Source organism: Pinus tabuliformis, chromosome X (genome assembly GCF_031772625.1).
Source record: "Pinus tabuliformis cultivar Carrire ecotype Pingquan chromosome X, CPIR1, whole genome shotgun sequence".
In the NCBI taxonomy this organism is placed as follows: domain Eukaryota; kingdom Viridiplantae; phylum Streptophyta; class Pinopsida; order Pinales; family Pinaceae; genus Pinus; species Pinus tabuliformis.
Genome location: NC_142308.1, coordinates 1,128,576,904 through 1,128,648,992, shown reverse-complemented (window position 1 = coordinate 1,128,648,992; position 72,089 = coordinate 1,128,576,904). Strand labels below are relative to the sequence as shown.

The 72,089-nt window shown below is 36.6% G+C and overlaps 2 protein-coding genes across 2 annotated transcripts; both read left to right on the top strand.

The window, feature by feature from the left end:
- Positions 1 to 8,997: 8,997 nt before the first annotated feature.
- Positions 8,998 to 9,453, top strand: LOC149143809 (uncharacterized). The gene has a single exon (XM_089451945.1). It carries the CDS (start codon positions 8,998 to 9,000, stop codon positions 9,451 to 9,453), a length of 456 nt encoding a protein of 151 aa, XP_089308071.1.
- Positions 9,454 to 32,381: 22,928 nt separating this feature from the next.
- LOC149143808 (pleiotropic drug resistance protein 2-like) lies at positions 32,382 to 40,177 on the top strand. The gene is made up of 23 exons (XM_089447395.1): positions 32,382 to 32,820; positions 33,509 to 33,629; positions 33,733 to 33,821; positions 33,958 to 34,042; positions 34,136 to 34,295; positions 34,616 to 34,692; positions 34,782 to 34,835; positions 34,980 to 35,070; positions 35,161 to 35,462; positions 35,558 to 36,156; positions 36,255 to 36,415; positions 36,504 to 36,607; positions 36,715 to 36,880; positions 37,007 to 37,156; positions 37,234 to 37,403; positions 37,498 to 37,843; positions 37,944 to 38,221; positions 38,316 to 38,399; positions 38,492 to 38,625; positions 38,727 to 38,954; positions 39,068 to 39,239; positions 39,327 to 39,581; positions 39,694 to 40,177. Exons 1-23 carry the CDS (start codon positions 32,447 to 32,449, stop codon positions 39,964 to 39,966), a joined length of 4,473 nt encoding a protein of 1,490 aa, XP_089303521.1. The 5' UTR covers positions 32,382 to 32,446; the 3' UTR covers positions 39,967 to 40,177.
- Positions 40,178 to 72,089: the final 31,912 nt, after the last annotated feature.

The window sequence follows — 72,089 nt, the reverse complement described above, 5'->3', positions numbered from 1 at the left end:
ACTACCAAAGACATGATCACTCAAGATGATGTGTAGGAAACAAGTAGTAACTAGTAGACTGTGTGATACAAACATATGGCAAGGAGCACTATTGACACAAGTGCCCATAAAATATAGATCTGTTTTCTAAAATGTCCCACAAGTAGCTAAAAACCTCAAATAAACCTAACATGTCCAAATTCAACAAAGAGAAAAAACATTTTTTTTTTAAACACTAGAATAGTTAATACTTCATTAACTTTGGAAAAGGAAGTTCCCCATAATGGATTCCTATAAGTACATTCCAACATACTCTTCAATACTATGTGAAAGTATTTGGGCACTCTTTTGAATACACACTAACATGTTTTTAAATAGTTAATGTGTGTGATGTTAATTTTTAATACTGAGTTGAATTTGATATTTTTCATGACTCTTACATGTGGTGTAATTAATTATAAAATGAAAAGGAGATTCGGTTTTCCATTTATTTACATTTTTCAAATAGCAAACTTGGACAAAATACTAGAAATAACAATAAAAAGCTTACATTTCTTAAGTCTTACAATAGAAAGAAGGGCTACATAGTAGCTAGTACAATTTATTTACATCTTTCAAATAACAAACTTGGAAAACATACTAGAAATAACAATAAGAAGCTTACATCTCTTAAGTCTCACAATAGAAACACGGGCATCATAGTAGCTAGTACCTGCTGCTTAGCTTAAATAAAGCTTAATTAAATTAAAAAAACAATAAAGACATAAAATTTTATCACAAAAATAAAACAACTAATATAATATTGTATTGTTGAAAGCCATCACCAAAAATTAAGAAATATGATTAACTAATATTATTTATATTAACATATATGCACTTTAATATATGTGTGTTTTTTATATTTTTTATTAATATATATATTTTTTATAATTAAAATTATTAAAATATGTTTTTAATATAATAATAAGTCATCTTAAATTAAATTGAAAACATAGATAAAAATTAAAAGTCATGAAAATGGAAATAATAGAAAAAGGAAGTAAAAATAAAAATCAGAAAGTAAAATAAAAAAAAATAAAACAAAAAACAAAAAATCAGTAACTAATATAAATGGAAGTTACTAAAAAGCTTATAATAAGACCTCAACCAATCACCTTACAAATAAATAATTTTAAATGATAAAAATTGAATTCCCAAGAAATGAACCACTATCAACTGAGGGATCCCCCATATGAGATCTGATGGAGCTCCAGCGCCAGTTTGAAAAGGGTTAGGGTTCTGTAGTAACCTGTACCTCACCTGCACCTTACCTGCATTCGTTATCACTCGGCTATCGACACCATGGTGGTCACCGTAACATGATTCAGCTCTACATAATGGCCATGTAAAACCCCTGCCCCGTGATTTATTCACTATTTTACAGCTTACCTGCCATCTACCTGACCTAGCATCGCTGCGACGATTGCGATTGTTTCGGAGGTAGCTGGGAGAGGTTTCCTCAGAACAACCATGGAGTTGGATATTGTAGATTATTCAGAGGATCCGTTGGAAGGTGTCAACATATGGTAAACCTCGCACTCCGCCTCGAAAGATATGCTCCCCTTCTGTTGTGATCTAACGGCCACCATCGCAGGCCTGCCCTCGATCTCGGGACCCTCCAGTTCTACGGTGACCTTCTTCGAGCCCCCTCCAGTCTGGCTGGTACCCTCCTCCCCTCCCTAGTCTCCGTCAGCATTTAAATTCACCACCGATTGTATTAGCCCTAACCCTACGACTGATACCTTGCATTACCCTCCTCCCCCTCCGTTAGTTGGCTCCCTTAACCTCCCTCCAGGAATCCCCTCGAACCCAGCTCAAGGGCCTCCTCAGGCATTTACATCAGCGGATCCTCCATCAGGCAGCTACGCTATGGTTCCCCCACTCTCAGGCGTTATTCTTGCAGGTGCATATCTAAGCCCTAAAAACCCTCTTGCAAACCCTACTCCGCACGAGGATCGGCCTGACTCCTCTGAAGCTGCTGCAAGGCCAAGCAAAAAGTGCAAGTGCTTCAAATCCAAAGTTGAAGACGTCATAATCAGGCTTGGGGAAGATATCTAGTGGGGCGACTCCATGGACACGACGGACTGCATTTTGGTTGGAAGGATCAGAGGCAGAAGCTACACACTAGCTCATTTGAAGCTTTGGACCTCAGAGGTATGGGGGCAACACTTGGCCGATTTACCTTTTGTACAAACTTTTGTTAGAGGTTGGTTCGCTCTGCAGTTTTCCAGAGTCGAGCACACAAATTGGGTCCTGTCCTCCTTCTAGCATTTCTAACAAGCCCCTGTCCTTCTGCATTGCTGGAACCCACTATTCCACCCAGAAAAAGAACAAATAGGAGTCGGACCAATATGGGTTCAGATTTTGGGATTGCCCCTCCAACTTTGGTCAGAGGACATATTTCGACGCATTGGTAATACCCTGGGCACTTACCTTGAGCACGATAGATCTTACTTATCTACTGGAATGATGGCATATGCCAAGGTATTGGTACATTTGGATACGAGTGGGGGTCTTCAGGAACACATTACATTACAGTGGAGAACATTCTCTCGGCATCAAATTCTGGATTATGAAGGGGTCTTGTTCCGTTGCAGATGATGCCATAAGGTGGGACATCTATTCAAGGATTTCCCTTTGAATAGTAAGGTGCGAGATGAAGAAAAGGATAATGTCAATCTGCAAAAGAGCTCTCATACATAGGGAAGCCCCCCCCAGATGAAGAGCCAGTGAATCACTTGGCACAAGCTGTTGCAGAGAAAGCACCCTCAAAGGAGGCCAGGAAGAAGCGTGGGAAAGAACCATACAGGCCACCCTCTCCTCCTCTGACCAGAGCAAGGGTGCTTGTCGAGGCTGCATTCTCCATGGGTATGTCAGAATCATCTTCCTCCTCCACTTTTACTACTGCTTCATCTTATTGCATTGCATCGAATATTGTTCAGACCACTGTCCCCTGCACTATACCTCCCATTACCCTGGCATGCCCCCTTAAGCCTCCTCCTCCCTCCTTATCATGCACTCCACCTTCTTTTCCTGAGAATCCCCCAACCATCCCTTCCATCCCTGTACCTGACCCTCCATATTCTAGATACCCTCTTTGATCCCGAACCCGATCTCAAGCACCTGATTCCTTGGGCATCAGTCTAATTTCCTCCCCCCCACAAGAAACAACTTCGAGGCCGACCTTCCTCCTTATCGAAAGCCATTCTACAAGTTGGGGAAGAGATTGCATCTGGCAGACAACATTCTATTGATTGGGTTCTTAAAGCAGTGAATACCCTTGTGCACCCCCCTCCATGAAGATGTTATCCTTCGACTATCGAGGGTTGGCCAGCCCTGGGAAAAAACTAGCCATGCGAAGATTGCTTAAATCTGAGATGATCAATGTCCTCTTTCTACAAGAAACCCTGGGTTAGGCTAGCATTATCACACATCTGCTCGAATCCTAGCTTCTTGGGTGGAATTTTCACTCTCTAGATGCAACTGGTTGCTCAGGGGGTTTGGCCCTGGGGATAAACTCCCGCTCCATCAGAATATGTAACATATGGGGAAGTGCTGGGCACATCAGGGCGAACATCCACTCTTCTGAAATTGAATCAGAGCTCAGGATCATTAATATTGATGGTCCCTGTCATAATAGGGAAGAATATTGGAACATGTTGCTAAACTCTCACATACCTCAATAGGATAAGGTCATTCTGGGGGGGGCCTAAATTTTTCCATTGGATTTGTGAAATCTTGGGGGCATAATGCACAAAGGGATACTCTCTCGGATTTCTTTGAGAACATTCTGGAGGAACATAACCTTATTGATATCCCTTCATCCAAAATTCAACCTACTTGGAGGAACAACAGAACAGGAGAGGACAGCCTATCCAAGAGACTCGATCGGTTCCTCATTAAGGAGCGCCTACTGAACATGGGACATAGAATTAGATAGTGGGTTGGTTCAGGGGGCATATCGGATCATAGGCCGATATACCTGGAAATTAGGGGAGGAATGAACAAACCTAGAGCCCCCTTCAAATTCAACTCTGCCTGGCTAAGAGATGCAGACTACACCAGGCTAGTCACTGAATTTTGGAAGACTCACCCCCCAGTGGCCAGAGGGAACATCACAGAAGGTTTTGCTCACAACCTGAGAGAACTGAAGAATATTTCCAAAATATGGGCACACAAGAAGCGAACCCTAGAGGACCTTATCCTCAAGGCTACTGAAGAAGAAATAGAGGTCTTTGAGAATGAACATGGAGGGATCTACTCCTCCCCAGAACACAAGGACAAAATTACATCCCTACTGGCCAAAAGGAGTCAGATACTTAAGGACTGAGAGGAAAGTTGATGACTAAGAAGCAGAGCCATATTGCTTATGGAGGGAGATGATAATACTAAATTCTACCACAAATTTGCGAACGGGCGCAAGGCTATCAATACAATTTGGTAACTAACAGATGAGCAGGGAGAAATAGTGAACACCTTCCCAAGATTATATGCCATGGCTACATCTCACTTTAGGCATATATACAATGCCCCTCAAACTGCTACCCTAGCAGAAGTTATGCGAACAACTTAGCTGTTTCCCAAGTTCATCGACCAGGATGATGCATTGGAACTAACAAAGGAAGTCACTTTGGGAGAGCTTGGAGCCACCTTAAAATGGTTCAAATAGGACAAAAGCACAGGCCCAGATGGATGGAATGTGGAATTCTACCTGGCTCTTTTTGATATTCTCGGAGGAGACCTCTTAAAAGTTATAGAGGACTGTAAATCTAGTGGAAAGATGTACGAAGCCTACAACTCAACCTTCATCGCACTCATCCCCAAAATTGACAATCCCACCTCCTTCAATGACTTTCGTCCCATCTCCTTGTGAAATTTCATTTATAAGATCATATCCAATATCATAGCCAATCGCCTCTGGCCGATCCTATCCAACCACATCTCAGCTGAACAATTCGCCTTCTTTCAAGACAGACAAATCCATGAGGCTGTCGGAACCGCACAAGAAATCCTGCACTCCATCCAGACAAAGAAACTAAAAGGTATGGTCTTAAAAGTAGATCTCTCGAAAGCTTTTGACAGAGTAAATTGGCTCTACATTAGAATGCTTCTAACTCATCTAGGCTTTCCATACGAGTTCATAAAATGGATAATGTGCTGCATTACTAATGTATCATTCAATGTCCTTGTAAATGGGGCGGCATCACCTTTCTTTCACTCCGAGAGAGGTCTCAGGCAGGGATGCCCACTGTCACCATTACTCTTCTTACTCATCATGGAGGGTCTCAGCAGAATCATAAAAGAGGAACATCGAAGGGGAAGGCTAAGAGGTATCAAGATCACAGATAGTTGCACATTGACGCACTTACTCTTTGTAGACAATGTTCTGCTCTTCCTAAATGGGAGTATTGGTGATTTGACCTCACTACAAAACACTTTCTCTGTTTTCCTATCGGCCACAAGCATGATGGTAAATAATGCAAAGTCCACCATAATGGCTATTGGGTGCTCCCCACACGAGATACAATATGCCTTGAACAGATTCCCTTACACCCTTTTGCAACTAGAGGAGGGACTAAAATATTTGGGCTATAGATTAAAGCCTCATGGATACAAAATCGCAGACTGGATTTGGCTTATTACCAAGATGGAAAAGCGGCTCAACATTTGGTACCACAAATACTTGTCGTGAGCAGGCAGGCTGATACTCATCAAAGCAGTTTTGGAGGCCACACCAGTGTATTGGATGTCGCTGGCCTGGATACCAAGGGGTATCTTATCTAGAATACAAAATCTTTGCTGTAGATTCTTGTGGAAAGGGAAGCAGTCGGGGAAAATATTTGCATGGGCCAAATGGGAATCCCTTGCTCTCCCAAAGAAGTTGGGGGGGGGGGGGTGGGGAATCAAAAGGCTAGAAAATTTCTCTACTGCCTTGGTGGCCAAACTAGGATGGCAGCTAATCACCTCGCACAGTTTGTGGACAAAGGTGGCCATTTCTAAATACATTGCTCCACAAAGTCTCATGGATTGGCTCCGTCAACCACAGTGGAATTATGTTGGCATATCAATCATATGGAAGGAAGTTTTGCAATCAATGTCTCTTATTCAGGACAGACTCACATGGAGAATACATTCGGGAGCATCTATTAGACTAGGGATAGACCCCTGGATCGGATGTGGAAACGCTCACATGCTATTTGAGGAGCTAAAGACCCATCTCTCTGCCAGGGGTATCACTCATATCAGTCATATAGCAGACAGATAACACTCTATTTTTGCACAACAAGCCTGGAAATCTAGGCGGGCACTACAAATCCCACAAACATGGTAGCAACAATGGAAGGAATACATAGATGCTCTTACTAAATCGCACATCAGAATTATGGAAGGAGAGGATGAGCTAATAGGGCTCCAAAAAAACACGAGAGATACTCACCAAAAGAAGGCTATATAGTATTAATGGACTCTAAAAAGCCACCATTATGTGAACCTTGGTGGAGTAGTATATGGAAGTTAAAAGCGCCACCCAGAACGAGGCTTCTCATGTGGACAATTCTGAGGAACAAGATACCCACAGGAGAAAACTTAAGTAAGAGGTCTTTCCATGGACCCTTCTGGTGCTGTCTATGCAAATCCGGTAATGAAATGGTGGATCATCTCTTCCTCATGTGCCCGCTATAAAAGATCTATGGAGCTCTATCCACTCACACCTACCCTCTCTCACCCATTGGCAGGGCTCAACAGTTTGAGAGGCCTGGGGCTCTCGGTGGTCTGCTACCTCCCTGGAAAAAGCCAGAAATATCCCTGTTCTCACATGCTGTGCTATTTGGATTGCCCGCAATCGATACATTTTTCAGAACTCACCCCCCCATTGGTCGACTATCACAACCCGCATCCTATCAGATTACCAAATCATTCCTGAGGATGAAACAAATTCCACTCTCAGGCATATTATCCCTGAAAGCATAAATCACACACATCCTTGGGCTTTACTTTGATGGCTTAGCACAAGACATTGGGTGTGGGGGGGTGCCATACTACACCTTTCGGAATCTCATTCTTTCAAAATACAAATGGGACTAGGCAGGGGTACAAACAACTTTGCCGAACTTATCATAGCCAAATATACCATATAATTTGCACTGGAAAAACATTGCAGAAACTTACAATTATATGGGGACTCAAAAACTGTGTGTAATTGGATAAACAAAACTACAAATTGTAATGCATTTTCTTTGAGTCATATTATGGATGAGATTTATAAACTCATCAATATTTTTGACACTTTTGTTTGTCATCATATATATAGGGAGCGGAACACAGCTGCCAATCTCCTATCCAAGGAAGTAGCGCATAGGCCTATAGGGACATGGATGATCCAGGAACAGAGGGATGGTACCTTCCATTAGCACTACCATAGACCTTATATAGACATTACATATTAACTAGCTCTGAAGGAGCTGATCTATACTTTTTTGTTATATAATTTTATTTATGCATAATGTAACCAGACATATATATGATAGTTTAAATACTCTTTGTGTAGAGATTTTTGAAGCTATAGTGATAGTGCAGTGTCTCCCGGCATGGAGTACACCATCTTTTGATTATACAGACATGATGGGCTGTATGCCTCACATACAGCATATGATTTTGCATCTACAAAATGTAATTTTCTTTGATTAATGAAAATTACGACTTTTCCAAAGGGAAAAAATAAATAAATTGAATTCCCAATGTTAAATTATGAATAAATGACGTTAATTTTTTGTCAAAATCAAATTAATAAGCAGTCAAAGAAAAATTGAATGCGTAATACCATACTTGCGGTAAATATAATAATAAGAGTAATTACCATTTTCCTATTAAAGTATCAAGTATACTATTAAAAATTTTAAGTAACGTTTGAACAAATATCATGAGTAATGTTGGCATTATGAACTTAGATAAAATTGGTGTTACGTTGCTTTTTTATTATAAAACTTGCAAAGTTTATATTCATTGTTATATTTATTTTATTTTTATTAAATTGTATTTTGTTTAGAAAGATTGTCAATTTAAATCTGCTTCTACCTTTTATAATTTTGTATTATTATTGTTATTGAATCATCATATATATGGGGTAAAGATATATAATTTACTGCTTCAAAAAATTGTTTATTTTATTTTATTTTTTCTTTTTTCACTTGTGGTTCACGGATACCCTTGGTCACTGGGTAGCTGCTACGTCCACATGAATAATATCTAGGGTGGACCCCACCCGAAGGGGATCAACACCCCTCGGCCATATTTACTTGACCTGACCCCAAGAGCTTTCGGGAATTGACCCTGTGACCTCCCGATTGGCGAGGCACTGATTTGACCGATTAAACTAACTCTTGGGGCTAAATTGTTTATTTTATTATTATAATATTTTTATAAAGTATTTTAATATAAATGAAAAAGAAATAAAAGAATATAGTTTTATCTATATCATTTTAAAACTAGGTAATAAAATTATAAGGGATCAATTTTATCATAGGAATTTAAGGGAAATGATCGAAATTGAGAAGTAGGCGAATAATCTAAACAGGGATGATCGTTGGAAATTAAGTAAAAGTTGAATTCTTGCTCTTTCTTCATGAATGTCTTAAATTCCCATCTTCTTCTTTCTCCTCCATTTTTTTTTGGTGTGTGTATATATATATATATATATATATATATATTTCCCCATACATAACTTTATTCATTAGCCGTAAGGGTTAGTTAAATTGGTTGAGTGTCGGTCCCTAAGTACTTTCTTGTTTAGTAGGTCACAGGTTCATTTCTCTTTTGATCAGTGAGATATGATCCCTTCGAGTTTATTTGCTAATATTTTCCCTCACAAGAAAAAAAAATACATAACTTTATTCATAATTCTTCTATAGCATTTTTGTCTTTAATAGAAATTATATAAATATAGATATATATAATAATTATAGATAATAAGGCGGAGGGAAAATGGCGAAAGGGCAATCGATGCTGCAGATTCCCTCGTCCTCAACAGGCTTGACGGCGAGGCTGCATCCCACGGCTCTCTTCAATACAGGTGATTCCTTTGTGAGGCGTATTGACCAGTCCGACCGTGTCATCGGTACCCTTCTGAGTTCTATCTCTGCGGACGGCACTGTGGACATTCGCAATTCCTTCTCTGTTCCTCACAATGAGTACGCTGATCAAGCTAGGGTTTCTACACCAGGATTTAATGACGCAGCCGCCTTGCATACCAGAGATGGGGGCCACGTAGGAAATCCCCACAGAACATCAATAGGTGGGCACCTTCTTCTCCAGCATCAGGGCAATCGATCAGATCTGCAAGTAGTAAAGGACAAAAGAGAGGTAGTGCGGCCGATCTGGACAGCGCGAGAGAGATTATGGGCCATATGGACTGCGGCGTCCCAATACTCATCTGAATAGGCGAGGGCATATGACAATGAACGGATGCCAGATGTAGTGGCCCTAACCAAAGCGGCCATGAGCTCGGAGGCCCGTTTTCTCCAACTGAATACAGATACTCTTGACAGAGCAGACGGATCTCTGAAAAATGATCCCTATAAGCCAGATCCAGAGAGACCAAGGCGTAGACAGCACACGGATCTGATCTTTAAGGCAGATCGACAGCAGAAGGGCCATATGCGCGACTCTGGGTTAGGCGGATCAGGATCACAGCCAGAACCCAGGCAACAGGTAACATCAACTTGTTTTCAGATTTTTATTAAAACCCCTGTGGGGAAAACCAGTCTAGTGTGGGTACATGCAGAAAGCACCATTATGCAGTTGAAACAACAAATATGGGCTTTGATGGGATACCCTGTTCAGATCCAACATTTGGTCAGTGGTAGGTGGTCCCTTCAGGATAGCAGAACCTTGAAAAGCTATGATATTAGCCCAGAAACAACCATTGCTTTAAACCTTAGGTTGAGAGGAGGGGCTCTGCCCCAGGGACATCCAAGCTCCTCAGGAGGAGAGAAGGGGAAAAAGACAGCATCTCAGCATCAATCCAAGGGAGGCTCCTCTTACAAAAACATTTTACAGGGTAACAAAGATCCAGGGTCCCCTCCAGATCAAGGTGGATATACACCTAGGCCATACATAGTAGATCAGCTAGGGCAAACCCCAGCCCTCAACTTTGATTCTACAGGACTTGAAGATTTTGTTAAGTCATATGAAACACAGGCCTTAATCTGCCGATTTAACAGTTTTTGGCCAAAGCCAATGGATCTATTTCACTGGATCTTCACCAATTGGACCATGGAATGTGATATACATTTATGCTCCAAGGGGTTTTTCATTGTTAGATTCGCATCCACGGAAGTCAGAGATACAATCATCAGTGCTGGGCCTTGGTTTTGGGGAACATCGGGTCTTTTTATGACCCCATGGTTTCCAGATTTTGATCCAAACAAAATGACTGTCTCCAAAATGCCGGTCTGGGTCCGCCTATATAACCTTCCCCTTCACTTTTGGAGTGAACGAGTCCTGAAAGGAATTGGGAATATCAAAACAGATCTGGAAAGGACTGATGAGAGGATCTACACCTTTGCACGCATTTGTGTGGAAGTAGATCTAAGTAAAGGACTGCCGGAAAGTATAAGGCTGGTATACAAACAACAAAACTGGCTGCAAGGACTAGACTACGAAAACACTGCTTTCAGATGCAGGAACTGTAGGCTGATAGGCCACTTGCAAAGTACATGCCAGAAGCCAAGAAAGCAAATAGCAAAAAGAAGCAGAAAGGGAAGCAGAGGAAAGGATGGAAATTTCCCCCTCCTGACTCAGAGGACGACGAATCAGAAGCAGAGGAGGAAGTTACCCCCACAGAGAATTCTGAGCCTCCCCAAGGAAAGGAGACCCAAAAGGAAAACATATCAGCCAACAAGGTTTCACAGCTCCATTCAAATCAGGCAGAGAAGACAAGCAAGGATCTGAGTATGGGAGGGATCAAACGGCATCACCCCTCAGATACCTCAGACTCAGACAAGGACACAGCTCCACAGAAAGCAGAAACACAGTTAGTCCTAGCTTCGATCGAGCCCACTCAAGGAGAGTGGCGCAAGGTCGAAAAGAAGAAGGGGAGGAAAACTTGAGGTGTGAGTCCTCATACTCACTACCGGGAACCAGTTTTTCTGTCCTTTCCTCCTTTCTTTTTTCTTTTCTTTCATTCTTTCTAAATGCACGGTAGCTTCGCTACGTTGCATTGTGTGCGAAAGCACTCGAGCCCAATGGGCATCTTATGGAAATGCTTCAATGCATATGCTTTGTGTAACTTTTCATTTTTTAAATAAAAGGTTACCGCTTTTTTCCTGTGGAATTATAGATAATAAAATTATATATAATAATTTTATTATATATATAATAATATTATATATTATTATAATAATATTATATATTATAATAGTAATATAGATATATATAACCTCACAGTAATATATTAGAAGTTATATAAATATAGATATATATATAATAATTATAGATAATAAAATTACATATAATAATTTTATTATAATAATATTTTGCATAAAGATATATATAATAATATTATATATTATTATAATAATATAGATATATATATAACTTTAGAGGGGTGGTTGTGTCCTGTGTTAGGGGAGGAGACATGCTAAAAAATCTAATTAGCTTACTGTTGTTTCCTAGTGCAATCCCCTAGTGACTTTGACGGATTAGATGTACTTGGGTCACAACTCCTTCCCGGTGCAATCCGTGAGTAACTTTGACAGATTAGATGTCCATAAATCACAACTCCTCAAGTTACAGATCAAGCCTAGAGGATCACAAACAACTTGACAAACAATAATATATATATATATGTATATATACATATGTATATATACATATGTATATATATATATATATATACAACTTGACAAATATATATATATATATATATATATATATGTATAGATATATATATGTATATATATATATAGATATGTATATATACATATATATATATATTATTTGATTACTTATTATGTAATATAATAAAAAAGATTATAATATAAATTGTTTATATATATTTGGGTTCAATTTTTTTTTAATTTTAATTTTAATTTATTATTATTTTTTTAATTTTCTGTTTTAATTTTTGAAATTATTTTTATTCCATAACTACCAATTTTTTATTTTATTTATCTCAATAAATAATCATTCATTATTAAATATTATCTTATAAAATAAAATAATTAATTTCTTAGTAAAAATGTACTAAATTCTTTACGACTTAACATTGATATATTAATTTAATATTAAATTTTATTAATTTTATTTGACTTTCTTTAACCTTTATATTTGGAACTAATGCATCTCTACTATTTAAAACATTCACCAAAACAAAGTGATTATATGATTAATCCAGAAAACAATCTAAAAAAAAAAAAAAAAAACTTAAATAAAAAAAAAAAAATAATAATAAATCTCTCAACCCACCAGATAAAATTATAAAAGATAGAAAATAACCCCTCAAGTCATGAAATAAAATCATATAAGATAAACATAGGTCTTACATCTCCTTCAATTTGCAACATTTTCATGGAATTGTAATAGTTTACTGTGGTTTCTTTTATTAAATCATTCTATGTAACATCAAATGAAATCATATAAACTTATATAGGTTTTTCATCTCCTTGAACTTCCAACCTTTCATAAATTTGTAAATTTTTAATGTGATATATATATATAATATATATATATATATATATATATATATATATATATATATATATATATATATATGGGTTTAAGTTGTATTATTTTAAAATATCCAGTAAAATATACAACCAATAAGCATAGTAATCATCAAATATGTTTTTGGGTAGGTGGTTTCAATTTGAACCAAATATTTTTGATCACGTACCTATAAAATAATTTGTCCAAAATTCAAGGGTTTCCAACATTTCTAGCATAACTAAAGAATCTATGACAATATTGTAAAAACAAAAAACTAGAAATAAGAATTCAGACTCAAGTGTTTGAGGAAGTAAGAAGAGTTAGATCTCTAGCACTTGATAATAGAGGAACATGAAAAACAGGTTCACATTGGAAAGGGAGCTCAATGTGTGCTAACTTCTCATCAATCCTCTCTAAGTAAAAACTTTGATTGTGTTGTCATGTTGGCGTCCTCCAAACTAACAAATATGTTATATCTTTTAGCATGCTTGTGCATCAAGAACTTGTTTAGCAAGGTCTTCATCTTCCAATACAAATTCAAGGCACAAAAATAATGCTTCATTCCTCCCCAAATATGGATTTCATTTTGGGTATCAGGGGGGACAGTTGCACGATAAGTATCAATGGATTCCCAGGCCTATTGTTGAGCTCTATTGTGGCCCTGGGGGCCACCACCTCCTCCCCCACTCCTGTTGCAAATATGTTGGCATTGCATCTTCAAAAAATAAAAATGGGCCCTGAGGTTTAAACCCAAGACATGTAGCACCAAGATAGAGAGAACACAATCTCCAGACCATGTATACCTCGAGCCAGGAATTAAAAACCTAATAAGGAAGAAAAACACAGGTTAAAGTATGGACAAAGCAGAACCAAAAAGAAACATTCCCCACCAACATGACACCTCCAAAAAAATTCAATTACCAGGGACATCCCATGAGGGGCATCAAAATTACATACATGCAGACACAAACCCCAAATTATCAGCAAACCGAAGACTGATGGAAAGAAGTGAAGACATAGAGGGCACTAATCCTAGATTGACTGACCACAACTAGAGGTGACCCAAGAAGAAGGACATGCTATGACAATTAATTCAGGAACGACACCAAAGTTGTACCACAGAGGGCCATTCAAACTGCCACGAGCATGAAAATGAACCCGTAGACAAATAAAAACCTTTCTAATGATATACCAGGACAAATTCAGAGAAAAACCTTGAAGATTAAGAGAGACCCAACAAAGATAAGGAGGTACCCATTCATCACATGTTGGGAGAAGTGTCACACTCATGATTGGAGGAGTTGCACCGAAGTCCACAGAGTCAGACACAAAGAAACCCAAAGATTTCCCTAGTTCGCATGCCCTCTATGTTCATCCACAACAACTTCCCTTAATCAAACCGCTATGCAATCCACATAATAGTAAGCTGAATGCACCTTGTAGAAATTACCATAAAAATTTCCTACTATGCCAAGACCAAAGAAAATTCAACCAGCTTTGCTTCAAGTTTCCTCCCTACTTTCACTCTCGAGGCAAGGGAACAAGTTGTTGCCCCTCTGTGCAAGCTTGCAAACATTTATCACCCCCTTGTCAACTTCGAACATCCATAAACCATCGTTGTGAAATGTGAAATTAAGCCACATTCATATGCATGTGAGGGGGCGCCAATGCCAACCCCAACATTAAATATTCTCTCGATTCTAGGGTGGCGGGCATGACCCCCTACCCTCCTGCTTCTCTCGAGAATCGCCCCATCGAGAGAATCTATTTTATATTTATGATTATATAATTAATTTATATAAAAATTGTTATATAAAACATTTTCTCAACTCATACGATGAAATCATAGAAAAATATATAGCTTTGCATTCGTTTTAAATTTATAACTTTTCATAGATTTACAACTTCTTAATATATTTTATTAAATCATATATTATAACATCAAAAAAATTATTTCTACATTAAATATTCGTTTTATTTATATTTATAGTTACACATTTAAATTATATACAAATTGTTTTAATTTTCTTAATAAAAATTAATTTCACATACATCATTCCTATACATACATATCATTATACATCATTCCCATACATACATATAAATGCAATACTTAATAGTTTAAAACTTTTTAAAACAATGTCATATATATTATTAAATCAAATATTTTCCACAATTACATTGTTTCAAATTCCATCTATAAATATTTAATATTAATTCACAATTACATGGTTTCAAATTCCATATATAAATATTTAATCCACAATTACATTGTTTCAATTTTTTTAATATAAAGTTATATTTGTGTTTAAAGGTAAATTTCATATATTATTAAATCAAATCTTTGAATATTTAATTCACAATTACATTTTTTTTCCCCTGGGAAAAAGTCGTAATTTCTATTAATATAAAGAAATTACATTTTGTAGATGCCAGATGCATATTCATATGGAGGCTAAGGAGCCTGGCGAGTTCACAGTTTATAGATCTAAAGGAATGTCTGGATGTCTCCACGCAGGGAGTCCACAACATCTTTACTAGTTGTAACTAAAAGATGATCAAAATTTTTAAGTCCTGCTCTAAGCAGAGAGCAACATAAAAATTGTACGTTACCAAAAAAAGGAGTTGTTACTCATGTCCAAACAGTGGATATATATACATGATAATACTCAAAACAGAGCTTGTTAATATGTGGGCCTTATAGCCCATTTTCTATAGGATCATCAAAAGGTCTATGATAATGCTGGTAGAAAGTTCTGTCTATCTCCTCCTGAATCAACCAGTTTTTTCCTTGTCTGTGCACTGCCTCTTTGGATATATGATCTGCGGCTGAGTTTTGTTCCCTGTAGATGTGACGACAGACAAATGATTCAAAAGATGTAATCAGTCTTTTAGCTTCATCTAATATATGCCTCAATGAAAATGCATAGCAATGAGATGCATCATTCAGCTAGTTGCAAACAATTTTTGAATCTCCAAATAGTTGCAGGTGTCTGCACTGTTTTTGTAATGCAAAGTGAATGATATTTTGCTATGCACAATTCTGTAAAGTTATTGGTGCCTCTTCCTAGGTTAATTTGGATCTTGTAGCAGTGCGATTCATTGAGGTAGAGGATGGCACCACCCCCACAGCCTGCATCCTGAGCAGAGCCATCAAAATATGCCCAGGGCTTGGATTTGTCTATGATTTCAGGACTGATAGTGCGTGGGGGGGCAATGGTTTCCACTTCGGGGAGCAATTCAAAATCGGTGATCGTGTGGTGTAAAATGGCAGGCCAATGGGGGACCTTTAAATTGAAGATGGCCTGGTTATGCGCAATCCATAATGCCCAGCATACAAGCAGTGGCATATTAAGGAATTTTCCTGAGTGATTCTGACACCAATTGTTCCAAGCTTCCATGAGATTGCGCCCTTGCCAGTTTTTTAAGATTGGATAGTGAGAGATGAGGGATTGCCAAAATTCCTTAGCTGTATTGCAATTTAAAAAGAGATGCTCTGTACTTTCTTCTTCCTTGCGGCATAAATGGCACCAGAAGGGACCATAAAATGATCTCTTCATTAGATTGGTCCCGGTAGGGATCTTGTCGAAGAGAATATTCCACATCAATAAGCATGTGCGTGGTGCTTCTTTGAGCTTCCAGAGCGCTTTCCAGGTTGGGAGGATGTCCTGAGGCTTGAAGGATTCCATGAGCCTTATATAACCTTGTCTCGGGGAGTATACTCCATGTTTTGCAAAGGCCCAGATTATCTCATCCGGTCCTTCTGTGAGTCTGATATGTGCTTGGGTAAGGGCATCCGTGTAATCCTACCATTCGTGATGCCACTGAACTGGTATCTCCAATGCTCGTGCTAATATCCATGCCTGCTGAAGAAAGGAAGAATTGTCGTTGTCGCCGATGTGCTTGATGTGGGTAATTCCTCTACTGTGAAGATATCTTAAAAGGTCTGCAGATAATCTATGGGCATTGCCACAGCCGACCCAAGGGTCCAATCCAATTCGTACAACATTACCTTCCTTGATGCGCCATGTAATTCCTTCACGCAGAAGTGGTAGTGAGCTGATAACCGCTTTCCAGATATTAGAGATGTTATGTCTTGTTTCATGCTGCTGACAGAACTAGTCCATTAAATGTAATGGATTGATGTATTTCACTTGAGCGACTCAGGTCCAGAGACTGTTTGTGGTGAGGAGTTGCCACCCGAGCTTGGTCGCTAATGCTCTGGAAAATAAATCAAGTCTCTTTATGCCCCAACCTCCCCAACTTTTGGGTTTTGCAATGGTGTCCCATTTAACCCAGGCAAATAGCTTCCCAGGTTGGTGTCCTTTCCAAAGAAATCTATAGCATATACATTGTAATCTACTCAAAATACCTTTAGGTATCCAGGCCAAGGTCATCCAGTAGACTGGAGTGGCTTCAATAACTGCCTTAATGAGAATCAATTTGCCTGCCCGAGAGAGATATTTGTGATACCATACCTGTAGTCTTTTTTCCACTTTTGCAATGAGCCAGGTCCAGTCAGCGATCCTGTAACCGAGTGGTTTTAGTATAAAACCCAGGTATTTTATACCTTCTGTCAAGTTCAAGGAGGTGAATGGGAAGCGCTGAGATGCAAAGGTGAACTCATGTTGCGTACATCCGACTGTAGTAATCGTGGATTTGCTGTCATTTATCATCATTCCTGTAGCTTGTTGAAAAAGAAGGATTAAGTTCTGAAGAGTAGTGGTGTCCCCAATACTGCCATTTAAGAATATCAGAATATCATCAACAAATAATAGATGAGTGAGATAAAAATTTTCAACGATTTTAATGCCAGTCAGCTGATTTCTATCCCGAGCAGATATTATAATCCTACTTAATCCTTCCATAATAAGTAAGAATAACAGGGGCGAGAGAGGGCATCCCTGTCTGAGGCCCCTCTCTGAAGTGAAAAAAGAAGTAGCTTCGCCATTGAGAAGTACACTGTAGGACACATCAGTGATACAGCTCATTATCCATTTGATATAATCATAGGGAAACCCAAGATGAGTCAACAGAAGTCTGATGTAGAGCCAGTTTGTTCTATCGAATACCTTGGATAAGTCCACCTTTAGAATCATTCCTTTCTGCTTTTTGAGCTGCATTGAATGCATGAGTTCTTGTGCTGTGGCAATTGCTTCGTGAATCTGTCTGTGACGAAGGAAGGCAAATTGTTCAGGAGATATATGACGTCAAAGAATAGGCTTTAGTCGGTTGGCTATGATCTTGGCAATGATCTTGTATAGGCAATTACAGAGGGATATGGGTCGGAAATCATTGAAAGAGGCAGGATTGTTCGATTTAGGGATAAGTGCAATGAAAGTGGATTTGATGGCAGAGGATATTCTGCCACTCCTTCTGCAGTTCTCTACAATCTTAAGAAGGTCATTCCCCAGGATTTCAAAAAAAGCAATGTAAAATTCAATGGTCCACCCATCTGGACCTGGGCTTTTATCTTTTTTAAACCATTTCATAGTTGCCTCCAATTCTTCCATAGTTACTTCCTTCAGTAGATCTTCCGAGTCTTCTTGTAGTACAAACCTGGGGAAATGTTCAGCCACCCTCATGATCTCCATGATGTTTACATCTCTAGGAGCTTTGTAAATGCCTCTGAAGTGCTCTGTTGCTAGCCTAGCCAGGTTCTTCTGAGATGAAACTGTCTGTCCCCGCTCATCCCGCAATTCCCAAATAGTATTGATAGTTTTGCACCCATTGACAAATTTATGATAAAACTTTCTGTTGTCATCTCCCTCGGTGAGCCAAATTGCCTTGCTCCTAAGTCTCCAACTTTCTTCTCTTTCCTTCAGAATATGTGAGCGCTTCGCAATGAGGGAGGAGTACTGTTCTTTGCTCTCAGGAGTGGGGAAGGTCCCATCTGATGAGTCCTCATGCAATGCAATGACCATTTCAGCCTCCCTTAGAGTATTGTCATCAGGGATACGCTTCTGATGTGCCCAATTCTTAGAGATCCTCTTAAGTTCAGATAACTTCCTAATGAAGCCTTCTGTATGACCCTCATTTTCCATAATAGGGTTGGTCTGCCAATAGTTAGTTACCAACTGTATGTATGAAGGGTCCTTTAACCAAGAGGAATTAAATTTGAAGGGGCTCTTGATCTTATGATTAATGTCGATTATTTCCAAAAAGATAGGTCGATGGTCGGATATGCCACCAGTTCCAACCCATTGACGAATGCGGGGAAGTATGTTGTGAAGTGATTCCTTGATAAGGAACCTATCGAGTCTTCTGGCCAAGCTTTGTTCTCCACTGCGGTTGTTTGTCCAGGTGTACTGTAATCTGGCAGAAGGAATGTCCACCCACTGATGATCCTCCAGTAGATTGGAAATAGTGTCTGATAAGGAGTCTACCTGCGCCAAGTGCCCCCAAGATTCACAGTAACCCAATGAAAAGTTTAAGTCGCCTCCAAGTATAATGTTATCTGCCTGTAGAAATTCAGATACCAATAAGGTTCTCCAATAATTGGCTCTGTCAGCACAAGGGCCATAGACATTGATGATGCGGATGTCCATCTCGATGGAATAAGCAAAAATGTCTAAACCAATGAATCCTCTGCCTCCCCATATATTCCTGATCTCCATAGCTTTGTTACTAATCCCAATAGCTAAACCTCCGGATCTCCCGGACGCATCCAGTGCATGAAAGGTCCAATTGGGCAGCCAAGAGTTGAGAGTAAGGATAAGAGGTTCAGCTAAATAGAGGGTTTCTTGAAGAAATATAATATCCGGCTATGACGAGATGAGCAGTCTCCTGAGTGCTAGTTTTTTGGCCAAACTAGAAAACCCCCTACAGTTATAGGAAATGATCTTCATGTAGGGTGAAAGAGGGGGCCATTCTTCGCTCTAAGGGCCCTGAAAATAGTTTGCTGTCGCCCAAGGGCGACTTCTTCGTCAGCAGTGTGTCTTGCTTTAGTGATGCGAGAGGGTCGGCCTCGAGAGTTCTTATGAGCTATAGGGGTGGCTTCTGAGTCCATACCAATGGCATCTACACCTCTATCCTTTGATCGAGATCGAAGAGAGTACCTGGGAGATGCCAGAGGGGGAGGTATGGGGAGAGGTGCGAGGGAGGATGATATCAGAGATGGCAGGCAAGGGGATGTCGCGGGAGAAGGGAGCGGGAGGGAGCAAATGAGGGAGGATGGAGGAGGTAGGCCTCGGGGTTTATTAAGAACCACAGAGGTCAAATGTGCCGATAATGGAGACGTGCAGATGATGTGATGAGATGCAATGCCAACAGATATGTAAGATTCAAGAGGCAAAGGAGAGGGGGATGAAAACAACATACCCATCGTCACGACGTCCTCCTGTGCAGTCGCTGAGTGTACTGGAGCTAGCGATGGTGGAAGAGAAGCTGAGGTTTCTTTAGCAGCTTCAGCATTATCGGGTGGACCTTGGGGATCTCCATCAACATTAGCTTGCTCCTCTTGATTCTTCTCCCAATTCTACCTGGGAGGATGGTCCAAGGGATGCTCAGACTCCCCTTCCTGAACATTTTCCCTTCTTTTCCGGAGGAGTGGACAATCCCTGTATAGATGTCCCACTTTGTGACATCTACGGCAACGATACGGGATACCTTCAAAGTCGATAATTTGTTTGCGTGCCGTGTCTCTCCATTGAATGGTGATGAACTCTTGTAGTCCTCCCCTGGTATCCAAATTGATAAGAATCCGGGCGTAAGACATCATGCCCGTGTGCTAGTAGAACTTATCATAGTCCATGTAGGAGCCAATCGCATTGCCAATCCGTCGGAAGATGTCTTCTGACTAGTATTGGAGTGGTAGGCCTCGGAGTCAAATCCAAACGGGCCCGATGCCAATCTGCTCTGTCTCTGGGTCGAATAAGGGAGTCTAACGCTTAAGGAGCACCAGAGCATGTTCAAAGTGCCAGTAAGAGGACAAGACCCAATTGGTATGATCAGCACGAGCAAACCTCAACGCGAACCATCCCCTCACGAATGTTTGCATGAAGGGGATGTCCACCAGATGTTGTCCCCAAACTTCAGTTGCCCAGGTCTTCAAACGTGCTGCCGAGTAGTTCCGACCTCTGATGCGCCCAACCAGTACCCTGTCTGCAAATTCCATAGTCTCACCCCACTGAATGTCCTCCTCTAGCCTGAGAAAGATGTCATCCGCCTTTGATTTGAAACACCTGTACTTCTTTTTAGGGCCCAGAGGGGGAGGTAGGTTATGTGGCCGGCCCAGGGGAGGGCCAGTAACAATCGGGGGGGAGGGTTTAGGTACGAGGAGGAAGGGTTTTGGATGCCGCCGGTAACAGGGGAGGGACCAGAGAGCGGGGGAACAGTGGTGAAGCTTCCCGATGGAGGACCAAGTGACCCGGTAAAACCGGCCGTGGCAATGGGCAGCGAAGGGGGTAAAAACGGCAGGGAAATGGTACCAGACGCCGAGGGATCAAGACTAGGGTTAGGGTTCAAATAGCTGGAAACGAAACCGAGGGTTGCCGGAGAGTGGGGGGGCTGAAAGCACAGGCCAGGTAGGAGGTACATTCGGGAGGACCATAGGGTATGACCTAGACTGTTCCCCAAGCGAATACGAAGAGTAGTTTTCGGTGAGGCCAGAACTGTACATACCTTATGATGTGGAGAAGGAGGAGCACCAGATGGATACCCCCTCCAGCAGGTCTTCGGAATAATCAACAGCTTCGAGGTCCTCCATTACGCCAGCTGCTTCTCGAAACGGCGGACACCTCAGATAGTAGTAAAAACCGGAGAAAATGACAATGCTCTGGATAAACAGACCGAGTTGGGCGGGTAAGTAAAAAACCGTCGCGGGTTGTAACTGGGAGGTGCGGCACAGAAACCCTTCCTTCTCCCGAAAGGTCAACCAGTTCGTAAGCGATGGTGGTGGGATAGGCGGTTGAAAGGTAAACGATAGCTGTGCTGAGTGGGTAAACAGAGTCCGGCGCGGTCTCAGAAAACTGCAGAGGGTTCTGAAACCCTAACCCAAACCCTCACGCGCCTTCTCCCATCCAGTTTCTGCCATCTCTCTCCCTCGATAGTGATGTTTTCACAATTACATTGTTTCAAATTCAGTGTATTATTAAATCAAATGTGTGAATATTTAATACATAATTACATTGTTTCAATATTTTTTTTTAAATATAAATTTATATTTGTGGAAATTTTATAGATAAAATTTTTTAAAATTATGTCATATATTATTAAATCAAAATTTTGAATATTTAATATATTATTAAATCAAATGTGTAAATATTTAATTGACAATTACATTGTTTCAATTTTTTAAATATAAATTTATATTTTTAAAAATTTTAAAGATAAAACTTTTCAAATTATGTCATATATTATTAAATCAAATCTTTGAATATTTAATATATTATTAAACCAAATCTTTGAATATTTAATCCAATCTTTGAATATTTAATATATTATTAAATCAAATCTTTAAATATTTAATATATTATTAAATCAAATCTTTAAATATTTAATTCATAATTACATTGTTTCAAATTCCATATATTATTAAATCAAATGTGTGAATATTTAATCCACAATTACATTGTGTCATTTTTTTTTAATATAAATTTATATTTGTGGAAATTTTAAAAGAAAAATTACATTGTTTCAAATTATTTTAATATAAATTTATATGTATGAAATTTTTAAAGGCAACTCATATATTCAATGCTCGAAGATTTCTTGAAATAATATATTGGAAATTTTATAAAATTGATTAATTAAATAATGGAATTTTAATATTATATAGGTTATTAATGTTATTATAGATTTAATAATTGATAATATTTATAATACGATTATGAAAAAGAAATTAATGTCAAACATTAACATAAAAAGTCATATAAATGTAATTACAAGTGTAATGTTAAAAAGTCATATAAATGTAATTACAAGTGTAATGTTAAATTTGTGTTAAATTTGTTTGAATGTAATATATATTAATAACATTAAACATAATGTCATCGTTACATAATAATACAAACACTAATAACATCAACGTTTGTTAAGTTTATCCAAAATTCATTCCTTTTATTTTCATGGAATAGAAACATTTTAGATGAGTGGAATTGAACGAATCCATAATAGATGTAAGCAATAGAGAGATGAACTATTATAGGATTCATTTTGGATCTCACTTACGAGATTCAAGTACATTAAATATATATGTGTATATAATCTATAGCGGACAATAATCTTGGCATTAGTCATTAGCAAGTTTAAGGAAGCTAATGTGGTCTCTAAGATAGCTCTTAAGTTCTATTTCTAGAAGCGATAATTGATTAGGTTGCTTACTTCATTTACCATGTCTAGATTACTTTTTAGTTTCAAAGAGTGTCAAAATCTAAGGAAATTGTAAAGGTACACATGCCCACCTTTTTCCAAATATTTGTAAACATGTTTTGATAAATATCCTTAAACCCAATGAAAATATCCAATATTATGGTTATACCTTTCCATTATCCTAAAAAGTTGCAACCATTAATTCAAATATCCACCAAACACTTCATGTTACTATAAATCTAAACATTTCCGACCTAAACATAATTTTCTTGCATTCCTAATAAATGTAAGGATTAATGGCCTTTCTAAAATTATCAATAACTCATTACTTGGTATATTCATTTATGGTATTCTAGCCTTTTTTGTACTGCCCTTTGTAAATAGGTGTAGTGCTGCACTTGTCTTGGAAAAACATAATAATGATGCACTTGTCTTGGAAAAGCATAGTAGTGGGGTAAAAATGCCATTGCTACTAAAATGTAAATTTTCACTAATAATGTTATTCTCATTATAGTACAGATAAGTGTTTAATGTATATATACAATTTAACAACATATTGGTATAGTCGTAGTCTAACCATACTGCTTTTTTGCCTTGAAAATCGTGGAAATTCCGGTAAGATTTTGATAAAATCCGGTAGAGATTTTTGTAAATCCAAGTTACAGTTGTCAAACTTCAAGGTTTTGGGTGCCCCAAAAGTTTTTGATGGTGCCGAATCCATTTCCACCATCAAAAACATGATTCAAACATTGCTGGTACAAGATTTTTTGATTTTTTTTTGCTCGGATTCCGGTCACTTTTTAGCCGTCGAGACAATTCCTCCTCCGCCTTCCTAGACACTTCTATTTATATATATTTCTCAACTTTACATGCAATATTAAAAATATTTTGTTACAACTAAAATTACACAAAATTAAAACATATCCTACATTTCAAACTGAGTATTGATAATATCTACATGGGTCAAAAATGTTGAGTGTGCTCTCCTATGAAATCTTCCTTATGTGGTGTACCATAAAATTATGAGCACAATCATGATAAATGTACACTTTAAGGTAACGGTGTGGAGGCCCATGTCACAATCAATGGAATGGGACACGAGAGTGGCCCACTATAGGGCACCCGAGACCATTTTTCCACTTTAAAAGTGGTGGGCAAGAAAATGTTTAGGATTCACGAGTTGAAACTCCTTTCTTGTAAATCTAGAACAAATAATAATAATGCAGCAAAATCTTGATGCATTTTCCATGTGTCGCCCACATTGCGGTTGAGAATAATCGGATGGCAACATAAAGTCAAATTAATTGGCTAAAGATTCGAGAGGTCAAACAATTTTTTAAATGTTGGGAAAAGGAACACCCCACCTAAAATATTAACAAATTATGTCACGTTTGTGAAGGTACAAACCTTTGTTCCATTCATAAAAATATTCAAAATCTTCAAAGGCATTGGAATCTGAAGATTATGAGAGACTCATGAGTGGAATACAAACCTTTCCTAGATTGGATTTCCAGAGTGACTTTTGAAATTGAAGGTGGGTTGAATATTGGTCTCCATAGGAGTTGAGTATAGAAGATATTCTTGCTTTTAAAAATGAGGGAATAACTTTCTCCTATGGAAAATTGCATCTTTGAAATTTTATGAACCACTCACTCATTACAAGGGAATAAATTCAAGCCATTGAAAAACTGTTCCATTCAAAATCTATGAAGTAGTGATTAGGCAACTCTTTAGTCAAGATTAGGCAACTCTTTAGTCAAGATATTAGATATTAGTGTTTAATGATACAATTCTCTAGAATTTGGAATAATCACAAACTCAATATTTTAATGGTTTTTTTTATGTGGTGATAATGGTATAAGTGGAAAGTGATATAATTCTCTAGAATTTGGAATAAGCACAAACTCAATATTTTAATGATTTTTTATGTGGTTATAATGGTATAAGGGGAAAGTAACAAGTAATTTAGAGAAATTTTGAATATTTTTATTATCAAATCTTTTATGAAATGGATATAACGTGTATTGACTTATCAAATTAATATTTAAATTTTTATAATGTTTTATTTTATTGATTTTGATATTGATAAATTATTTTTATATAGGTTTTTAGTAAATGGTTTTAGTCTTTTTAAAGACGAAATAAATAAGAATATTTGTATTAAGATTTATAGAGTTTATCTTCCATTCACATGTTTTGAGCTTAGAGATCCACTTTCCCATAAATTTCACTATTACAAAAACTTTTGTCTTTTGCCATGCGATGATGGATTCATGCAACACTCTAAGATACACCAAACTTTGATTACCTTGTAGCCTGTCGATTCTTCTAGCCTATAGCTTGCTCCTGCTAGCTTTTCATTAAAATAAATCAACATATTCCTTGGGGGTGCCATATTTTCCATAATTGTTCCTTAAAGCTTGAGACTATGGACCACTTTATATTCATAGATTCACTTGGTTCTCTCTAAACACTCTTAGCATACGAGGACGTGTGCTTAGCTCTCTTACACCAACAGATGTTCAACCTTCATTTATGGCTCACTAAAGGCTAGTTCCCTAAATCAACATGTAATGGGTTGATTATCTCTTACTTCCAATCCTTTGGCGTTAGTAGGAATAGGTCTCATGCCCAACTTCTAAGTTCTGCAAGGCGTCAGAAACCCATAGACTATGATTGCATCATGTTGATTAGGCATTTTCTTGCAACCTTGAATGTTAGAAGTGTTCTCGAAATTGACATGTCTCAGCTATAACATCTCCTTCTACTTGAGCTTCTTCATTGTTCCCCATCTTATTGCTTCCAAGTTTCTTTTTCCTTCTTCTATGTTCTTTTCCCTTGGGATTTGATTTCTTCTCCTTTTTGTCATCTTTACATATTGTTTTCCTTGTAGTCCCATTTAGCCTCTAGTGAATAGATATCTATACTTCAAATTGAACTTAAATTTGAACATTTACTTTTAAAAGGCCAGAGTCATTGATGAAACATCTTTATTAGATAAATAATGAAAATTTTCGAGAATTTTTAATATCAAACAAAATCTCAATATATATGTAAATGTAACAATTATAATATATATCATACAGATAACAACTATAACTTTGAAAATGTTAACGTTTACGTTTACAACATAACACAATATTGTAAAAAATATTATATGATTGCTAATATCATTGTGAGGATGAAAATGATGATCACCATTCATAGACCAATTTTAATTTATTATGTTTGATATGCAAATGATTAATTGATTTATTTTTTGAATATTTTGTTTTTATAATTGAAATATTAATGAGAAACTTTAAATTTGATTATTTATTTTTTAATTAAAAAAACACTATTGTGTTTTGTTTTTTTTCAAAATTGATTAGACAATTTTTGTCAAAGTTATTAATTTAAATTGATAAAATTGTTATTTTTAATATAAATATAATTTAACATCCAAAAATACTTTATTGCTTCCAAATTATGCAATATAAATATTTGATATTTATAATTTTATCCATTTAAAATTAATTTTCCCTATTTCATACCAAAAACACATCAATTTTCCTTTCCATTATGATAACAAAACATCCATTTATAATTACAACAAAAACACATCAATTTTCCTTTCCATTATAGTAAAAAAAGCATCCATTTATAATTACAACTACAACGAGAACACATCAATTTTCCTTTCCATTAGGGTAGAAAAGACATCAATTTATAATTATAACAAAAACAATATTTCTCTCATATTAAAATTCAAGTGTAAATTAAAAATATACTCATGTGAAAACAAAATAATATAATTGAAAAATAAAATTTCTTCCTACTTTCTTCTGCATTTTAAATAATTTCAATCTTCAATCATTAAAAGTATCAAACGTGGTTGGTGCCATATCTAATTTATTACCACATGGACTAGATTAGCTAGCACATAACACAAGGTTACTATTAAAGTACATTGAGTGTCCCACTATAGTATTGTTTGAAGTGTCCCACTATAATAATGAGAACAAAAAAAGTGAGGTCAATTTAATGAAAAATCAAAATCTCTTATTACAAATTTATAAAGTTCAATCTTCAATCAACACCAACTTATGAAATCTATCTAGATGCTTCTAGTTCTAGGTTGGGTAGTGAATGGTTATCATGAAAGTACATTCACTACCCTCTCGTGGGTATCACGACAAGTTGGACTTTTTAGGCCACTCCAACATTGGGCCAATGAATGGGATGGGATGGGATGGGATAGTGACGTTGGACAGTAAAATTCAAGAAGATCTTGCTATTTGTCTTTTTCCCTTCCACGTGTTATGATGATACTTTTCCCCAATTTCAACAGTGCTAAACTTGACACGTGTTATGATGATACTTTTCCCCAATTTCAACAGTCTAATAAGGTTAAACTTGACAAAAGTACTAGTTTCATTCTTGTCAAATAAAAATCTACCCCCTTTGCCTAACTTCTTCACTAGGAAGCTTCATAGAATATACTGAAGGTAAAATTACATTCTCTTTATTAAAATTAATATGAGGGAAATATGATATTGGAGTTATATTTAATTTACAATTAATTTTTATTTAAAAATTTATATCTTATTTTTTATTATAAAAATTTATATCATGATCATCACCCAATGCAATGAGTTTTAAGTGAACTATTCAAAAATTATGAAAAACTAATCAGTTACGACTATTTCTCATAAAAATGGTCATACGTGAATGACTTACTTAACATAGTTGAATCCCAAAAAATGATATCTAATATAATACACTACGTAAACCCATACTTAAATATAAAAATCTAATTTTAGATTAAATATTTTAGATATATATATATATATATATATATATATATAAAATAAACGAAATTATATTATCACATATTTTTATAATTTCATAATTATAATAATTTATGAAAAAAGAAAAAAGGATGGTTTATAGTTTTAAAATTAAAAATATTGTTGAGTTAATGTTGATTTGAATATAAAATAGATAAGATAATTTTGATATAATTATTAATGGATCTATGAGTGGGCATCCGATATTATTAGATATGGTGAAGTATATTTAAAGGTTTGACATGTTTTGTTATAAGATGTCTTAAGGTATGTAATATTTGAGCTTGGATAAGGTCAATATAGATATCTTGTGTTAGTTTCCTCACTTAAGGGTTTAAATGAGAAATATTGGTTTTATGTATGAGAAGGTATACCGAGTTTATGTGCGAGAAGGTTGTCATTTGTTATTGGATAAATAGTTGTAAAGTGAAATTCTTGTGTGAAACATTTTTTTTTTAACTATTTTATAATTGAAAGAATCCCCCAAAAAAAAATTGTGACTATGTAACATAATATTTTTGAGCCAACTATGAAGTTAATTTGATAACCATTGGTTCATAATAATTATTAGTTTCCTTTAGAATCCCACTTAGAAAGATTCAAGAACCCCAACCTTATTTAAAGGATTTTTTTCATAAACACTATCAAAATATACTTAAAATTATTTTTATCAATGAAAAACATGCATATTATCTTTTAAACTTAAAATAAATATAACTAGCTTAGTGATATAAGTTAAATGGTTAATGAACTTGGATAAGCGTAATATATTGATGCAAAAAAAAGACAACTGTGGCAAAGGGTTGACAACAATTCAAATAGGATTAAAAGTTAACACAATGGTTTACAAAACTTTGTAATAATGCAAATAATCATAAATCTCCATTTGTAAAATGCAAATAACATAATAAATTTAATCACAATTCTTATTAAACAATAATAATGAAAAAACTTAATATTTATTAAAAAAATTGTAAAATTGGCATTTTCTTTCCCATATAAACTCACACAGATAAAATAGATAAGATGATTTTCACATAATCATTAGACATCCCATAGTATTAGATGTTAGATATGGTAAAGCATATTTAAAGATTTGACAAATAATCACAAATCTCCATTTATAAAATGCAAATAACTTAATAAATTTAATCACAATTTTTTATTGAACAATAACGATGAAATTTTTTAATATTTGTTAATTTTTTTTTTTGTAAAATCTGACATTCTCTTTCCAATATAAATTGACATAAATAAAATAGATAAGATGATTTTCATATAATTATTAGACATCCCATAGTATTAGATGTTAGATATGGTAAAACATATTTAAAAGGTTTGAGATGTTTCATTATAAGATGTATTGGGTGTGTGAGAAGGTTTTCATTTGCTATTAGATAAATAGTTGTAAAGTGAAATTCTTATGTGAAGCATTTTTTTTGGTAATTATTTAGTAAATTAATAGAGAATCTCCAAAATTTTGTAACTATATAACACCATATTCTTGAGCCAATTGTAAACTTAATTTGACAACCATCGGTTCATAAGATTCATAATAATTGTTAGTAGTTTCCTTTCCAATCTAACTTTGAAAGATTCCAGAACCTCAACCTTGTTTCGAAAGATTTCTTTCATAAACAATATCAAAATATGCTCAAAAATATTTTTATCAATGAAAAACATACATATTATCTTTTATACTTAAAATAATATATAACTAGCCCAATGATACAAGTTAAATGACTAATTGAATGTCGAGAGGCTTAGGAGCAAGAAACACAATTGTGACAAATAATTGACAAGAATTCAAAGAGTTAGAAATTAGCCATGTAATTTAAAAACCTTTTAATAATGCAAATACTCACAAATCTTTATTTATAAAATACAAATAATTTATTACATTTAATCACAACATTTCAGTAAACAAATAACAATGAAAAACTTAATATTTATAATAAAAAACTTCTAAATTTTGACCTTCTCTTTTTAATATAAACTCACCTATCAACCTAATCAATAATTTAATTTTCAACCCAAAATCTATATTAAATATTATAATAATAATAATATATTTAAGATAGAAAATGTAAAAATAACTTGAAACTATAAACATTAAATGCGAACCACTTGAACAATAACTTAACACCATAAACATAAAATGTAACAACCAACCACATAGAAAAAACAAGTGTAAAAAAAAAATACTTTGTTTATATAATTTGAAGTTATCCGGAAACAAAGTGTGCAAGAAATTTCAGGTAAATCAAGAAAGTACACCAAAAATCCTTCAAAAATAATTGTACGGCAAACCATTTTGCAGATTTAATGAACGCTCGAGGATAAAAAAATAATATTAATTATTAGCACACAAAATTTCACATCACTTACATTTCCCAAAATTAGTAACATATTATGTTAGGGTATAAATAATATTAAACTAAACTATGAAGACGTACAGATATTTTTTAATAAAAATTTATAGCACTGCAACTGCAATTAATGTAAAACAAAATTAAATATTTAACTAACAAACAATTTCCGGATTATAATATGTGGTAACAACTCATGTGAGGAATGTCGATTATAAAATGCATGCTGATTGTAAAATATGATAATAATATTTTATTTTTTTCTATTTTTAAGGTTGATTTTGTTTAAAATTTAATTAAGAATACGAGGAATTATAATTTTAAATGGTTGAGTGTATATATTTTAAATGTTTAAAAAATTAAAATATTAATTTGGTGTTGAATTATTATATGTTTTGTATTAATTTGGTGTTGAATTATTATATGTTTTGAAGTTTTTGGTTTGAATCTGACCAAGTTAAATTGTTATTTTATTATTATTTAAAATGTGTTTTCAGTGTATATGGATTAGTTTTTTGAAAATTTCAAGGTATTCCACAACTCAAACTTGTGATTCTAACCTAACGCAGTTTAGGAGCATTCACAACTCAAACTTGTGATTCTAACCCATCTTACCAAATTATGGACAGATTTAATTGAAAAAAAAAAAAAAAACCTATATAAAATATTTTAGTAAGGAGTTGTCTTTAGTGTGACTTTTTGGACTTTTAGGTGTCGGAATCCGGTGGAAAATTTTTAAGTGAAATTTTGATTTGTGTTATTTAAACTAGTTTTTTGATTGGATAAATGGATTCAACACTTTTAAAAACCTCTAATGCACTTAGATTGTGCAGGGATTACACATCAAAGAAATTAGACAGGAAAAATCTATAAAAAAAACCTCCAAAAAATCACACTAAAGACAACTCATTTTAGTAGTAAAATAAAATAAAAATAAATAACAATAACAATCAGGTTGGAAATCTTAATTTAGAAAATTAAAACTAATATAAAAATTGTAAGTGAATTACCTGTGAGCTTCACTGTCATGTGCCAAAAGCGTGAAAGCAACCAGACAATTTGAACGTCCAATGAAAGATGGTTGAATTTGATGTCACCAAATTCAGAATGGGTAAAGCCAAATTGGTGGAAGAGACAGCAGGGGATGGTTGAACAGATCACGTTGGGAATTTTAGGATCAGAAAAATAAACAATGGAATTTAGTTTGACTCCGAATTCCAAGACCTGGGAAATGACAGAACGCGACCGCCTAGCTAGCCAGACATTGTCATGCACATGGCGCTTGCTTTTCAGAATCTGCTAGGGTTTGTTCAGTGCCGAGGTCATTTAGTTTTTTCAACCAAGTTAATTAGGTTAGAAATATTATTTTTTGATCAAATTTTTAAGAATTTGGTAAAATTTTAAAATATAATCAAGTTTATTTCTAAATTTAGATCGGTCAAAAGATCAAGAAATGGAAACCCTAAAATGTTACTATTCTGCTAAATAGTAATTTAATTGTCGGATGTTTTTGTCAATTTTATCAAAAATTTGGAGAAGATATTTTAGAATGTTAAATTTTAGCTGTGTAATTTGTAAAATTGGAATGTTTCAGACATTTTCTTGAGAGGTTTAAATTCATTTTTAATTTATAAACGCATTTTAAACGATTAAAATTCATGATTCATATCGATAATTAAACTGCTCTGCCCTCTAATACACGTAACAGATCATGGAAACTTGTATTTAAGTTAAAATTGTAAAATACAAGAATCGAAAATTAGAATTCATAAACACATTTTAAATCATTTAAATTTATAATTCAACTGCTCCGCCCTATAATACACCTAACAGGTCACCCTAACTTGTATTCGAGCTAAGATTGTAACGTACAGGAATCGAAAGTTGGAATTTTAATTTGAAGGCTTACGTGGGTCACATCTCCCATCTTGGGAATCATAACGGGGCAACGTTGTCAGTTGTTTGTTAGAAGCTTCTCTCGGGAGGGTGAGTGCTTTAATTCTGGCTATGTGTCTAGCTGTCACTTCCACTGGTCAATGTTACCCACAAAAAGGCTGTAGCCTGTCCCCTTCCTGTGTAGTATGGGAGTAGAGAAAGGTGGTGGTATGTAAAGTTGTCTGAAAGTTGCGTATATATAGAGGAAGTAAGGAGGGATTATGAGAGCTGTGATTTGGTAGTGCTAGGAGTGGGTAGATAGGGAGCTGGGGACTCTGATCAATGGCAGGCTCTGGTGGTGGTGGTGTTGAGGTTTGGGGTGATCGGAGGTCTGCCAGCAGAGGAGGATGGAGATCTGCTAGCACTGGAATGTGGAGAGCTTCCGATGATGTTTTCAGTCGGACTACAAGTTTCAGGAGGGAGCAGGATGATGAGGAGGCCTTAAAGTGGGCTGCCATTGAGAGGCTCCCAACCTATGAAAGGCTGAGGAAGGCTATTCTCATGCAGGAGTTGGACGATGGAAATGTTGTGCATGAGGAAGTTGATGTTTCAAGATTAGACCTCAATGACAGACAACATCTCATTGAGAAGATCCTGCGCGTTACCGAAGAGGACAATGAACGCTTCCTGCTCAAACTCCGGGATAGAATTAACAGGTGAGCGGTTGCCAGTTATTTTGATCAGGCACACCATTTTTTTTCAATGTTTGCAGCTGCGAAGCCTGAATAATTCCTCTGCAATGTACCCAATATAGGGATCCTGTTTCAATTGAGCTCTACTCTACATATGCTTCTGATTATCACTGTGGCAATCATGCCCTTTCCCATCGTGGAAGTATTACAATGAAATGCAGTGTCACCCCAGCTGTGAGAAGCATGCCTTCCCCATCTTGGGAGTATTTCAATGGAATGCAGCCTCACTCCAACCATGGGAACCCTGTCCTTCCCCATTTTGAAAGTATTACAATCGATGGTGGCCTCGTCCCATTTGTGGCATGCATGCCCTTTCCTACATGGGAGTAAGCCTCGCCTCCATCACCAGCTGGCATGGGCTAAATGGTGGAAGAGAGGCAAAAATTGCTTATGAAGGATTTGAGGATTTGAGTCTTGGTGGGACTATGAAACAATCCTCTGTAGTCTCCGCAGTTGGGTTGGAAGGGATGCTTTACCATCGAACCACGATCCAGTTGAAAACTGTGCCATTCTATATTTGTTATTGATTTTAGGCTTGAGGTCCTCTCACATGCAACCTTGATAATTTCATCCCTGACCCAAATGTTGTTTTCGTCCCGCGGCAAAAAATAGAAACTTCTTCTGAGATTTGTTTTTTGTTTTTGGATTACAGAGTGGGTATAGAGCTCCCCAAAATCGAAGTGCGGTTCGAGCAGTTGACAATTGATGCAGATGTTTATGTTGGAAATAGAGCTCTGCCAACTCTGTTCAACTTTACAGTCAATACTTTCGAGGTAAGGATAAGTTGCTAACAGTCCCAAGTTGAAAGAAAAGAGGCATACATCTCTGCTAATTATGCATAGGCGTACTGAAATTTATCGCTACTGTTTTTGACAGAGTATCCTCGGTTCCATTGGCCTTGCTCCAACAAAGAAAAGAGTTCTGAACATACTCCACGATATCAGTGGCGTAATAAAACCTTCTAGGTGAGATTTGAAGACCTTATCATGATTATAGATCTTGCATCGATAATCCTAAATGTTTTCCGGATGCTGCCTTTGCCTGATTGACTATAAGACACATTAACTTGTTCAGTTTAAACTCACTATTCTTTTTCCACAGAATGACTCTGCTTCTTGGACCTCCAAGCTCTGGAAAGACAACTTTGCTGTTGGCTCTTGCTGGGAAGCTCGACTCTGATCTCAAAGTAAGAAATCATTTGAAATTTCTGTGGGAGACAACATACTAAGGCAATATAATCATGGACTGTGACAAATTGTTCCTTATGTAAATGTTGCAGGTATCTGGTAAAGTGTCCTATAATGGGCATGAAATGAACGAATTCGTACCTCAAAGAACATCGGCATACATTAGTCAAAATGATCTGCATCATGGCGAGATGACTGTCAGAGAGACATTAGATTTCTCTGGCCGCTGTCAAGGAGTGGGAACCAGATACGGTATGGACGAAGTTTTGGACCAGTTTCTCCTCAAGTTTGTCATTTCTCCGAGGGCTTCCCTAAAATTTGAATTCCATTTCCTTTCATATAATCGAGAGAGAATTAGAAAGTGTTTTAAATGGCTTTGAAACAAATTAAAAATTGTCGTCTGTCATGCTAGTGCATTATTATGGTACTTATCTTTGTGTTAGTTTCATCTGAAAACGTGTTCAGAAGTCAGGTTTTAAAAATCATTGTATATCTTGCTTAACCTTTCACAATGAAACTTGAGTGGCATAAACTGAGAGAAATAATTGAAAATCGCACTGCATCATTTTCAGAGATGCTTTCTGAGCTCTCAAGGAGGGAAAAGGAAGCTGGAATCAAACCAGATCATGACATTGATGTATACATGAAGGTCAGTTTCCTTCTGGCAACCTGGAGCAGTAGAGAGAATAAATGAGCAACTTGTATTTCTGATCTGTTTTGGAATGGACTGTTGTGCAGGCTACAGCCATGGAAGGTCAAGAAACAAATATAGTCACAGATTATGTCCTGAAGGTTTGCTTCTGTAAAGAAACGCCATTAATATACTTATTCTAGATTTTAATTTCTGATTCAATGTTGAACCAGGGCTAATTTTGGCGAAATCACCCATGGAAATGCAACACCCTAACAGATTGCCTTGAATTTCTTTTGATGCAGATTCTCGGCTTGGACATCTGTGCAGATATCTTAGTGGGCGATGAAATGCGAAGAGGAATTTCAGGAGGTCAAAAGAAACGAGTGACAACTGGTAACGTCTCTGTTAATTAGCATGAGAAGTAAATCCAAGAAATTTAATACGCAGATAGCTCTGGCTTAACCTGAAGTCCCTAAATTGCAGGAGAGATGCTTGTTGGTCCTGCCAAAGCTCTGTTCATGGATGAAATATCCACAGGGTTAGATAGTTCAACAACTTTCCAAATCGTGAAGTGTTTACGCCAAACGGTTCATGTCATGGATGGAACAATGCTCATTTCTCTGCTTCAACCTGCCCCAGAGACATTTGAACTGTTTGATGATATAATCTTACTTTCAGAAGGGCAAATTGTTTACCAAGGACCACGGGAACACGTTCTCGAGTTCTTTGAGTTCATGGGATTCAAGTGTCCTGAGAGAAAGGGCATTGCTGATTTTTTGCAAGAGGTAACTAACTGTTTCATCATTTGAGCTGAATTTTTTGTCCTTTGTTGAAACAGTCAACAATCTTTAACTCACAAGGCTGAGATACGATGCTCCAGGTGACATCCAGAAAGGACCAGGAACAATATTGGGCCAATAAAAATCAGCCATATCGCTATGTTCCAGTCAAAGAATTTGCAGAATCTTTCAGTTCATTTCATGTAGGTCAGCTTCTTGTAGAGGAGTTAGCAGTTCCATTTGGAAAAATGAGAAGCCATCCTGCAGCTTTGGCCACTGTAAAGTATGGTATCGGCAAGAAGGAACTATTCAAAGCATGCTTTGCTAGAGAATGGTTGCTCATGAAACGAAATTCGTTCGTATATATCTTCAAGACTACGCAAATATCCATCATGGCATTTATCACCATGACAGTATTCTTGAGGACAGAGATGAAACACAAAACAATTGCAGATGGAAACAAGTACTTTGGTGTCCTTTTTTTCAGTCTTGTTAATGTGATGTTCAATGGAATGGCAGAACTGGCTATGACGGTTGTCAGGCTACCAGTATATTACAAGCAAAGAGACTTGCTATTCTACCCTGCTTGGGCATTTTCCTTACCCATTTGGGTGTTGAGAATCCCTTTATCTTTCCTTGAATCGGGGATATGGATCATATTAACATACTATGTCGTCGATTTCGCTCCATCAGCCAGCAGGTAAGGAGTGACTCGCACTCTTCTTGTTTCAGAATGCAGGTTAATCATCTCATGTTCAGGATATTCAACTCTAATAATCATTGATGGTTTTTTGTCAGGTTTTTCCGGCAGTTCCTGCTACTTTTCTGGGCACATCAGATGTCCCTGTCACTTTTCCGTTTCATTGCATCAGTGGGCAGAACGCTGGTTGTTTCAAACACATTTGGGTCCTTTGCTCTGCTGCTAATTTTTGTCTTAGGAGGATTTGTCATTTCTAAAGGTTTGATTCCATATCCCGTGATATAAGCAATTATCAGCATAGAATCTCCGTAAATAACAGCAATATTGGCATGGTTTGGGTATTGCAGATGCTGTCCGTCCATGGTGGATTTGGGGATACTGGGCTTCTCCTATGATGTATGGCCAGAATGCTATAGCCATCAATGAATATCTAGACAAGCGTTGGAGCCTGGTAAAACTAAAATATGAACTAAATGACCTAACATCCTCAATAACTCCTCCTCAGTTTTGGTTTTCAATATTTCAATGTTATTGCGTGACTGAATGTCTTTCGCGCAGCCCAACAATGATCCCAACATAGATGAACCAACCATTGGGAAAGCAATTTTGAGAAGCAAAGGCATGTTCACCCGTGGGTATTGGTACTGGATCAGTATTGGAGCTCTGGTTGCGTTTTCGGTGCTTTTCAACATTCTATTCACACTGGCTCTGAAGTATCTAAATCGTAGGTCTCTTATTTCATTTCAGTTTAAATTTACGCGAAGGATATTTGTTTAGGAGAAACTGAAAACTCTTCTCTCTCTTCAAAGATCTACATTAGTAATCTGAAGCTTATTCCATGAATTTGCAGCTCTTGGGAAACCTCAGGCTATTATTTCTGAGGAGGTTCTTGAAGAAAAACATGTTAATCGCACTGGAGAGGTGTTATATTCCAAGAGAAAGAGGAAAACCAAGACTCCAGGATTCTCATCATCTCATCCCGTGAAGGCCTCAATCGAAGGTCTGTATCTCAAAACATGCTCATTAGGCTGTCCACAGTAGTTAATTTTTTTGGATTGACTTACCACTGTATTTCAGTCACCAACTTGGCAGTGACGCAATTCAATATCTCCTCAAGTGGATACTCTGACCGAATGGAAGATAACGTTTCAGCCAGTAATATGTCTGCCAACAGAGGGATGATATTGCCATTCCAGCCTCTATCACTTGTATTCAACCATATAAATTATTATGTGGACATGCCAGTGGTAAGTCCATATTTCTTGAAGTAAAACTGCTCAAGTCTATTAATGTCTTTGAGACATAGGAAAACGGTGCTGAAGAAATGTTGGTTGGTAACAGGAAATGAAGAGGCAAGGCGTTCCAGAAGATAGGCTTCAATTGTTAAGGGATGTCAGTGGCGCCTTCAGACCTGGCGTCCTGACAGCCTTAGTCGGTGTTAGTGGTGCTGGAAAAACCACTTTAATGGATGTTCTTGCAGGAAGAAAAACTGGAGGTTGCATTGAAGGAACCATCAATATATCTGGTTATCCCAAGAAACAGGAAACCTTTGCTCGTGTATCGGGCTATTGTGAGCAGAACGATATCCATTCTCCTTTTGTGACAGTTTATGAATCTCTCATCTATTCTGCATGGCTACGCCTGCCTTCAGAGGTTGATAACCAAAACACGAGAGGTATGCTGTTCAGTCCTAATTCAAAGGGGAAGAATACTTGATTGGAATTTGAAAAGGGGACCAATGCTGACATGAAAGCCTTTACAATTGTCTATGTAGATGTTTGTGGAAGAAGTGATGGAACTTGTCGAACTGGCACCTCTAAGACAAGCTCTTGTGGGTCTTCCTGGAATAGATGGCCTTTCAACTGAACAGCGTAAAAGACTTACAATAGCTGTTGAATTGGTTGCAAACCCATCAATTATCTTCATGGATGAACCCACATCAGGACTCGATGCCCGAGCTGCAGCTATTGTCATGAGAACTGTACGGAATACTGTTGATACTGGGCGCACTGTTGTCTGCACGATTCACCAACCTAGCATTGATATCTTTGAGGCATTTGATGAGGTATAGTTGAGTATGAAAAAACTATTCATGTGCAGGGGAAGATTCTGAAGTTTGTCTTTCTATCTTCAAAAAGCTCACATCCTCTGTCTTGCAGCTCTTACTAATGAAAAGGGGAGGACAAGTAATATATGCAGGACCAGTTGGGCATCATTCTTACAAGCTAATTGAGTACTTTGAGGTAAGGAAGCCTATACCTGGTCAAATTCTTCCTGTCTTACTTGTCTGCAACTCTTTCTTGATCTAAAAGGAACAAACATATTTGTTGCTCAGGCTATCCCAGGAGTGCCCAAAATCAGAGATGGTTACAATCCAGCAACCTGGATGCTAGAAGTTAGTTCTCCAGCTGCTGAAACTCATCTTGGCATAGACTTTGCAGAAGTGTACTCAAATTCCCCTCTTTTCCAGTAAGCACACCCATTAGAACGACTCAGCTCATTAAATATATATTCTACTTTGTACCTTTGTCTTGCTTCTTTGATCCATTTAATGATCTCATTTGTATCAGGCGGAACCAGGCACTTATCAAAGAGCTGAGTACACCAGTACCTGGCTCCAGGGACCTCTACTTCCCTACCAAATACTCTCAGAGTTTCCGTGTCCAATGCATAGCTTGCTTGTGGAAGCAGCACTGGTCTTACTGGAGGAACCCAACATACAATGTTGTTCGATTTTTTTTCACGACTGTGACAGCCCTGCTGTTTGGAAGTATATTCTGGGGACTAGGCAGCAAAACGTAAGCTTTTTGAGCAGCAACCTTTGTCCTGTACATAAGCTTTTCAGCCATTATATCTGTGAATGTTCTGAGCTTGAACTGATGATATCCTTTGGTGCTTCTTTGTTTGATAGACGCAAACAACAAGATTTGTTCAATGTCCTAGGTGCTATGTATGCCTCAACAATTTTCCTTGGGGTCAGCAATTCTTCAACTGTGCAACCAGTTGTGGGAGTTCAGCGAACTGTGTTCTATCGAGAAAAGGCAGCTGGGATGTACTCAGCTATTCCTTATGCAGTTGCTCAGGTATATATTTATTATTTCCTTTGTTCATGAGAAGAGCATTCTATGGTTGAATTGATCTGACACTACATGTTTTCCATTATTTTGCAGGCTGCCATTGAGATTCCATATATACTAATCCAAACCATGATTTACTCTCTCATCGTCTATTCAATGATCGGCTTCCAATGGACAACAGTCAAATTTTTCTGGTTTATATTCTACATGTTCATGTGCTTTGTGTATTTTACCCTGTATGGGATGATGGCTGTTGCTCTGACACCTGGTCACCAGATTGCTGCCATTGTTTCCTCGTTCTTCTATGGATTCTGGAATATCTTCTCTGGATTTCTCATCACTCGGCCTGTAAGATTAATCCATTGTTTACATTTTAAAAAGGTTTATTAAATCTCATTCTAGGGATTTTGTATTGCATTGAATTGACATTGCTGAATTGGTATTCAATATCATGTTGCAGCAAATTCCTTTGTGGTGGAGGTGGTATTACTGGGCCAATCCTATTGCATGGACACTATATGGCCTCATTACTTCTCAACTTGGAGATTTGACTGGTTTTGTAGAAGTTGCTGGTGAAAAAGATACCATGTCTGTGCAACAATTTTTGGAACACTCTTTTGGATATAGACATGATTTTCTGGGTGTGGTAGCTGCGATGCATGTAGGGATAGTCCTCCTCTTTTTCTCAGTGTTTGCCTTTGGGATCAAATATCTCAATTTCCAGAGGCGATGAGATTGTTGTAATCATTTATCTTCAAGCACACAATATGGAGGAATTTGAGGGAAACTGAAGAAGTTGAATACGAGTTCCTAGTAAATCTTCGTTTTCTCTGCTTCTCTAGATATGGCCCCTTTTCGCAATTGTCATCCTTACTGTAACAAAATGGATCAATTTGAATGTCTATAAAAATTCAATATTGTCTCACAACCGGAGCAGATCTAAACAGAGATTGTATTGAAAAAAAATTGAGTCTTGCAATTTTAGCTGTAGGCTGGGTTTGCATTTCGATTGGGTTCTGGCCTAGATGACAGCACGAATTCATAATTCCGATCTGGTCTAATTTGGTATCCGTTTGTGATAATCAATTGACAATGAGATCCGGAGTGTTGCTGTCACAAGCAAGGATGGAACTTGTGGCCTCGTTACTTCTGTTATTTAAAATTTCCACTAACCCTACAAATTAAAAATAATAACTACCACCCTCGGTGAATGAGATCCAGAGTGTTGTTATCACTAGCAAGGATGGAACTTCTGGTCTCGTTACTTCTGTTATTCAAGATTTCCACAAACCCTACAAATTTAAAATAATCACCGCCAGGGTTGGACCTTGAGCCCTGATTTACAGGGACCCTACAAATTTAAAATAATCACTGCCATGGTTGGATCTTGAGCTCTGTTTGAGACGAATTCTCCATTTTGCCATTAGACAAGATCATGTCACTAATATACATCGCTGTAATGTACATATAATTCTAATTGGTAAACTTCAAGCTGACAAAGTTTTGACAACACACGCACTGTCCTCGTTTACTCTCATTGCAGTCAGAATTGAACAAGACTATAAATAATCATTCTCTTTCAAGTGAAGAGGATGAATGGACAAGACCGCCACATCATGTCAACTATAGATGCTGCTCCAAATCCAAATCAGATTACTCACTTTGCTCGAACCCTAGGCCTTCCGTGTCTGTTTTTAAGGTTCTCGTTCTTGAGAGGAATGACAGCTCTGGACAACTTTCAGCTTAGTAGAGCTAGAAGGCAGGCAATGGAAAGGCTTGAGAAAGCCATTATGAAAGGAACAAAGCTATCTGTTTCATTTTTTGGTATTTTCCCATTTTGAATTTGACAGAAACTTTTGAATTTTAGGTTTACATAGTTGAAATTGCAACATGGAGGTTGCTCTATAGAAAAAAGGGTTCAGATTTTTCTTTTTCCAAATTTAAAATTTTATGAAATTGTAAATTTCATTGTAAAAATTGCAGTTTCTCATTATAGAATACTATCAAATTTCCAAAATCAGAAATCACAACTTTTACAATGAAATTTACAATACTATCAAATTGTTGTTGTACTTTGGAAGGAGTAGACAACATGAGATCTATGGTTCACCGTTATACTCGGTTTTAGTGAAGCCAATAGGGCAAAATGTGAAAGAATTCGGAATGATCCTCCAATTAGCTACATGTTGCTAACATTCAGAATCATCTTTGGCTCACAATGTTTGGAGTGAGGATACCTTGGTTTCATGGAACAGGGTACCATTAAGATGATCAAGGAGCATTATCAGTCATTGAGTTGCTGTGGACAACTTTTGTTAGATGGCTATTGGTTTTGATTTAGATGTTTATGCTTTTTCTTTGTCTTCATGGCTTGCTTCAGAGAGGTGTATTGTTGAAGCACAGGTAGGAGATGATCTCCTCATATTTTCAACGTGGCTTTTGGGTATTGGTGGAGATAGAACAACTCTATTATTTACTCACTTGGTAGATAGTTGAAGCTATCCTATCCACATCTCTAGGTGGACTTTTTGTTACAAGATTATGGTGATTTCTTCTAAGAGGTGACAGTGTGCACTGTGATTTTTCCTTACTATAAAGGAGGTTGAGATTGACCATAGTGATAGTTTATTGGATGGTTGTTACTTTTTGGGTTGGTAAGTTATATTTATATGTTCAAACAATCTTGAGTATTCTCATTGATATAGGGCCCAAAGGTTTCTTTGGTGGGCTACTCAGTGATACTACTATGATTTCCTCCTTCGAGACAGTGACTTTTGGTGCTATGGTATATGCCATTGCCTAGGGTTGTTCCTTCGGCAAGCTAATTTGATTGACTTTTTGGTGGTTGAGCAGGATTTTGGTTCAAATTTCACTGTGAGAAGGTTAGATTTTGGTGTTTTCTAGAGGCATTTCAGAGGTGATTGGCTTAGCTCCTGTTTTTTCTCATTTGTTCCTATAATGGTTTCACTTATGCCATTAGGAATGCATCTAAAGTTTATGAGTGGTATTTTGTTACTTTGAGCGGGAATTAGATGGTGTCATTTGATTTACTACATGTTTCATTAGAGCCATTGGCTTTCTCTAGAGCAATATGTGGATAGGATGTATCATTTATTATTTGAAGATTTCACATTTATTATTTGTCTTCCTAATGGTTGGAATCACAACAACAAATCCCTTCAATTAGGTGTCTCTTTAGCTCCCTTTTTTGTTTTCACTGACTATTTGTGTATTTTTCTCCACCTTTTTGAAAAAATTGACGCTATTTATCAGGATGGCACTAATTTTGGCGTTTTTTACGCCGATCAGAAACAGTCGATGCTAAAGTCAGTGATAATAGCGTCGACTTTAGCGCCCAGTTTAGCCTCTTCTTTAGCTCCCGATATAACTTCATGTATAACTTCCTATGTAATGTCCTATTTTGCTCCTGGTTATGGCATTGTTTTTAGCGTCTATTTTAGCTTCCTTTTTAACATCATACTTTGTTCATCGTTATGGAATTGGATATGACTTTTTTTTGTTACACATGCCGAGGACAACTTTTGTAATTAAGTTGGGGGAGGAGTATATGGTATGTATCGTACAATACACTACGACTAGCCAAATTCGGTAATTACCATTTGCTAGACACACAATACACTTATCCTAAATTAGTAATTACATACTGTTGTCATTGTTGAAGAAAGTGTAACTAGGTTCGGTATTTACAAATGTAACTTTGATCTTTGTACTTGTCAAGAAAAGGAAATATTATTTTTGTAAATTATAAGAATGGGTTTCTTGCTCCTTCCATAGGTCATCAAAGAGTCAAAGAGTCAAAGACATGTAAAGAGCTCTTCTTGAGCATATGTGTAAATATATATACTAGTCTAAAATGCCCTCCAAGACGAGCACGAAGATGTTTGCAAGAAAAACGATGAAGCAAGGCAATCATGTCGGCCTCAAGAATATAAATGCCAAGTCAGCGCACAAAGGAGACACAACACTTTCAGTGGACATGTTAACTCAAATATAGGGACAAACTACTATACAAAGGAGCCTACACCCTCGCATTTGGACAGTGAGATCCTCACACTCCTTTCTGAAATCTCGGTCAAGTTCAAGGTTACAAAAGTCTTGGAATAAGGTGCGGGACTGTGTTTCAGTTAGGAGAAGGATCCCTCTGGATTTTTTGGATAAGGATGACTGTTGTACACACTCACATACTCTCACAGTTGCGGATAAGGATGACTGTTGTACATACATAGTTACATTCTCGGTCAAGGTGCAGCCATGATCCTCACATGGTCATGATCTCGGTAAAGGCTACGAGAAGACAATCATGATCTCGGTAAAGGCTACGAGAAGACAATCATGATCTCGGTGGATCACAAGGCAGCTCTCCAATACATATCCCAACATGGAAGATCTAGTTGATGAAGACTTCGGTGAAGGGACAACAAAGATGTTGCCACAGTAATGAAGTGATGGCCTTGATGGTGCAACAACGAAGATGATCTCAACAGTGTCAAAGAAGAGTATCGGTGTCTTGGTCTTGGAGTGGCCTAGTAGGTTAAGGATCATGGTCTTGGTAGTCGTCAATTTTAATCTCTATAAGAAGAATTTTGTGTGGGTTTCCTCTCCAAGAGGGAGAGGTTTTGGCCCTACCAGAAAGCCAACACCTTGTGTTCTTGTCTCTTGTATTTTGGTAACTGTTTGATGAAGTAAGAAATGTACACACTAATGATATCGAGATAAGATTGTGCTAATAAGCAAAAAGTTAAAATACCTCGCAAATAGTTATCATGCTAAGAAGAATCACAACAACTACATTTGCGCTAGAATCCTCAACATGGTATCAGAGCTAAGGTGCTGAAGTCAAACGAAGGGCAGCAAAAGAGACATACAAGGATCTGTCTTCAAGACATCAAAGTAGGTTGAAACGATTAAAGGAGCAAGCATAAAACAAGTAGGCCTATAACAGTCATGGAGTATCAACTTCAGTAATTACAGTCATGCACTCAACTCATGCCCAATTTGATGGAGTATATCAGTGATCCTCACTTCTTGATCACTGAACTTTCTCCATGCCATAAAAGATAGCTCAGGTATATATATATATATTACAGAAGTAATCCAAGGAATCCATGATTACATCACTGTCTCAATATAGTTATTACATCAAGGCAGTTTCAGTGATAAGATAGTCTATCTATACAATGCCACCCACAATTTAGTTATGTTATTCATTGACAAGTATGGGCTCTCAATGCATTGCCTCTCTACACAATGCACATAGACATCACTATGCATTGCCATATCAATATACTTTTCATAGTCTCGAATTTTGTCTATGATTATGATCTCAACAACATGATGCTGAGATCAGAACATAGTATCCCTAGCATGTCAACAATATGTTGAAGTGAAAAATACCTTAAAAATGAATTGGGAAGGTTATGAAGTAGTTTCGGTGATAGACCACTGATGTCATGGTGTTAGAAGGCCTCCAAGGAAGTCGTGATGAAAAGATACTAATGATGGGAAGCTCAAGCAAAAGAAGCATCAAGGTGAATATCTCCTCTTCACACACCAGGTAAGTATCTTTCAATTTTATAATCAGATTTGGTTAAATGATTTCATGATTGCAAGGGGATTTATAAATCGGTTAGATAATTGAAAGTCCTTGCATAGAATAAAGAGGATTGTCATAATCCTCATAGAAAAGAGAAGTCATTGATATCTATGAAAAGGTCTATGAAGGTCAAGCATTGTTTGAATCCATCAAGAGATTCATAGGATTCATATGATATCACTCAAAAGTCCTCTCATACCTAAATAGCAGAAGAGGAGACATAAAGAGAGATATATGAGATGCTAGATATACTCTCGGAAATTAAAGTAAAGAAGGTAACTTAGACCTACACAATAGTAAAGATATCAAAGAATGAAGGAACAACTTCATGAGGATCTAGGAAAGATGATGAGAAGGTAGTCATCATTGATGAGCAAGGTAACAAATATCAATAAACAAAGAAGGTTACCTCACCTGACAATTTGTGGTCTCTATGCTATAGAGAAAGACATGTTGCAGTCTATAGTATTAAAGGATAAAAGAATTCAGCCATGTGTAGAAAGGAAAAGCATGGTTGGTCCTCAAGCCAAGGAAAAAATAATTACATTGAAGATTCAATGCTATAGAAAGATTTTGGAAGCTCATATCACTGAAAGATGGAAGAAGCTAAAGAAAAGGGCCAAGGAAAGAGGGAGTATCGAATATCTCCTATGAGTAAGATAGTATCCCTCACAAAAAGGTCCTATCATAAGCTCCTAAATCTTGTGTTATAAGATATGACAATGATAATAATATGCATCATGGCATCATGGAAGCATTAGAAACAAGAGATCATGACATCCCCATGGGAGTCATGAAGGACAAAATCCATGGCAGACAAACATGTAGGATATATAGCTCTTGGGAACCTCAGTGGACATTGAAGAAAATAAAGGAGTCATCTAAGGCTCATCATACATCAAGTCAAAAATGAAACATATGCTAGTTGGGGATATACAAGATCCTTAAAAATTCTCTGATGGAATCCTCATCGTAGGGTTCACTAATCTAGAGACGAAGAAAGTATTTCAACAAGAACTCCAACTTATGGAATCCATGAGATAATGGTGTGATGACATGAAGTAGATCAAGGGATTGAAGGTCTCTTTAATCAAGGAAGATGTTGGAAGAAACCTAGATGACCTAAAGGTAAAATGAGGTATGCATGCATGTATTTAATTTTATAATGTCATGTCATATGGTTGCAGGTAATATAAATCATCACTTCTATCTTAATAAGCATGATCAAGAGAAATGGATCTCCTCCTCTGAAAAGATGAAGAAAGGCATAAGTCACACTGGATGAAATCAACATAATATGTCCTCATATGAAGTATGAGGTGGTTGACTACAATTAAGAAACTCCGATTGAAAGATCCTGGGAATGGAATGTGTGAGGAAGGAAGAGATTGATATGCAACCCTAATGAAGGCGATCAACATCCAAAAGACCAAGAAGACTTGACTAGGAAATCTCCCAGAGAGATATGAAGACCCTTGGCAATGGATATCTTTGGGAGGTGTGTCGACATGTATGCAGGATGTTGATACCTACAGGAAGATGTCATGATGAAGATCCATCCCGTAAGGTATGATTTGATTTAATATGATGTTTTTATTTCTTGAGTTATATTTGGATGAGTTCATATTGGGCTACTAGAACAAGACTTGTAAGAACAAGTACAACCAACACTCATGCGATGGATGGAAACTCTTGAAAGAAGCATGGAGAGAAAAGAAGTATCCATATGAAGAAATTTCTAGATGTATGCCAAGAAGGCCACTTTCCATGAAGAAGGGAATGACATGATGGAATAAGAAGGAAAGCGATCGATGGTTGTTGCCCAACAAGGAAGAAGCTCAACTAAATTTCATGACATCAAGGAGAGAAGTTGATCAGGCAGTTGAAGAACTGACAAAGAAAAAGTTTCTGATGTATAAAAGAGTGCCTAGCTAAGAGGGAGCTCTGACAGGTCCCTGATCAAGAGGGGGTTTGAATTAGATCACCACTGATTACAAAGGAGTGACAATTGTGTTTTCCCACTTCATGTGTCATGCACTAGACCAGGACTAACAACCGTAAGTCTAGATGAAGGCTATGAATGGAAATGTAGACACATGATAGACACAACATTCTTGTCTTCACTTGATAAGAAAGCATGGGAGGATTGAGTAATCATTTGGCGTCCGATACTCTTCGAGGATGTGTAGGGCATCCAAGATAAGAGTAGGCAAGAGGACCGATATTCTTTGAGGGTTGGGAACCCAAGATAAGAATAGTCCTAGAAGGTCATACTCAGTGAACACTCGGATGGGTATGTACCTTGAGGGACAATGATGAAGGTGTCTATAAATCATTGGTCTCGCCAGCATTGTAGCTCATGGCCTCATAGAGAGATGGACTTGTTAGTCAAGGCCTTGCACTATGACAATGCTGATTGATATGATGCTATACAGATGAGATTACCAATCCGATTCTTCTTATGAGAAATTCTTTAGATTGAGAATAACCAAGTACCATTATGAATACCTCCCTAGTGAAGAGGGAGTGTTGAAGAAAGTGTAACTAGGTTCGGTATTTACAAATGTAACTTTGATTTTTGTACATGTCAAGAAAAGGAAATATTATTTTTGTAAATTACAAGAATGAGTTTCTTGCTCATTCCATACATCTAAGAAATTCAAAGAGTCAAAGACATGTAAAGAGCTCTTCTTGAGTATATGTGTAAATATATATACTAGTCTAAAACACCCTCCAAGACAAGCACAATCCTCCAAAGACAAGCACGAAGATGTCTGCCAACTAAATGATGAAGCAAGGCAGTCATGTCGGCCTCAAGATAAATATAAATGACAAGTCGGCTCACAAAGGAGACACAACACTTTCGGTGGACATGTCGGCTCAAATATAGGTACAAACTACTATATAAAGGAGCTTGCACCCTCGCATTTGGATAGTACGATCCTCACACTGCTCTCTGAAATCTTGGTCAAGTTTAGGGTTACAGAAGTCTCGGAATAAGGTGTAGGATTGTGTTTCAGTTAGGAGAAGGACCCCTTTGGCTTTTTCGGATAAGGATGACTGTTGTACATACATAGGTACATTCTCGGTCAAGGTGCAGTCATGATCCTCACATGGTCATGATCTCGGTAAAGGCTACGAGAAGATAGTCATGATCTCGGTGGATCAAAAGGTAGCTCTCTAATACATATCTCAACATGGAAGATCTAGTTGATGAAGACTTCGGTGAAGGGAAAACAAAGATGTTGCAACAGTAATGAAGTGATGCAGTAGTGATGGCATCGATGGTGTAGCAATGAAGATGATCTCAAAAATGACAAAGAAGAGGATTTGTGTCTTGGTCTTGGAGTGGCCTAGTAGGTTAAGGATCATGGTCTTGGTAGTAGTCAAGTAGAACCTCTATAAGAATAATTTTGTGCGAGTTTTACTCTCCAAGAGGGAGAGGTTTTGGCCCTAGCAGAAAGGCAACACCTTGTGTTCTTGTCTCTAGTATTTTGGTGACTGTTTGATGAAGTAAGAAATGCACACACTAATGATATCAAGATAAGATTATGCTAATAAGCAAAAAGTTAAAATACCTCACAAATAGTTATCATGCTAAGAAGAATCACAACAACTACATTTTCCCTAGATTCTTCAACAGTCATTACTCTTGTTGTCATTTCTGAAAATCAATGTGACTACTTGGAAATAATTCCCACTAGTTGTCATTTATGATTGAAAGCCTAAATTCATTAAAAGGGTAACCTTAATTATTCCCTACCCAATGTCAAATACCATTCGACTGATATTCTCTACCCAAGTGTTTTTATTGACCAAGTGTCGTCTTGTAACAGTCTCTGAGCAGTTCTCAGTAGTAACAATTTATGAAATAGCCATGGGAGGAGCGAGAGTCCATCATGAATTGGAATTCATTGATTTGCTGCTACACCATCCAGAAGCCCTAGAAATATTTAGGAATGTAGGGTGGTTAGTCTACTTTGAGAAGCTACAAGGTTTCAATGAAAAAATTGCTATGGAATTCACACAAGTTCTGTAGGAGCAGCATTTAGAGGTTAGTAGAGTCATAATTATTGTTACAAAGGACATAATTGCCAAGGTGACAAAATTACCTCAGACATGGGCTTGCTGGTTTTCTAGGAAAATAGCAGTTCTAAGAATTAGAGAAACATTTTTACAACGAGGAGAGGAAGTAAGGAGCAAGGGGAGAGTTATTGATAAAACATCCCTTCCTCACCCTTGGGATAATGTGGATTTCTTTATTCATAAGTTCATTACTTGTGAAAGATGTTTTAGGATAGTATTCAATTATCATTTTAAGTTATTGGCACATCTTCGTAAGGGGCAGTTGATAAATTTTATCTATTATTTACTAAAATATTTGCAACATATGAGAGAGGTGGTGCGTATGGGAAAACATCCAAAGAGATGCTTAACCAACCATGGACTCATCAAGTTAATCATAATTCATTCATACAACATGAAAGTGTTGAAAAATGTAACTAGGTCCGATCTTCATTTAATGTATTTGAGTCATCATGAAATGTACTTGTCAAAAGAATAAAGAAAATTATTATTATTATTATTATGACTTATTAAAGCATGAGTTTCATGCTTAGGTCATCATTATATTAGTCGAAGTCCCCATTGTGGACTCCTAGGGTTAATATTGAGTTTATAGAGTCATTGTATATTCAAAAAGACCCTTCTTGGGCATTTGAATCATGTATAAATGTTTAGTATTGAGTCAAATGTAATTTATATATCCTCCACACCAAGTTGACCTATAAGAGATCAAGTTAGCCTAATGGCATCAATTTGACCTCCCTTGAAGCCTATAAATAGAAGCAAGTCAAATTCATTTGGAGCATCTCATCTCAAGCAAGTTCGATATCTCTAAGGAAGTTGGAGAAGTGCGAAGTGGGTCTAAGGAAGCCAAAGGAAATGTGAGTTGGGTGGAGTCTAAGGAGAAGAAGAAGAAAAAAATTTGCTGCCTCTCTCTCTCGGTTTTGTGCCCTAGTTTGGGAGATCGAAGTCTTCCAAGTTTCATTGATGTTGGAAGCTTCTACATAGTCGAAGTTGTTGGAGAAGAGGTTGAAGATCTGGGAGGTTGACTTGGTGTGGAGGGAAGGTTTGGTCTTTGTCTAGGGTGAAGAGTCTCAAATAATACTATTGAAAGTAAGATAATTTTGACTGGGTTTTCCCCTCGAGGGGGATTTTTCCCTGGCATAATGTCTATATCTGGTGTCCATTGTTTTATGTGCTTGATGAAATAAAGAAAGAAGATATAAACAGAACTTAATAAGAAGTCAAGAACATCACAAGTAATTATCAAGTATAAGAAAATCTTTCTTCCTTTCTGATTTTCTAACATGGTGTCAGAGCTTTGGTGAAGAAAGAAGAAAAAGGCAGTCTTAAGCACTTAATCAAGGAATCATTCAAAAGGGTTATTCAAGGAAAGAAGTATACCATCTTCAAAGAAAATCTTTAATACAATCAAGGGAGAAAGAAAACTTGAAGGAACCTCTAACTATAGGTCTTGGAAAAAGAGGATTGACCTCATCTTTGAAAAGAACAAGGTTCTAGACTTGGTCAAAGGAAAAGTAAAGAAGCCTACAAAAGACTCTAGTGATGCTAACAAAGTAAAGTTCAGGGAACTAGAATTGGTGGCCATGACTCTAATGGTAGAAGGAATAAAGGAAAACCTTGTCCCATTCATAGCCAACATCAATCATGCTTAGGAAATGTATGAAGCCTTGTCAAAGTTATTCACCATTACGAACATTGGTCAAGTAGCAAGTTTGAAGAATGAGCTAAGGACCACAAAGATGACTAAAGAAGACATAGTGGCCTCCTTCTTTGTGAAGATAGTAAGAATCAGAGATGAACTTTTGGCCATTGATGAAATCATTCCAGACAAAGAACTCGTGATCACTGCTCTATTAGGATTTCCACCTTCTTGGGGTGCATTTGTTGTAGGTCTTAATAGTTGGAAGGAAGCTCCCACTTTTGAAGAACTATGGACTGCCAGTAGTCAGGAAGAATTGAGGATCTCATTAGTTGCCAATATTGAAGATGTTTCAACTTCCTACATTTCTCAACATAAAGGAAATAAATCGAAAGGACCAAGGAGGAAATTTGACATGTCCAAGGTAGAATGCTATCAATGGCATAAGAAGGGTCACTACAGAAGTGACTCTCCTGAAAACCCAATAAATAAGAAGAAAGAAAGAGATTATGATAATATTTCTAAAGAAGAATATCCAAAGAAAGCCAAACCCGTAGAATCTGACATAAGGGATCTACACTACTAAGTCTTTTGTTTTTAGTCTTAGATGTCCTATTTTGTATTCTTTTATGTTTTAGAATCTATAGGTTTTAACATGTTTTTGGAAAAGACATTTTATTTTGTATTATAAGTTTATATGTATCCCTCAAAAGCTTTGGAGGGAGCCCCAAACATATCCCAAAGATAAGTATCTCTTTTCCTTTCAATTTTTGGTTTCATGTACTTATTTAAGATTTGATTATATTAATACTAATCACCATTATCCCTCTACTCCCTTGATTAGGAAAACATTTGCTATATCCTCAAGGAGTTTGAAGAGAGCCACCCAAGACAAGGTTTGTCAAGAAACAAAGGTATGCCTTAAACTACAAAACATTGATTTCTTTATAATAAATCTCTATTCATTTGACAATCCACTACTAACATTGCTATGCCTAACTATATTGAATCATAGTGATTCTTGTTTTGGGTGATTCATCACTTGATAAATCTACCCTACTCATATTCTTATCCGATTTTATAGAACCCTAGACATGTTCTTTGGAAAAACCTAACCTAAGGGTATGTTAATATGAATGACTAAAACCCTAAACTACTTAGGGTTATTGAGAAATGTTATTTGAAGTTTTTGTTGATGATGTCATGTTTAGGATTTTGGTATGATCAAGAAAACCTACCTTGTTAGGGTTTAATGATAAGTCTAGGATCCCGAACCTTTGAAGTATTGGTAATTTTGGGTTTTTATGTTCTTATATTGAAACCCTAACTTATTAGGGTTGGTTGGAATATGTAAGCAAGACCCTTATAATGTCTTAGAAATGATCTCCTTGGAATGTTTGTTTTTCCTATCAATCCCTAGTCCAATCAAATTTGTTTGTTTAACTCTTGTTGATATTATGAAGTTGGATCTGACTAATACATGATATGAAATGCCTATGCATTATGATGAAGTCCTAGATGTATGAGTTGATCGGTCTATAATGATCATGAATCCTAGGGTTTGGAACTAAGCCCTAGTCAATGTTTGTTTCTCTAGGATGATAGTATTTGTGAAATTCTAGGGTTTTCGAGTTAAACCTTAGTAGAAGTAAAAATATCTGATGACAATGTGATAATTTGAGATTTGTTAAGAACATTGAAATCTGAGTTTTAGTTGTGATTAATGTCCGACTGAAAAATATAGGGTTTGTTATGCTCTTGACCTGTGAGAAGATACCAAAATACCAAATATGTGAAGAAATATACCCAGAACACAGAACAATAGGAAATAAAAGCATGTATTTTATTATTCAGAAAGGAAAGCAATGTTCACTTGCCTCTTCAAGGGGGCAACCTCCAATAGAGCTGGGCTCAATTACAAAATAAGACACGACACTCCTCAAGGGGAGTCTCTATCCTTTATATAAGATTCATACATGCAATACCATGGGTCAGTACCATGGTTCTTATTAATACCATCTATCTAATACCATGGCCCATTTGCAACTAACTGTGGTCCCTTCTTTAGATGCAGGTCAACCACTTACAATTATCAATATGGGCTTTATTGACTCTTTAACTAACTATAACTATGACTCGACCTTACTACATAAATAAGGGGGTTAGGGTTGGACCCTAACAGGGTTTGCAACTAATCCTAGTGTAAGCTGGTCATGTTGATGACTAAGTTGTGAATGGCTTTGATTGATTAACTCCCATGTATGAAATCTAGGATTTGTATGAAACCCTAGTGAGAAGTCTAACATATGAATTTTGAAAGTTTTTAGATTCTTTGTTGATATATATTTGTTTGAATTGTTTCTAGGGTTTGTTATGAGGAAAGATATTCCATACCTTTGGAAGAAACATTGAAACCCTAGATGTAATGAAAGTTGTTATGAAGTAGTCTAGGGTTTATGACTAAGTCCCTAGTAAGCTGTTGAAAGAGTATAGGTCTCTTGTTTGTTTAGGTATCTGATATATAAGGTCAAAATGTTTCCGTAATTACGATGTGACTAACTTCATGCTTCTATAGATTTGGTTGTACTTGCTATCTAAGTTGTGCAGGTACATAATCTTCAATATGGTGAAGATGTTAGTTGATAAGCATGATGATGACAAATCTAATGAAATGGTTGGAAGCCACAAAATATTCTCCGATGTCGAAGTAAAGAAGTTGATCTCCCTAGTTTAAGAGGGATCCTGGATAAAGGAAATCTCCCTAGTTTAGAGGGAGGGAATAACATAATTTTGATTGAAGAATGAAGGATATGTTGTTGCATGTGAAGTAGGAAAGGAAAGTGTATGACTAAGGAATCTTCTGTCAAATATTCAGTTGATACTCCTACTGTGTTGAGAAACAACATCTGTTGTCTGAAAGACCCCGAAGGTTTGTATTTTATTATGTACATGTGAAAGTATATTGATTGGGGTTGTGTTTGTATAGGGAAATCTCTTGAAGGTTTTGATAACATGCTAGTCACCTATCAGTTTGATTGGGAGAGATTGGTTATTATTGATCTACTGGGTCAAGGAGTGTTGAGGCTTTGTGAGTGAAGCATTTCTTGGGAGAACATCTGGGTGACACTTTGTGTTGATGTCTAGGTCTCGAAGTTGGAAAGGTGGCATTGGTCATTGATTTATGAGACACACCTAAATTTCTAGTTTGATGGTTAGCAAGTAAACCTGATGGTACCTAGAGAGGCTGAAAGCTTGAGTCCATCTTATTCCCACTTGGATAGATTTCCCTGGTCAGGAATCTAGTCTGTGGCATTGCTGTGCCTAAATTGTTGAGAGACTAATGGATAGATTGCCTTGGTTAGGAATCTAGTCCATGGCATTTTAGTGTCTAAAGCTCTTCATGATTCATATAGTTGAGATCTTCCTTGTACTTGTATATTATGAATACCTCTGTAGTTAAGAGGGAGTGTTGAAAAATGTAACTAGGTTTGGTCCTCATTTAATGTATTTGAGTCATCATGAAATGTACTTGTCAAAAGAATAAAGAAAATAATAATAATAATAATTATTATTATGACTTATTAAAGCATGAGTTTCATGCTTGGGTTATCATTATATTAGTCAAAGTCCCCATTGTTGACTCCTAGGATTAATATTGAGTTTATAGAGTCATTGTATATTCAAACAAACCCTTCTTGGGCTTTTGAATCATGTAAAAATGTTTAGCATTGAGTCAAATGTAATTTATGTATCCTCGACACCAAGTTGGCCTAAGGACATCAATTTGACCTCCCTTGAAGCCTATAAATAGAAGCAAGTCGAATTCATTTGGAGCATCTCATCTCAAGCAAGTTCGATATCTCTAAGGAATCCGAAGAAGTGTGAAGTGGGTCTAAGCAAGCCAAAGGAAGTGTGAGTTGGGTGGAGTTTAAGGAGAAGGAGAAAAACAAAATTTTGGTTCCTCTCTCTGTTTTGTGCCCTATTTTGGGAGATCGAAGTCTTCCAAGTTTCGTTGATGCCGCCAGAAGCTACTACATAATCGAAGTTGTTGGAAAAGAGGTCGAATATCTGGGAGGCTGACTTGGTGGGGAGGGAAGGTTTGTATTTGTCTAGGGTGAAGAGTATCAAAGAATACTATTGGAAGGAAGATAATTTTGACTAGGTTTTCCCCTTGAGGGGGGTTTTACCCTGGCATAATTCCTATATATGGTGTCCATTGTTTTATGTTATTTTAATTGGTAATTTCTTGATGAACTAACGAAACAAGATATAAATAAAACTTAATAAGAATTCAAGAACATCACAAGTAATTATCAAGTATAAGAAAATATTTTTTCCTTTCTGATTTTCTAACAGAAGGCACTGATCTGGTTTATTGGAAAAGTCACATGCATAAGCCACTATGAGTGCAAAAGGATGCCAATTTCACATCCACGCCGCAAAAACAATAAGATATATAGTTCCATAAGAATGTTTGTTGGTATATCCACTGAAGGAAAAATAGCATGCACTAAAGAACCTGTGGATATATCCAGTGGAAAATCTAAGGATAGTTATCATGAATGCCATGTTGAGGAAGAAGAACTTGAGGGAGAGACTGCTGACATAGGGGCACCTGGAACAATGTCAGTTGAAGTAGGGGTTCATGAAACAGAAATGCCCAGGGAATCTAAGGAAGTATCTGAAAAATCTACTCCTGTACAAACTACAGTGAAAAGAGGAAATTGAAGAATAGGAGGTAAGTGTTGAAACAACACCAGAAGATAGGGTAGTTACACCTCCCAGACAAAGTAGAGAAGCTACACTTCCTAGAAAAAGAAGAGTGGTTACACCTCCTAGACCCCATCGCACGCACCCTAAGAGTTGGAGGTCCATAAGAACATATGTTGGGACATCCACTAAAGGAAAAAGTGCATGCGTTAAAGAACCTATGGATATATCTAGTGGACAATATAAGGATATTTATCATGGATACCCTATTGAGGAAGAAGGGCCTGAGGAAGAGACTGCTAAAATAGGGGCAACTGGAACAACGTCAACTGAAGCAGGGGTTCTTGAAGCAAAAATTCTTGAGGAATCTAAGAAAGCATGTGAAAAATGTACTCTTGCACAAGCTGTGGTGAAAAAGAGAAAATTTAAGAAGCCATTGGGTGGAAAGAAACCCAAGAAGAGAGTGTGGGTAACTGTTACACCATCAACTACCCCAATATTTGAGGAATGTACTGATACAACAAAACCAAAGGAGTCTGAGGGACAACAAAATGAAGAGAAACAAGAATTTGTAAAAGAACATCCCCGACACCCAAAGTTCATGTTATTCCACTTGAATCAAAGGAACCTGAGGAACCATAAAAAGAGGAGGAGCTGAAAAAGGAACAAGAAGATGTCTCTTTACCAGGTAAGTCTAAAACTGACCTCCTTATTCAAAAAATTAATAAATTGAAGGAGGAAAATGAGAATTTAAGGAAACAACTTACCATGGTTAAAGGGAAGTTTCAGTCTAGAAAACAAAATGGATTAGAAACCTTGGAAGACATGGCAGAAGTAATGTTAGTTAGATTATGTGATGGATGTAAGGAAGTGCTAGAGGAAGCAGGTTATGAAAGGCCAACCACTATTTTGGTTGGAATTCAAGTTGGAGAGCAAGATGAAGAATTTCAAATCGTTGTTCCACAAGAACCTACTAAAGATCCCGTTGTTACACAAGAACCAATAGTTGAAGTAGAGTGGGATGGATATGTTGGGATGCAGATATGGACATGCAAATACTTAAGTTGGGGGGGAGATGTTGGGATGTGAAATTGGCATCTTTTTGCACTCATTTTCCTACCTTTTCTTTACCTTTTTTAATTCTCGAGACCATACTCTGCCACTGTAATAACCATTATCAACCTAGGTATGTATCTTTTTATATGCCATCCTTATGATCCAATTCTACTTGTAATTTGGCATGAGAACTATTTTTTTGGTCTATTTTTCTCGTAAAACTAACAATTGGGTTGTTATAGGGTTTGTGGTCTGTTGAGATGTTGTTGTAGGATTACACTTTCCAGTTTTGCCTCGCCAAGGATAAGACAAGGACTCACTGAGCATTGTTGTTACACATGAAGATCTATTTTGGACGCCTAACCTCCTTCAATTAGTTATGAAGTTCAATTTGGAAAGCATCTTGTCAAAAGATAGTTCAACTGTCAAAAGAGAAGTTTATGGACAACGCAACTAAAACAATCAGAGTTTTCTATTGATAATTATTATAATTTGGAAAAATTGTTCCAACTTTGTCCTAACATTGGAAATTTTTAATGTGTATTCTCAAATTAGATCACATGAGAATTAGGAGATTCTCATGATGATCTTATCATTGCAATCTGAAATTATAAAGAGGTGTACTCTCTGCTTGCGTGAGATAGACATATAGAAACAAATAGATAATGATAGGAGGGGTGAGCACCAACATTGTAATCCTATATGTTTCATTAATGCAATCTCAATCATTGGTGGTGCCATACCTTTTTGTTGACTAACTTGTGTGTTGTATAGTGTTACTGTTATTACTAGTCTTGTTCATGCTTTAATGATTGAAAGATTCTAACCACGGTATTGTGTAACAACGTAGGTCCTCGACCGATCCTTTTGTTAGAGTGAAAGTTATTTAATTCCTGTTAAATTTTGATGGTGTGTTCATTTCATTTGAATGTTTGTTTCAACATTTGTTGACATAATGGTTTCCAGGAGTGCTCTTCTTTTCTAAATAAGAGTGACAGTGTGACATAGTGGTTTTATTATGCATTGTATGTTTATTTATTGAGAGTGTGAACAAGGTTTGAGAGTGTAATAACTAGAGTATTGAGTTTCTGAGAGCGTGATTACAATGATTGAGTTTCAGATTCTTTAGCACTAGAGATCATTTCCCCTTGCATATATTTTGCATAATAGCCTTGCAATAATAAAACCTACATGGATTGACAATTAATGTGAAGATTTGGAACTATTACTCTAAATTAAAGGGACAATTGTTCTGCCCAAGAGCAAGCCGAAGAAAAACATATGCACAAATTTCACATAATGCAAGTTGAAGCAAAACTTGGAATGTTGTATGAAATTTGATGTGGAATTATTTAAGGTTCAAAGTAAACTTATAATAATTCAAAAGTGTGTAAAATAATTAAATAAACACTCTACAATTTGAATGAATTAGATTGGCCAATAAATGAAGTTTGGGTGTACATTTTAGTGAATGAAGGCAATTTTGGCATGTTTCACAAAAATGCACACCCAACCTTCGATTCAAGGCCAAATTGAATGATTTAACTTTGAGAGTATTTTTTTACTCATAATTAACATTAAATTTTCACATAGAAATTTATGTTGTGCAAGAATATGCCAAATTGGATCGATTTCATAGGGTTAAGGTCGAGGTTTGTGTACCTAAAATAAATGCACACAAGGACCTGTACTTAATTGACTGTGCAATAATGATCATTCCAACCTAAATATAAAACCATTTTATGCAACATACCATAATAATTTTCATAAAGGAAATGTTATACACTAAACTCCACGTATGTCAGAATAACAATTGATCATATCTGACAATGATCATAGTCATAACAAATATGCACTCCCAGGCCAAACCAATTACACTCATGGTAATGAAATTTTACATGGGACATGATTGGACAATTCCTAACCTTAGGATATGACCTTGCATCATGGCTAACAAAAATCCTACATAACTAAATTTCGTACTTGTACACAACTTTCACATAAGGCAATTTGAAGCAAAACTTAGAAAGTTGTAACAACGCAAAAGTGTTTAAAATCATTAAATAAACAATTTACAATTTGAATCAATCAGATTGACCAATAAATGAAGCATGGGCGTGCATTTTAGTGAAGAAAGACAATTTTGGCTTGCTTCACAAAAATGCATGCCCAACCTTCATTTCAAGACCAAATTGAATGATTCAACCTAGAGAGTATTTTTTTACTCATAGGTAACATTAATATAATTAATTATTTTTAATTTTCCGCATATACATTTGTGTTTTTTAAAAATAATCCAAATTACATGGATTTCAAGGGTAAAAGGTGGAGCTTATGTGCCTCAAATAAATGCACACTAGGAATGTTTGGGAATAAGGTGATGGGCTAAAAAAAATCAAACTTGAATTTTAATAGTTGAAACTTGTAGTTTCATGGTTGAAACACTATAAATAAAGGTCGGATGACCTTATTTTATGAGTAATTAGGTTTAAATGTTGCTAATGGATAGATAAGTGATAACACCTAGGGTTTATAGGGTCTATTTTAAGGTTTTTGTATATTGTACATATTTTTTAGGATTTTAAGTTTAAGATTAGTCAAGTGGCCTAGTTAGGGTTTGAAGATAAATAGGTAAGGAGAATGGAGAGGAACATGACTAGTTCTTATTTCTTGTTTGGCAATAAATTCTAAGTAAATATATAACAATGCAAAAGTGTGTAAAATCATTAAATAAACAATCTACAAATTAAATCAATCAAATTGGCCAATAAATGAAGCATGGACATGCATTTTAATGAAGCAAGGAAATTTTGGTCCGCTTCACAAAAATGCACGCCCAACCTTCATTTCAAGGAAAAATTGAATGATTCAACTTGGAGAGTATTTTTTTACTCATAGGTAACATTAATAGAATTAAATATTTTTAATTTTTCACATATATGTTTGCATTTTTCAAAAATACACCAATTGCATGGATTTCAAAGGGTAACAAACAAGGTTTTTATGTCTCAAATAAATGCACAACAGGAATTTTTGGGAACAAGGTGATGGTCTAAAAAAAAATCAAACTTGAATTTTAATAGTTGAAACTTGTAGTTTCTTGGTTAAAACGTTATAAATAAGGTTGGATGAGCTTATTTTAGTAGTAATTAGGTTTAAATGTTGCCAATCGATAGATAAAGAGATAGTGCCTAGGGTTTGCAGGATCTATTTTAGGGTTTTTCTATATTGCACATATTTTTTAGGGTTTTAAGTTTAAGATTAAGTCAAGTAGCATAGTTAGGGTTTGAAGATAAATAGTTGAGGAGAATAGAGACAAATATGACTACTTATTTTTTCTTATTTGGCAATGAAGTCTAAGTAAAGATATAAAAATTCAAAAGTGTGTAAAATCATTAAATAAATAATCTAAAATTTGAATCAATCAAGTCTAGGCGTGCATTTTAGTGAATCAAGGCAATTTTGGTCTGCATCAAAAAAATGCATGCCTAGCCTTCATTTCAAGGCCAAATTGAATGATTTAGCTTGGAGAGTAATTTTTTACTCATAGGTAATATTAATACAATTAAATACTTTTTGTTTTTCACATATATGTTTGTGTTAAAAAATACTCCAAATTGCATGGATTTCAAAGGGTAAAATGCAACGTTTCTATGACTCAAATAAATGCACACCTGGAATGTTTGGGAACAAGGTGATGGACTAAGAAAAATCAAACTTGAATTTTAATAGTTGAAACTTGTAGTTTCTTGGTTAAAACCCTATAAGTAAGGTTGGATGACCTTATTTGAGTGGTAATTAGGTGTAAATGTTTCCAAGAGATAAGTAAAGAGATAACACCTAGGGTTTGCAGGGTCTATTTTAGGGTTTTTCTATATTGTACATATTTTTTAGGGTTTTAAGTTTAAGATTAGGTCAAGTGACCTAGTTAGGACATTTACTATAAAAAGGTTTGGGTGTCATTTTATTTCAATAAGGAAATTTACTATCATTTATGAATAACCAGTTGCATGATGGAAATTTGGACAATTCTACATATGAGAAAGAAGTTGTCGTTGCTGTGACAAATGCCCTCGAAAATTTTTCATACACTCAAATTTTGGAGCCAACTGTGGATCCTGCGATCAGTCATTCCATAGTCACTTCTTGTTCACTTGACGCTTTTAATCTCCCTTCTTCACGAGCACATTCTTTTACGTAAGATTGGACAAGCATAACACATTCCATAAAGAGTGTACATATGCGATGTCCATTCCATGTTGACAGTTAGTGCACATTGATAATGACAATTTCTCACATTATAAATGTGTTTGTACTTCTATTTCTATGAGTTTTGCAAACTCTCGCTCCTGCACACCTTTGTTTTCATGAGTATCGATTTCACGTTTCGGCTATTGCTTTCACTTGCTTTAACTCTAACTAGTGTCATTTTCATGTTATCTTTGCTTTGACATGTATTACTTTCATTGTCTTTCACATATCATAAGATTCGTTCACACTTTAGCAATTGTTGTCTTTTGCACATGTCAGCTATCACATGATGTATGAATGCTTGTTCTGGTGGTCTCAAGGGGTTATATCAGTGTGAATGAGTTGGTCCAACCATGTAAGTGTTAGTGAAACTCACTCCCAAATTTTTAAGCACCATTGCACAAGTGTTTTCATGGTCGTCGTAAAGTGTATCTTAACTGTCACACTTGTTGTAACTTATTGTAAAGTTGTCACATGGAGGGAAATGCATTGTTCATGTGTCATGGATGATCTATGTTGATTGTGTCGTCAAGTATTCTAAGTGTGTGATCACAATTGAAGTCTTATCACTATTCACACCAGTCTCACTAGTCTCACACTTAGCCATTTCTGGAAAGGCTCCCCGACCAACCAAACTAGCTTCACCTAGCCTCCTTGAATTGTGCCCTGCGCAGTTTCAATCCTCTAGCTGTGACCTTCCCCCTTGATACTGTGAAATGTGTAGTTCTTGCCTCCTAGGATGGCTGTAGTGTGCAGTTTCTGTGCTCAAGCTCCAACCTTGACCTCTAGAATTGTGCAATCCTTTCTCCCAGCCTGGCCCTCACTACACACTACAGAATCACAAGCCACAAGCTCATTCCCTGAGCCTATGAACTGTGGAGTTGTGCAATATGCCAACCTCCCTTATCTCCTGGAACTGCAAAGTGTGTTCACTCAAGGTCCATTCCCTCAGCCTACCTCACTTGCTCCCATAACTATGCAATTTTTTCCCTCAGTCCAACCTGAATTGTGCATTGCGCAGTCTCAAGGCTCAAGCCTTACCCTGATCTCTTGAACTGTGAAATTGTGTAGTCACATGGGCTCATTTGTCTTCCAAAACTATGCAATAGGTTGATCCAGTGCCTGTCCCCTCATCTTGTCATCTTGAGCTCCTAGATTGTGTAGTTTTCTTCCTTAGCCTAGCCCGAAGTACGCATTGTGCAGTCTCGAGGCTCAAGCTACATCCCTGACTGCCTGAGCTGTGAAATTGCACAGTTACTGAGACTTTCCCAGCTTATCATACAGTTCCGACTCAGTAAGTGGATCAATGTGCACCATCTTAGACTAGGGGTTTATCAGATTGATTTCGTCTTGTCGTGAGTGAATTGCAGATGCATGAACTCTATCATGCTATGGAAAGATGATGAAGAAGGAGATGGATAAGGACAACATGCTACAAGAGACATATGGAGTTGAAGAGTAAGATGATCAACAGACAAGAAGATGAAGGAAAATCGAACTCTAACAAAAGGTTATGATCAAGATCACATGGAAGACTCCTCATCTTCATGTCATAAGGAGGAGGAGAATAAGAACATGTACCATCTGTTCAAGAAGAAAGAAAGAAAGAAGTAGCAAGAAGGACAACTTGACACTATCACATTATCATACAGTCCATGCCATCAATGTAATGTCATGTCCTATCACAAGTCATCATATGCCACATCATTATTGTGTATTATGTAATAACCTATTCGAAATGTATTGTAATGTGGAAGTCCAAAGGACACACATGGAATATGAAGAGTCATGTAAGTCGAAAAGTCATAGGAAGTCAAACAATCATGAGGGTAGTCAAAGAGTCACAAGGAGGGTGAAGCATCACCCCTTGGTTATATATACACCCTCATTGTATGAGCAAAGGAATTTTCACCTTGGCTCCTCCCGCAAGGCATTAGAGGGATAAGCTAGTTATTTTGAGGAGCAAGGAGTGGCCCCATCACTCCCCTATTGGAGCTAGTGGTGTTCATTGTATAGATGTGTCTTAGAAATTTTAATAAATAACATAAGCCTTCATGGCCGACATGTTCTTCATGCATGGATAACAGATATTTGTAAGACTATTATGTGAATGTTTGTAATTCATATTTACTTTCATATGTGCTAAAGTAGTTGAACTATTTAAGTTATTTTTGTACTTATCATATTGAGAATGTGTTGTAGTTTCTATTATCGTTGTCACATCTTCATGGACTATTCCGCCAGATATTAGACAAATCTTCCTTGTTATATTGGTTTCAATGACCGTCACATCTTTGTGGACTATTCCACTTTATGTTGTACGAACCCTTCATGTTCATGTGTTTCTCTACTAGAGTGGTACTACTACCTCTCTCTTAGAGGCTCACTTTACCTCCCCTCTGTAGTGAAATAAATTTGACACACATATGCTCGAACACTCACAAGGAACACCCCTTGCTTTTCGAAGGCGCATTTGCACTCCTCTCTCTTGCTGAAAGTTAGAGCCAAGGCACATCTTTAAGATATATGGAAACTAGGCTTATATTTCGGATGAGGTTCCTACTCCAAACTATGTGAGGTCTAATTTGGAATTCACATCGGGGAGACCCCCTTGGTTGACGGATTTCCAACACCGTCAAAAATGGAACTAGAAGGAGGGCTAGATGAAAAGTTGATCTCGTTGAATCTGGTTTGAACCTCTTATCTAAAATGGCTCATCCTCAAAACTTGCTCCTAGGGTGTTTCTATAATTTTTCCATTTAACAATTTCCAATCCCCGATGAGCCTCTCTATTACTTGTCCTAGTTAAAGTTTGATGGTGAGGATAGAACATCCATAACCAAGCACATTTCTGATTTTCTTAAATTTTGTGAATTTTACGAAATCAATGATGAAGAGTTTTCTTGTGTGCTTTTCTTCCTTGCCCTTGAAGGCCATGTTAATTGATGGTGCCATAACTTGCCACCTTCTTCCATTCACTCCCTTCATCATTTCCTTGGGGAGATTCATTAAGAATTTGATAGGTATAATTACCGAGATGTTTGTAAAAGTACCAATCTCTTAAGAATGAAGCCTAATGAATCAATTAAGGATTTTTTTGATTGATTCCTTCATGTTTGTTGTGAAATTTATGAAGAAGACATGAATCAAGATTTCTTGAAACAAGAGTTTGAGTGCTTGGTTCTTATCTCTTTACACGGTGAACCTGAACTCCCTGATTTTCCTACTTCCCCAACTCTTGTTAATCATGAGACACCTATAATTTTAGAGGAGGAATTTATTGCTCCTTTTGTTCTTTGTCCTCCTCCTTTTCTAATTCCGATGAATGTGCCTTTATGCGATGGTAATAAAGTTGAAAAATCCACAAATCAAATTCGTAATCCATCTTCTCATTCTTCTTCAATTTCTCATGACTCAGATTTATTAGAGGAAATCCCAAAATGACCCATGAAGCCCATGGGGAAGACAAAATTCCCCATTCCGCAACATAATGTTATCATTCATAACTCTAGCCTTCTATATGATCTATATTTGTGCAATCCTCTATCATATACATGCCATGACTCTTTGCACTATAATCCGCCCAATCAATCTTCTCCGCCAGCTAGTCCTTCACATTCTCTTGATTTTTGCGTTGCTGGTTCAAATTGCAATCAAGTACAAGGAAGTCACTTTACATAGGTAAAGGAGTAGGAAGATGAAGATGCTTTTAATATTTCTTATTTTTTTCAAGATCCTCCATGTCAAGATGATGCACTTTCATTCTTGGATGATTTTCAATCTAATAATATCGGTAGTGAATAAAATGCAATCAAATCTTTCGATCAATTTGTAACCTTGGGAAACAATCATTCTGATGATTGTGACTCTATTCATGTATGCGATCACGAATGCCTAGGTACATTATCAGATTTTTTGGATCCTCTAGAACATCTTGATAATTATATATGGAAGTTGATCTAGCCAAGGAAAATTTCCGTATCGAAACTTCCTCTTCATCTCACAATCCCTTATGCTCTACCATTTGTGATGCATCTACTTGTGACAAAGATAGTCCATGATCTTCAAGTTATTCATCCAATGAGTTAACTTCTCAATTGACATAAGGTGGTGAGATTATCCATGATGAAAATTAACACAATCAAATCATTGAGTACTCTTTCTATCCCTCATCATCTCTTCTATTGCACGAAGACAACTCTCTGAACCTGATTGCTCATGACATTTTACCGTTTCATACATATTCATATTTTTAATCAGATGAATCTTTTAACTTGAACAATCTAATTGTTGAAGTTGACAAATATGATTAATCAATGACAACAATGGCTTCCACCCGGTTAATAGTGATCTCATCAAGATGAGTGAAATAAACTATCCTCTCAATGTGCACAATATGGTTCAAACTTTAGGATGTGATTTTACAAATTTTTGAAAGTTCCGGGACTTGCCAAGGAGTTTGGGCACTTCAACTTCCGTTGATGGTTATGTTAGGATCTCGCAACTCTAGTAAGACCCCCAAACTAAGTCAGGTATGGTTTTCTTTGTGAAACTCTTCCTTATGCATGGTTTCACTCTATGTAAATTCTTTCTTGAAATATATTTGACATTGCGGATATGATCTCTCGAACTTTCAAGCTCCAATTTCTGAATGGATTCAAGACGATTTATCTCCATGCAAGTCTCTTGTATCAAACTTGGGTTTGGAATGTGTATCTATAATAGAATCATCGAGTTATGAAGTTGATTATTATAAATATTATCTTTGGCCAAAGTAGTCATACCTGTCCCACTCTTTGAAAACAATCAGCTCCCGATCCTTCTTGTGAATATTCTGATGCTAATCTTTTTCTTCATCGCACCTGAAATCCTCTTGAGCGTCAGTGAATTCATGGATTATTCGATGAATCAAATTCTTCTTCACTTATTTTACCCTGACTGGTTTCATTTTTTTTTTATACTAACATTCCTTTTTACTTCTTTCGATGATTACAACACTAGTGTAGTGTGTAATCAGTCACAAGAAAATGGTTTGTTACACTTATCATGTGAGGAAGATGATTCTACTATGCAAAGCATTTCTTGAACTGTTCAAATTGATTTATCTTTGTTAATTACAAACTGGGAATCTGATGCTTTAATTAGCCCATCTGATCATTCTTCTGTCTCAACTGACTACCATTCAAATTATCATTTTCCCATTAGTATATCCAATGACAATTGTTTTACATCCTTGATCTTCATCGTTCAACATCTCACTATTCAAATTTTTGCTGAGCGAGTGAGGCACTTCAACCTTCGCTGATGGTTATGTCAGGTCCTCACTGTCATGACTGCTGAATATGATTAGATCAATTTTCCCTCACAATATTCTCATTATAATCCCATGCCTCTAATTAAAAATCCATCTTTTCAACGCTTTTGGGGTTTTCAAGAGGATCATCATGAATTTTATGATCCAATCGCTGAATGGTTAGAGCAATCTTACTTGAAAAGATCCACTGAAATAAACATGTTTCGACCTTTTCTCATGCTTTCTAAGCAGGATGACACAAAATAAGGTAAATTCAAAAGAATTATTCGAGGTTTATCTGATTATGCTTTCTGTAGGAGAGGTAAGAATGTGAATTAGATGAAAGTAGTGGTTGTGACACATCTTTCTGCCCACATGAAAGACCTTCAAATTTTTGTGCAAGTTATTCAAGATTTTATCTTTTATGTTTCACATTACTTTATATCTGTTTTAATTGTTCGTATCTTTGTGGATGCAGGTCGGGAACAACTACTGTGGCTTCACTATAAATTTCATTATACACGACCCCGACCTTCTAGATGTTAGGTTAGAAGTAGGACTAGATGCATTCTAGTTTTCCCTCTTTTGCATTCATCCCGTGCTTATTCTCTTTATACTCTCTTGTATTTTATTACTTTTGTCTTGCATTATGCTTTGGTTTAGCTTCTTTTGCTTGTGCTTTTGTTTTTGTTTCTTATTGTGTTGTTCCTTTTCCCTTTTGTTCCATGAATAAGACCTTGCATGAATATGATTTGTTGGCTAAGAAGGGAATGTGGAAAATAGAAAAGGACTTTGTAGCACCGCTATCCTTCTTCCTTGTATTCATTACATATTTTGGTCGATGATGTTTCGACGGAAAATATGATCCTTGCATTAAGAAAACCTTGTGTCAAACCATAATCTCCATGTCTATTATGGAAACCTCATGCCTGCACTCGGTTTTATGTTTTAGTGTTTTCAACTTGATCCAATCAAGTACAAAAGGGAAAGGGGAAAATCTAAACGAGAAAACCAATATTAGAGGTCTTATATATGCTTCTCTAAAGGGAAAACCTCTCATGCTCTCAATAAGTCAGGATCCCTTTTCTGCCCATAAATAAATAAGTGCTGATGCACAATCCTCTTTAAATAAATAAATAAAAGTGAAAGAAGAGAAAGGCTTCCTGTGTAGAGAGGTGAAGCAAGCAACTCTGCCAGGGTACTGTCCAGGCTGACTGACAACAGAGCACTTTTTGTATTCCTATAGTGAATCCACTGGGGTAATGTCTAGGCCTACTGACATTGGAGAAATGCCAGAGATGAAAAACTATACTCTGAAAATATAAATCTCGCAAACTTCATTACCCTATCCCGATTCAAACATTGTGTGATCGTCAAGCTTATGTTTGTGTTTAATTGAGTAAAGGAATGAAGGCGACTATGTTTATGCACAAGGTAAGTGGGGAAGCCATGGTAATATGAAAGATGAATCAATACTTCCTGAAGAACTATACCCTCCACAAAAGAATTGACCAAGGAAGAGAAGCCAGAGTTCTATCAGTGAGTCACCAAGTGTTGTCACTACGACAAACACCCTCCAAAATTTTGCATACACTCAAATTTTGGAGCCTACTGTGGATCTTGCAATCGGTCGTTCCATAGTCACTTATTGGTTGGTTGATGCTTTTAAGCTCCCTTCTTTGATTGGAAGTGTCGAAGTCACTTGCTCACACATCCTCAGCCCGCAATAATATCATGCGTGCATTATTTTACACAAGCTTGGGAAAGCATAACACATTCCATCAAGACTATACCTATACGATGTCCAATCCATGTCAACAACCAATGCACTTTGACAACAACAATTTCTCACATTATAGTTGCGTTTGTACTTCTATTTCGATGAGTTTTCCAAACTGTCACTCCCATGCACCTTTGTTTTCGTGATTGTCGATTTCATGTTTTTGGTTGTCGCTTTTACTTGTTTTCACTCTAATTAGTTTCACTTTCATGTTATCTTTGCTCTGGCATGTGTTACTTTCACTGTTGTTCACATATTGGAAGAGTCGTTCACACTTTAGCAATTATCGTATTTTCTGCATTTTAGATATCGCACGATGTATAGATGTCTGTTCTGGTGGTATCAATGGGTTATATCTATGTGAATGAGTTGGTCCAACCATGTAAGCATTATTCACACCCACTCCCAAAGTTTTAAGCACTGTAGCACAATTGTCGTTACGACCATCGTAAAGTGTATTTTAAGTGTCACACTTGTCATAACTAATTGTAAAGTTGTCACACGGAGGGAAAAGCATTTTTCATGTGTCATGGATGATATATGTTGATTGTGTCATCAAGTATTCTAAGTGTGTGATCACAGTCAAAGTATTGTCACTGTTCACATCAGTCTCACTAATCTCACAATTAGCCATTTTTGGAAAGGCTCCCTAACCAACCAACCTAACTTTACCAACAAACTCATTCACTAAGCCTGTGAACTACACAGTTGCGCAATAGCCCAACCTCCCTTGTCTCCGATAACTGTATAGTGTGTTCACTCAGGGTCCATTCCTTTAGCCTGCCTCATTAGCTCCCAGAAATATGCAATTTCGCCCCTTATTCCAACCTGAACTGCACACTATGTAGTATCAAGGCTCAAGCCTCAGTCCTGAGCTCTTGAACTACACAATTGCATAGTTACCTTGCCTCATCTATCCTGCAAAACTATGAAATAGGTTGATCCAGTGCCTATCCCCTCGGCCTGTCATCCTGAGCTCCTAGACTCCATTGTTTTATTCCTTAGCCCAACATGAACTGTGCATTACGTAGTCTCAAGGCTCAAGCTGCACCCTTGATTGTCTGAGCTACACAATTGAGAATTTAGTAAGCCTCTTTCTCAGCCTATCACCCAGTTCTAACTCAGTTAGTGGATCAATGTGCACCATCTTAGACTAGGGGTTTATCGGACTGATGTCGTCTTGTAATGAGTGAATTGCAGATGAAGGAACTCTATCATGATATGAAAAGATGATGAAGAAGGAGATGGATAAGGAGGACATGCTATATGAAACATATGGAGCTGAATATATAAGATGATCAACAGGTGAGAAGACGAAGGAACATCAAACTCTAATAGAAGATGAAGATCAAGATAACATGGAATACTCCTCATCTTCAAGTCATAAGGAGGAAGAGAAGAGGAACATGTACCATCTATTCAAGACGACACAAAGAAAGAAGAAACAAGAAGGAGAGATTGGCACTTTCACTTCATCACGTAGTCCATGTCATTAGTGTCATGTCATGTCCTGTCACAAGTCATCATATGCCACATCATTATTGTGGATTATGTAATTACCTATTGGAAATGTATTGTAAAGTGGAAGTCCAAAGGACACACATGGAATATGAAGTTATGTAAGTCGAAAAGTCATAGGAATTCAAACAATCATGAGGGTAGTGAAAGAGTCTCAAGGAGGATGAAGCATCACCCCTTGGTTATATATACACCCTCATGTTATGATCAAAATAATTTTCACCTTGGTTCCTCCCGCAAGGCATTAGAAGGATAAGCTAGTTCTTTTGAGGAGCAAGGAGTGGCTCCAACGCTGCACTATTGGAGCTAGTGGTGTTTATTGTATACATATGCCTTGGAACTTTTACTTAATAATAGAAGCCTTCATGGCTAACACATTCTTTATGCATGGATTATGGATATTTGTCAGACTATTGTGTGAATGTTTGTAATTCATGTTTTCTTTCATATGTGCTAAAGTAGTTGAACTATTTCAATTATTTTGGTACTTTTCTTATTGAGAATGTGTTCTAGTTGTTATTATCACTGTCTCATCCTTGTGGACTATTCTGCCATATATTAGACATATCTTCCTCGTTATATTGGTTTCAATGACCGTTACATCTCTGTGGACTATTCTTCTTGATGTTGTACGGACCTTTCTTGTTCATGTGTGTCTCTACTAGGGTGGTACTACTACCTCTCTCTTAGAGGCTCACTTTCCTTCCCCTCCGCAGTGAAAGAAATTTGACACACATATGAGCGAAAACTCACCAGGCATACCCCCTTTCTTTGCGAAGGTTCATTTGTACTCCTCTCTCATTTTGACAGTTAGAGCCAAGGCACATCTTTAATATATATGGCAACTGGGTCGATATTGCAGATGGGGTTCCTACTCCAAACGGTGTGAGGTCTAATTGGGACTTCACATTGGAGAGACCCCTTGGTTGATGGATTTCTAGCACCATCAACAAAAGTGATGGCCATATTACATGCCATCAAAATCTTGTAGCCCTATTTTTAAAAGTGTTATTCTTAATAAAATGTATCTTATATTTAAATATTAAATTTGATTTTTTAATTATGTCTGAGAAAAAATAGGAGTAAAGTAGCAAAGTTAAAGCACCTTATAAATAATTTTATTCACTTAATAGTTTTTTCTTTTATTTATAAAAGTGATTTATAGAAAAACAAAGAAATAAGTTAAAAAAAACTCATTTGCACATGCATTTCTCACAGTTTATTCAACGCACATTTTTGCATTTAGTGTGCATTCATTATGGTTTATTCAATGTGCATTCCTCATGGTTTATGTAGTGTGAATTATTTAATTTAATGTGCATTCATCCTTGGTCTATGTAGCATGCATTCTTGCATTAGCTAGCTAGCCTTGAACCCAGACAACGATGGCATCAATTGAAACAACGACATCCTCTTCCCCGCAAACAATTAACGTGTGGGGATCCCAAGAGAATTTCACAGTAAAAAAATTCAAAGAGTGTACTGATACATGGATAGATACAAACAATTTTCCACCAAGCATTCTAGATATCCTGAGAAGAGCAAAGTTTTATAATTTATATTTAGACAATTCGTTTTCCAAAATGATGAGATAGATGAGGCCATAGAAAATTATGATGATAAATCCATGGAATTAAAAATATTTGGGAAGAGGATTAACCTGGACCCTAATCTAGTTGCAAGAGAAACAAAAATTCCACGGAGAGGGGGAGCAATATTTAACTCCAAGAAAACCCATAAGCTAGAAAAGATTGAAATGGCTAGTAAAATATGTGGGAAAAAAGTATATGTTCGAATGAATGGATTAAAAATGCAAGATTTTCCCCAAGGACTATACAAATCCTTGATTCAAGTTGTCCTTAGGACAATTATGAATCATCACAAGCTTGATATTTTTGGTGAATACATGAGGCTAGTTATTCATTGGGTTGAAGGCATGACCATAGATGTCCCTCATATATTGGCTAAAAAATTACATTATTCCCTATCAGAAAGTAAAATTAAGAAGGCTAAGTTCAGTTTCCAGGGAACATTGCAGAAAATTATTAATTTGTATAGACTTGGTATTGAAACAAGGCCTCTTAAAGCTTACATTAGGAAATCAAAACCAAAGAAAATAATTGAGGAAGAACTTGAATAGACTCCAATTGATTGTGTGGAAATTTTTGTTGATACCATTTTCCGTGCTAGAGATATAGTTGCTAGTTTTCTAGCAGAATTACATGTGCATGTGGATGAAGATGAGGATCAACAAGCTATGGAACATTATATGGAAACAGGTAATGATGATTTTTATATAATAGATATTAATCCTTCTAAACATTTGACACCTCATTATAATTTCCCTTTTATGGGTGATTATCTACATATCCAAGTTTAAATGTGCATAGTCCAACATATAGTCTCGATAACATATTTTTTTCTCAGTATATAATAGAATGATCCATTACAAACAAGTTGAAATTTAAGATTCTTCCTCTATATACAGCTGGAGGGAAAAGTACAAACTAAAGGAGAATGACATTGTTGAATGCATGAAGAAGATTGTTGTGCTAGAATAAAAAATTGTTCAACAAACACAAAAATCAGTGAAATACATAAATGCCAAGGATGAAATTATTGATGAATTTCATAATCAAGTATTCATAATGAACGATGAAGGTGTGAGGGAGACATATGAGCTACATATAAAATTAAAAAAAAATTAGGTTGCATATGATGAAAAAATTAGTGAACTTGAAGAGGAGTTGAGAAGAAGAACAACAGTTCTCAATATACCTCCATTAACAACTTTAGAAACTTCTGAGGCTAAATTAGTCAAGTTATTGAATGAAAAAGATAATTTTGTTGAATATTTAAAGGTTGAAATTGCAAATAAATCTAAAGATCAGGGCTAACAAAAGCAT

What these genes read in the sequence shown, in the direction of transcription:
- LOC149143808 (XM_089447395.1), top strand. Translation starts at nt 32,447, where the DNA reads ATGGCAGGCTCTGGTGGTGGTGGTGTTGAGGTTTGGGGTGATCGGAGG. An exon ending in AAAGAAACGAGTGACAACTG is followed by an intron (nt 35,071 to 35,160) that starts GTAACGTCTCTG and finishes CCTAAATTGCAG; the next exon opens with GAGAGATGCTTGTTGGTCCT. An exon ending in TTGCTGATTTTTTGCAAGAG is followed by an intron (nt 35,463 to 35,557) that starts GTAACTAACTGT and finishes ACGATGCTCCAG; the next exon opens with GTGACATCCAGAAAGGACCA.
- LOC149143809 (XM_089451945.1), top strand. Translation starts at nt 8,998, where the DNA reads ATGGCGAAAGGGCAATCGATGCTGCAGATTCCCTCGTCCTCAACAGGC.